Here is a 55,550-nt window from a genome sequence, read left to right on the forward strand (position 1 = left end):
GATTGTGATCGCATTCGCAATTCTTGAGAAAAAGGTGGGAACTGGATTATCAATAAAGATTATATATTCAAGAGGGGGAAATTACTCAAGTAATTCAATGCAATATTAATGCAATTCTGAAAATATAATTAACCAATGTTCAGTAACACATGAATGATGAAATATATACAGGCAGGCTTTCATGTCACAACTAATCCAGTTAAAAAAATTAGTTTAGTGAATGAGGAACTATTGCCCAGAACCAGGAATGATATGTATACATCTATAGTATATTAAGCTTATATATCAAGTGCTAACAATCTGCTATTTAAGAACATCATCAATATGGCACCACAGTAAGAAAACATTAAGAAAAAGAAGGCAATTCAAATGAATTATGTATTTGATAAATGTCTTAAGTCTTATTTGTATGAACAGTTTAGATGGTGGACGTAAAGACGTCCACCGTTTGGCCAAAAGAGGCTTGCTCTGAGGTTCACCTCAGTGCCTCAGGCCGCAGCTGTAGGTTGACCAGAATTGCACAAAGGTAGAGCTCGGTTCAACCAGACATTTTACAATGAACCTTTATGGATAAAAAACACAACATGATAGCCGTAAACTGAAAAACATGGAAACACCCCAGAACACACCTTGGTAGCATTCAGTCAATCACAATTTAGCCACGCCCTAAAGCTTTTTTTATTAATGTTTTACACAGCATCCAAACTTTTATGGAATTGAGGTTGTATTGAGTTACCGTTAAAGGAAAGGTTGATTTTTTGTCTGAAGAGTTAACGGCAGTTGTAGTAAGAGAGAGAGAATTGCCAAATCTGATGCCCCTGACTGGGTTCCATCCTTCTTCTCATACACACCAGCCACCAAGAAGAGGAAAGAGAGAAGGACATGGAGAGGTTTGAGCGCAGCAGAATAAAGAACAAGAGGGTGGAGAAGAAGAAGAAAAAGCAAGATGCAGTGGATGTGGATTAGTGCCAGATGCTGAGGAGGAACAACAGTGTGACAACAGATCGGGTTGTAGGTAAAACAAGACATTTGTGGACGTCATCTTGAGCTTTGGGAAACACTGATCAACAAGTTTCACCATTTTCTCAGGTGTGCATAAACTACAGGTTACTCTGATGTGCATACACTACAGGTTATATCAAAGTATTGTTAAAATACAAACATGTGAAATGATCAGTTATCGGATCAATATCGGCCATGAGAAGCAGGTACTTATCAAAAATATCCATAGTGTCCATCCTGAAATATTATCAATCAGAAGCTTAAATACAAAATAATCAGGGTTAGACTTCTATCTAAAAACAATCCTGTTTTTAAAGGCAGTGTAAATACACTATATTTTCTAAAACGTTTAGAAAGCAGCATATAACTGTATTACATATATGTTGTAAACATTTGTACAGTATGTTTTCATTACACAAGCATGTAATGTAAATAAACTTGCACGTATTCATGTCAGAAAGTATGTTGCCTGTGTTGAGTAAAACACTTCCAATTTATACTCAGTTTTTTTCTGTAATCCCTTTTTTGTTTTGCTTTAGTTTAGAATATGAGCTGCAAACGCTTTTGTCCTCTTTCATCTTGGCAGTAAAGTGAGGGATTCTCCACAAGATAGATGTAAACATTGCCAAAGTGGAGCTTTGGCAGAGACCTTGGATTTTAGTGGCTGAAATATGGCAAGGGGTGCTGTCAAAACCTGCAGTTTGATCTCATATCATAAGCAATATGTCCTAAAGGGGATGGTACAATACCACCACGTTAACAGCATTACTTTTATTGTTATTTGGTCAACTCTTTCTTGTAGATTGTCACGTTAATGGGAATACATAAATTAGGAGGAGTTATTGTTAAACTTGACTAAGTAACTTACTAGGTGACTAACCCTGAACCCTGAGATGGGAAACTCGGAGTTTTCAGTACCAGAACAGCTGACCAGAGTCAATCAACTCTGAGTTTATTCACCCTGAGTTGAACTTATATTGTGAATTAATGCCATCATCCAAAGGGGACTGTCATTTGGTTGGTTTTACAGGTATGACTTTCGTTTTTAAACTGTAATATTTAGGGTCTGCCTGTATGTAGCCCACGCAGCTCGCATGTTACCTATGCATCTACAGGTATAGTCTGTCGGCCTACTGTTTCCTGGCAGGTTCTTGTTCCGTCTGCTACCTCGCTTCGTATAGTTGGGTCCTCACCGGCACCCGTAGTGCACGTGACGATCAGCTGACTCCAACCGGAAGCTTTGAGGACGCAGGCTACAAAAACAACACATATAGGTTCACAATATTTGACTTTTGCAGTTATTAACGATTGATAATAATGGAGTCGACCCTCGAACAGCATCTCGATGATACGTGAGTTAATACCAGACTTAGATTGAGTTCGTATTTCAACTGTTGGCACGTTAAAGACGACTGAAAGCGCCTTGTTTTTTGTGTTGTTTGCAGAATGAAAAATCCATCAGTTGTCGGCGTGCTCTGCACGGATGAACAAGGACACAATCTGGGCTGTAAGAAAACACTGCTTGTTCTAGGCTAGCTTCATATAACACATGTTGGTCAAATGTATTTAGACCAAACTGGTCTTTTCATTGAGGCTAGTTTAAAATATATGTATTTTCAAGCATAAATTGCAGAAATAATAAAATGTGAATGTTGTCTCGTGTTCTCAGACAAGTATGATAGTAAACCGGATATTTTGGAAAGTATGGCCTGTGAGTTTGGGCCATTTTGTGACGTCATCATTGACTCTGGGAACTTGTAATGAGCATTTTCCTGCTATTTACTGACATTCTATAAACCAACCGGTTCATTCAAGATGTAAGGTTAATTTACTGTCATTTTAAAGCACACGGTTGCACAAAGAAAAGCAAGTTGTCGTCCTTTTATGCTGAACAAGACCAACAAAAACAGAACATTGATTAGTCGTACAGCCTGAGGAAAGAAGCTGCTTTGTAGTCTGGTGCAATGCACAAATGCACCTTTCTAAATGTGTATAACACAAACAACTTGTTACCCCGCAGTGTTATGCCAACCTGGGTCACAAACCGCCCGAGGTCAATCACATTCAAAATGTTAGGCTAATAATTGCTCCTTTTGACGTTTCTTCAGTTCTGTTTAGTAACTCTTTTTATATCTCTCGATCCCCAGGCCGCGGCTCCCTGTCTGATGAACATGGCGGTGTTGTGTCTGTGTTGGCCAAACAAGCAGCCGCTCTCGTCAAAGACCCAACAGATAGTCCGACAGTGTGTTTGGAGTCCGAGTCAGGGTGAGCACTGACAACACCTTTTTGTGTTTTCTTTGTTGACTGACCTGCATCTCCTCCTTTTTCCTCCATCTCAGTGAATTTAAGGGGTCGGTCTGTAATGGTTTTGATTAACACTTGTGGAGATCAATAAATCTTGGGAAGAAAACTGTTGAAAGAGATCCTAAATCGAAGATTGAGTGTCTATTGTTTGTAGCTCAGACTGAGCTACAAGTCTTTGGCAAAGGAGTTTAGCTTTCATTTGCGTGACTATGCTGCCACCTTCTGGACTTCGCGAAACATCTTCTGTTTCATGTTAGTTGTAACTAACCAATACTTACCATTATTAGAGAGAAGTCCTTTAAATGTTAGACCTTAAAAAGACCGTCTTCTGCTTTGTTGTGACTGACAGACGGCCAGTACTAAGTATGGTAGAATTACAGTATTGGTCAACAATACTTCATAACTGGGGTAGATATCAAATATCAAAACAAAATCGACAGGTTGTCAATCCTCATGTTATTTTACTGTCAAATAGTTAACATTCAATATTTGTAGATATTTATGCTTTTTAAATGGTATATTTATGCAAACAAAAACCGTTTTCCGTGACGGGTTGAGACTATTGCTGATGCACTTGATGATGACTGATACTAAATGTAATTCTTCCAGTTATAACATCACCAACGATATTAATGCATGTTTAGGAAATTTGATTAAATAATGTAGTATAGATCAGTTGTACAATAACTAGTCAAACTGCATCATATTCATAATAATGGAGGTGAATGGCAGACAAGTTGATATGATTGGTAAGTCAATACTAAACAATAATTATTGTTCCCCATGTGAATATTTGTCTCAGTAAATTGTGTTTGTTTGCTTATTTTGTAGGAATATTTTAGTGAGGAGTCATGGGACCGTCACAGTAGCAGTTCACAAGATCGCATCTTGAAGACAACACGATTCACTGAGGACTTTTATATTTAAAGAAATGTACATGAAAGACACACAAGTATATTCACACAACCTGGTTGAACTGTATGAAAGGTCTTCAGTTTGCAAGAGAAATCTGGAATTTCCACATGTCTGTTGTGTTTTCTGCAGATCCATATTCAAACCAGAACGTGCTTGCCAATTTTCTAACACTTGTGAGATTCCCTTCTTCTACACATATTATATAAATATGTATACCAAGCTGTCAGTAATTCATTAATAAAAAGGCACTTCATTAATAAAAAGGCATTGATACACAGAGAACAACCCTTAATAAACTTCAACTTGACTTTATGTTACCCTCTTCCGTGTTAAGTATTCATTATTTCCTCCTTTAGTCAGTGTGTTGTGGTTAACCAATTCATTGTATGTGGCAGCTGCATGACGTTAATCCCAGAAATATAAGAAAAAACGTTTTCCGCAAGCAGTAATCAAATCTGTGATGAAGCAAAAGGATCTCGAGCATGAAGGAGCAGGTACCCCTGACGCGCAGGTGCACACTTGTCTTCATTCACCGGGGAGCTTTGACTCATCTCTGGGTGGATGTGTGGCAGTCGGAGGAATTCTGCGCAAGAGTGATCGATCAGAAACCCGCGTGTCCGCATCTGGTTGTTTAACTGCGGTGTAGATCGCCAGTGCGTCTTGGTAGCACTTTGACTAGGACCTACAAGTTTAGTCTGCGGCGGCCCTGGTGATTTCAACGCAGAGCTTTGTTTTCTTCCTATCTCTCTCTCTCTCTCTCTCTCTCTCTCTCTCTCTCTCTCTCAGACGAGGTCCACTGCTACGTCTCAGTCACGTGGCTCTCCTCAGTGAATGCTTTGCTTTCTGCGGCTCCTCGGCAGAGCCAGCGTTGTTGAGGCTGCGATGTGAGATGCAACTCAGAGAGACTCGCTCATAGAGGCAAAGTTATGGCACGATCATCCCTGGATAAAAAGGTCCCGCAGCAATCTTTCTCTTCCAAAAAGTCCCTCGCTGGTGATGCGCACATCCTTCTGAGACGCACAAACCCGGAGCGAGAAAACCCCAAATTACGCATCAAATTGATCTAATTGAATATTGGGGCAGGAGCGCGTCGAGGACTGGAGGAGATTTCAGGTATGGACTTATTTGCATATATAAGACAACTAATTGTTTTAAATACAATACATAAACATAATACACACAATACATACATATAAATACATTATATTGTAATTGTTGTCACACCAACAACCCTGAGAGATCACGCACAAGTTACCATCCAAGCTGTTATCCTCTGTGAGCCTCCAAAGTTATTTTTGGTTTACAAAACTTTTCACCCATGTCAGTACAATCTCAAGACGTCCAATGACGTAATTTACTGTTAAGGTGCTGAATTGTCGCATCTGCTTGAACGACCCTTTTCTCGCCTCCCCAGCAGTGTTGAGTTGAGGGCCACAATGCAACAGGCCTGTGAAGTGAAGATAACAACCAGCTCGCAGCTACACACGGTAAGACCTATCCGTTTTCTCTCCTCAATAATACGGGTGTGTGTGTGTGTGTGTGTGTGTGTGTGCGTGGCCTCCGTGCACTAAGCCCAAAGCTTTCAGCTAAACACCCTGCGTTTATATATATAATCTCACAATTTTTCAGGACTGACGTCTGCTTTTCTTCACAATTCAATGCAGAAGTAAAACTGGGGTCATATAGTTGGAGGCTCCAGGTTGTGCATTTGGGTTTATCTTGATTGATAAAATAGTCAGGCGGACTAAAAGAAAGAAAGGAAATAACCTTCGCGAAAGTTACTAAAAACACATTTTCACACAGACTTTTTTAACTAACTTTGTTTTTGAGTAACCGTTTTCCCTGACTTTACTGTAATGCACAGCCATGAAGAAATGCAAACTCTTGCAAAAGAGTATTGGCTGACAAAGTAATCTTCAGGGAGGAATGGAGATTAAACTACTTTTACAGGCTGTATTTGAGGACAATAATGCTGCAGAGGGAGAAGTGTCCTTTTATTAGGCTTTACTCTGCAGTTTTGGTCTGAACTGTATATATTGCCTTTATTACAGTTATGCCAGATATGATTTATTCTCACTATTTCCCTTTTTATTTTTTATTTTTGCACTCTTACACAATGCAGAAAATTAATGTTTGTGTGAAATGTGTAAGCAGATCCCCCCACCCTGTTGTACAATGTACTTGCTTTCCAAAGAAGCTAATTTTCTTGTCTTAGCCTTAAGCTCTTGGGGACAGCCCATTTGACACCCAGAATCTGTGTCAAACTTAAAAATATCTGCTGTTTGAAATATCTGCTGTTTGAAATATCTGCAGTTTCAACTTCTGTCTATCACCTGAAGACATGTCTTTGCAAATATTAATAAGTGTCAGCTCTTGTTTTCAAAATGGAGGAAAATATGTTTTTCCCAAAAAAGGAAAGAAAGTTTCAGTGAGCTGTCCATCAATGTCTGTATGCAGCGACCATGGGCTCACCTTGTGTATGCAAATGTTTTCTGTCAAACAATAAACCTTCATATATGATTTGCCTTAACAGGACAGCGATGTGACCCATTGATACTGTAAAAGCAGTTGAGTAGGTTTCTTAACGCACAGCTGTGGAAAAGGAGGGAGGGGGGTTCTCCTACTTTCTGCAGGTGTTGACGCATGCCTCTTTGGTGTTGTGAGAGCTCAGAGATCAGCCTGACATCTGTTTAACTTTATTTCAATCTTTAAAGTTTGTTTCAAGCTTCCATGCTATTGAAGACACATCTACACAGACGTTTGAGATAATTTTTGTAATAAAGTGTTGGTCATGTCTGTGTGTGAAGCTCCCCCTCAGTCAGGAAAGCAATGGTATAGCTTTAAATCCTGTTATTTGTGCAAAACCTTGTTTCCTGTTTTTATCTTTTTCCAGATTAAAACAAACCAAAGATCAAGAAGAGCCTGATTACTGTGATCAAATCAAATTCCTCCCCCCACAAAATTGATTAGATTGTCAAGGTGTCCCCTCACAAGATCCATACTGCCACTGCATCCATCTGTGGAAGGCTGACTCTGGTTGACTACGGTGCCAAATTACCTGCCTGATGCCCAATTTTGCTTTTCTAATGTCTTTTCTTCATTACCGTACATCTTGTTAGCAATTCAAATGACGTGCCATTATTTCTCATTGAAAATGGAAAGAGTGCAACATTCTTCGTAGTGCTCCACATCTTTTGAGTCGGACTGCCGCCTGCAGCACTATTGCTGCATCAGTTCATGGGCTGCATTCTTTAAAGTTTGCAGTTGTTGACCAAATGTCTTTACAGTTTGTGCAATTAGTCACTTGTAAATATGCCTCATAATAAGTAGTCACACATAATATTTTAAGATGTTGATAATTACAGGTTAGAACAATATTTTGGTAATTTGTGAGCAATTTTCTGTGTCTATAATCTGTAAAGGTTTTTTGACAAGGTAACGGCAGTTCTCTAGTAATGTTGTGCCGATAGGTCCGTCATTTCAGTCTGACATATTTCAAAACGGTTAGATACATAGTCACTCAATTTTGTACAGAAATGTGTGGTTCTCAGATGATGAGTTTTGAGGTATACTGTGAAATGTTATATCAATAAGATGGATTGGCACAACATTTGATCTACATTGTTGTGTAAATAGTGTGAGTTATGTCTCTGTTTTCAGGTTTCAGAGATGTGAGGGATACTGTCCCGCCTGTATTAATTTTCATCTTTTTTTCCTCACGTTACTAAATCTTATCATGGTCGATTCCTTGTTGCAGGCGTACAACTAATCTTGATGCAGTCATAGTTACAAATGCCCTTTGACCAACCTGAGAATGACATTCAGAGAATAGGACTCCTGCGTTCATTCTCCACCTCCAAAGGTTCCAGGTAACTACCGAATCAGCATTAACAGGTAACTCAATTAGTCAGTTAAAAATAACTATTATAGTGTGCTGCTGATGCTGTCGCTGCTCGGGTTAACAACTAACCATAGAGGGTTCCTCCCTTGTTACATTTGGTTACTTGGTAACGACAGAGTATGTAGGATGTGATCTGAAGCATTACCCATGTGTGTATGTTTTTTTTTTTAATGATTCCTTGTCTTTGCACTGGTAACTCCTGCTGGTGGTCGAGGCAGATCACACAGTTCTCTTCATATAACATACAGTAGTTTTTTCTATAGTAAGCAGTAAACTGAGATTTCGGACACTTATGGATGATCATTATTTTGCATCTTCACTGACGGATGTGGTGTCACACAGCTCTGTCTTTAGCATCTATTAAATACAGCATATGGTATTGTGGGATACTTAAACAGAAAGTTGTGTACTTTTTTTGTTTTTTTTACGTTGCATTGTTTTAGGCTCAGAATGCAAACAGTAAAAATTGAGGACAGTAGTGTACTGTATAGCAAATAGGGATTGATTTCTGACAGATTGGCTCTGTCTTTAGATGCTGCAGCACAGAATCTTTTTTTCATTCAGACTGGGACAAAACTTCAGGCACGGATTTGTCTGTTAAGTCTATCAAAATCATCAATTCTCTAAACTAGTGGACAAGATATGTCTAACCCTAACTCCCGTAACAAATTGTTGTGTTTTTAAGTATTGTTCCCTTCATTAGATAGGACAGTCTAGAGTCCTATCCAATCCAGAGGCTGATCTGAATGATAGAGGGAGAGGGTATAACACGCAACACTCGGGCCTGAATCAAACAGGACGTCGTTCCCTTGAAGTCTTTTCTTAGTGAAAGGTTCCCTGTTGCTGACCTTTAGTAGAGACATGGAGCCGTTCTCCGCATGCTGCAAAGGCGCGCAGGTGATTTACAACATGTTCCTGCCAATATGTTCACACTATTCCACTGATTAACAGTTGGCAGTAACAAATCAAGGTATGCGCCAGAAAGCTTGTAAACATGGATACATGCTGGATGCGTGATTTAAAACACTTGGTATGAGGAAGGAAAGGTTCTCAACACATTTTCTTCGGGCTCAAGGATACAAACAATGCATTTGGATGACTCTGACTCTGAAAAGCTATGTTTATAGTGCATGCTCATATATTGTATATGTCATAGGGACAGATTTAGGATATTTTGACATTATTCACCATTAACTTTACTCAAATCTTATATTAGACTAGAAGAAGAATGTTGGATAGAGAATCTCATGGTGGACGTGTGCAATAACGTGTGTTATTCTCGGTGGCTTTGGTTTATTAGATCAGAATAGAAATTATCATAACTGTGTGTTCAACCTCTTAATCATCCACTTGTGCACTTCATAAAAGCTATTTCTAATTCTTCTTAACAAATTGTAAATGCTTTGGCACGTTCATGCATGATTCGGTACAATGTTCTGCTGTTTCCTCCATTATCAACTGCTTATGTCATGCTGATCAAAATGCATTATACTGGTTCTCTGTCCTATAGTCTTACCCCCTAAAATATCTATTAGCTACATGCAAAATAGTTAAACCAGTTATCAAAATCTGTCATGTTTGTCATGTTTTAAAGACATTGTTTATTTTGTAAATGTATCCTGAATTGATGAATTGCTCACAATTGAATCTTGACTTTCACTAATGAGGGAGAATTTGTGAAGCGTTAGATCAACCAGTTCTCTATAAAATAGCTGAGATGTTACATTTCTAATTATGTATTTTTTCCTTTGTGCTATGCACTGCTGGAAAACAATCTTGTATTTTGTTCTCTGTATCACAATGACCTGGACTGTCAAGAAGTTACAGTACTAACGGTAAAGGTGTAAATGTGATACCTGTTCAATCTCTTGCGATCAATCTCCCACATACAGTAATTTGTAGCTCGACACTATTGACATTGAGATATGGTATACAGACAAACTGAAGCCTCGTGCAATTTCAATCATCAAAACCGTAGCCAAGGTTTAAATCAGAATAAACGTACAGAGTGCACTGTGGTATTGACAACATGGATAAGCAATTTGACTATCTTGTTTGGAAAGAATGACACAAAGACTTGTTCATTGACATTCATATTTACTTTTGAGAGATAAACTAAGGACTTGGAGCAAGTTACAAGCAGGTAATCCATTTTGTGGTGCTGTTTGTGCAAATTATTTCAAGAGATGCACTTTTTTGCAAATGTTAAGGATGATTTGAGAAATGTACCAAGGCAACTGAGAAAAACTGTAATACCGCACGAAAGAGCACAAAGCTCTGATCTCCAATCCCCCATCGCTCAAACCCTCAGACCCCCGGCACATTCACAGACATGCACTCAAGCACACTGTGAGGAAAACCTGTGCACAGCACATGGGGGAGAAATACTTTGCTCACAGTACACTGGCCCAATTCATTCCCCTTTTAATCCGCTCTGTGCTCTCTGCCTAATGTGGCTTCTTATACATGTCTTAGTCGGACTGAGTTAGAGATGCAGGCTACAAAGGACTGGTGATAAACACAGGTTTACTACTACTCTGTTCAGCCTCTTTACTTTCCAGCATATGAGTCTCGGCAGTCATGTCACACCTTGATTTCTTCAGGTTTCATTAAGACTGTATGTCCGTGGAAATGTCCAGTATTGGATCTGATGTACTTCAATCCCATTGATTTATAATACAGCAGAATACTACAACCTGTTGACTTTACTTGGCCCTTTTGAGTTGCATTTATTCATGCAGCTTTGCCCTTCAAGGAATAGCAAAAGCAAAAGGGACAATAATCAGGAAAAATAAAGGGATACAAATAAGTAAATAACACTACATAAAAAGGAATAGATACAAAAATATGAAGAAAAATGTAGCAATTTATATGAAACCAATGTATACATACATTTTCAAAAATATATATAAAGAAATAAATGAACAAATAAAAGAAAATCCTTCTAATTTTACATTTTCTAATTTCAATATATTCATATTTTTCTCTTCATACTTCAATTTCTTTAAATGTATTTCATTGTGTTATATTTGTATTCCACCTTATATAACTTATGTATGTATTATTTATATATTATTTATTCCTCTTTATCTTTTTATACCCCCCCCCAAATCAAGAGTTATCATCAATTTCCCTGTTTGCTTTTTGTTACTTTCCATTTATTTTCTTATTATTTTACAGATTAATTTTGTCTGATTTTGTCTGATGACACATTGCCTGTTGAGGTGCAAAGACAAACTGCAGTACAGCCGGCTCTTAACAAGCATCATAGTTGATTATTAGAGTTTGACCCTCTCTGTCAGATGACTTCTTGAAGGACAGGGAAAAGTCGTTGCTGTAGCTTCAAGTGCTTCTAGGATTAAATCCCAAGTACAGTTCTGGGGTTTGTTGTTCATAAATCAATTCTAGGAACCGGACTCACAAATTGAAAAAAAGTTGAATCTTAAACCCACCGTGCCGAGGCCATGCTGTTACGTGCTGACAGGAAACTTAAAGATACGCATGATTGGATATTTGCACTTACTGTAAACACCACTAAGACATTGAGTCCAGTGCAGTAACTGTAATAGGAGAAAAAAAGGTGGAAAATGAACCATGTGTAGTTGCACTGTAACTGACTTTCACAGCTCATTGACTTAAGTGAGTACAGTATTACTGTATTCTGTCCGTCATCATTACATTTTGGTCAACCATTTTCTGTAAAGTTGATTGAAGTAAAAGCACTTTAATGAACAAAAAATGAATATCAAAACTAGAAAATAATCAAGTTTTTAAAGAACGATTCTGTTATGCTAGAATATGTTTGGCCTGTGATGTGTTGAATGCTTCTGATTACGCAGCCGAAGAGATTGTGAAGTTCTTGATGTTTTATTTACTTGGTTCTCTTCTAGTGAAACCAAGGCAGCCATGAACCTGTTCAGGAAGGATGCCATGGCCTCTAAGAAGGAGAAGGAAAAAGAGATCAATTATGAGGATCCTCCAGATGGAGGTTGGGGCTGGATGGTGGTGCTGCATTGCTTCCTGGTATATCCACTTCAGTTGTTTAAGATCTTTCATATCTCAAACATGTGAATATTTAGCCCAACACTGTCGAGCAACAAGCTTTCCCGAACTCAAATCAAGGTATATTGTGTGGCAAAAATGTGGTTTCCAGCCTTTCCAAGACAAATTAAGCATGCCGAAAATGTATGTATTTACCTCACTTGCACTCTTTGTTTTCACTAAATCTCATCTCCCTCCCATTATTCTGTGTACATACAAATGTGCATCCCTACAGGTCAACGTCTTAGTGATGGGAACACTAAAGAGTTTCGGCATCTTCTTTGTGGCTTTCCAAGATGAGTTTGGAGGCTCATCAGAAAGCATCAGCTGGATCGGTTCCATCATGTCCAGTCTGCGTCTGTCTGGAGGTTTGTATCAGAACGAAGCCTACTCCGTCTACGTCGGCCCTGCGTTGAGTTTTAAAACTGAATATAAAGACGATGCATTATATTTTAATGTTTGAAGCTACATTTCCTCTGCATATTTACACATAGGCAGAAGAAGATTATAAAATAATGATATGTCTTTGTGCATCTTCTCCAGCACCCCTTGCCTCTGTGGCCTGTGCCAAGCTCGGGACCAGGGTGACCTCTATCGCTGGGGCGGTGCTGGTTAGTGGAGGCTTCATCATAAGTATTTTCGCCACTAATGTGGTGTTCCTCTACATCAGCATGGGAGTGATAGTTGGTGAGTAGAAATCTGTGGTACGCCAAAATGTCGCAATGAGTCATAAATCTGGCGATGACTGAAAACACAAAGCCAACCCAACGTATCCTCTGCACGAGGACAACTCTTCCTGTCTTGATTCATTCTTTCTTTTGTCTGCCTACATTCCTGTTGAAGACACAGCGTCTCATAGTGATAACCTTCCTTATTCTTCTTAGGAATGGGGTTTGCACTACTTTACCAATCCTTCTCAGTCGTCACAGCGCTGTACTTCCGAAAGAGGCTAGCGACAGCGTATGCGATCGGGCGTTCTGGGATGGGGTTGACCTTTGCCCTTGCTCCGTTCACTCAGTTGCTGCTGGACCAGTACGCTTGGCAAGGTATGTAGGACACATCTATTAATGACTGGTGCACTCTGTATAATTTATGTGAGTATTTCTTCTGCTGTATTTCGTTTTTGTGTAGGTAGAAATACCGCATGTACAATGTGACATTTTGGGTCCTGGGGTCCTCTTTGTCCTCCGCAGGTGCAATGCTGATTCTTGGCGGTCTCATGCTGAATCTGGTGGCCACTGGGATGCTCCTGCGACCAATCTATTTGAAGCCTTCTGTTTCAAACCCTACCTCTTCTCCTATTCAAAAGAGCCCTGCTGTTTCCATTAAAAGCTCTTCAGAGAAGGAATACACTAAGAGCTGCTTGAATGGCTCCTCCCACTTATCAAACGGCATCTCCAAAGCAGACTCATTTCCATCCCCTCCTCCTCAAGGGGACACTGAGAACCTGGAGGGTCAATGTACTCAGGGATCCCTGGACCAGTCAGTGAACCCTGAACTGACCAGACTGGTACTCAATGGTGTGAATGGCCACAAGCCCCACCATGACTTGGGTCAGTGTAAACCCAAAACTCCAGACAGCTCATCGGAGCTCAATGGCAGCATGAATGGGTCCACCATTGTAGGATTGCCTTCGCATGCCAGCACTCCGATTGAGGTGGCCATAATAAAAACCAAAATACTGGATTTTTCCTTGCTAAAGGACCCGTTCTTTTGTATCTATACTTGGTCCTTGGTTTTCAGCCAGCTGGCCTACTTCATCCCCTATTTCCACCTGACAGCTCGAGCCAGAACCCTGGGCATCGATGCCATGGACGCTTCCTTTATCATCTCTGTGGCAGGTGAGGCACTCATTGGTCAACATGTTCGACTATGTTTTTATGGTCCAGATCTAAGGAATAGTTTGACGTTTGGGAAAATAGAGCTTACTCTCTTTTTTTTTTTTACAAGAAAATGTATACCACTCACATGTCTGCATAGTAAATATAGCTGCAGCCAGCTAGCATAGCTTAGCATAAAGATTGAAAACAAGTGGAAACAGCTAGTTCAGGTCAGTCCAAAGGTAACACAATCCTCCAACTAGGAACCTCTAAAGCTCACTAATTTAAACGATGGATACCATCAATGTAAAATCTTCAGTAAACACATTTTGGTTTGTGGAACAAAGCGGATTTCCCAAAACATAGAACTATTTAGATGGTTGTGCAAATGATCTCATTAGATGTAACTCTTTAGTCATCTTAATTATAGTGATTCTGACAATTAAACAATGACGATGGTTCCTATAAATCAGTGGCGGGCCATGGATTTTTTACCTGGGCCTTCAGTGCCGTCTGAGGTCATAGTTGCGATCAGTCGCGATCAGCTGGGCATGGCGTGTAGCACACTGCACCCCTTTTGGGGTTTAAAGGTGGATTTATCCAACAAAAGGTGCATTACCGCCACCTATTGGCCCTGTAGCGAAACACACATCCATAATGCTAGCATGCCTCGCCATATAGTTTAACCAGCTCTCGATGCCATAGAGAAACAGAGGTGAAATGTGATTGGATGAGCTCCTAACCAGATCCTTAAACAGTGGCTGTGCAGCAGGCGAAAGGCAGAGCAACAGAGGAATAAGCTAATAGGGAAAAATAATTATAATGCATGTAGTGTATTTGTGAAAAACAATTACATTATAAAATAGCTATAACTTTTAATTATATAAAAAGGAAAATAATTCTAATTATATATTTTTTAAATTTAAACTTTGTGATTCTGTTTAGGCCAGCAGAGAAGACTTGGCAGGCCCTGATGGCCCGCCACTGGTATAAATTGAGTTTGAGATCAAGCACAACTTCACCTCTTACATATAGAAAGAAGCATTGTCATACTTTTCTATTTAGATGCACTTTAATTGTTTTTTAAATTTACATTTTTATCAAGGAAACTATTCTCATCACAAAAGGTGTTGCAGAAATGTTCCTCTTCTGGACTAAACACCAGTTTAGACTGTCTGAAATGTAGATGCTCTTTGTAAATCTTACATACTCCTGATTGAATAGACACTGGATTGCTGCCGTTTGTCATTGAATGTGGCTTCCAGTAGGGATTTCACAGTGACTTTGAAAAGGGAGATCCAGGTTTCTTTAAGACTGGGTATAAGAAGCGATGCAAAAAAAGTCAACTTTTAGGCATTAATTATTTGTGAGCTGCTCAGACTCTGCAGTCTTATGTAATGAATGTGCTTACATAAAAGCTGAACTTTGGTCCACTGGCCAGGGTGGGTGGGTTCAGCAGTATGCCATTGATGAGGCCACTCCATTATTTACAGAAAGCAGCATTAACATTTTGACCACCGTCCACATGTGCGTGTAATTTTTGAAGATTGCTTCGTCAGGCTTTTTGAATAATTGAAATACTCCAGACGGGGTCGTGCGTTTATGGGTTACTGGCTTCTGTTTTGTAATCCATCCATCGGTAATCAGTCCTCAACAAACAGCAATATTATTACATTTTTTAAATATTTTTTGGGGGCTTTTTATTGCCTTTTTTGTGAGCTGAAGGCTGCTTCAGATAGGATTACCTTTGATGAAAGGTGCTTTTTAGTTAAGAATATTTCTAGTTACAGTACATGGTCACATCAATTCCTTTATGATGTAACTAAGGGAGATGACGTAAGGGATGCTATCGTCATAGTAATACAAAAAGTGAATACATCTCTTTAGTGTTAAATTGAATTGTTTGAATTATGTATCAATGCCTCAGCTTTTGGGGAGATGGTTTAAATTGCCTAAAGGTCAGTTTCCCGAAAAACGGAGTAATTTGAATCTACGGTATGCAGATGAGCCGGTGAATAAGCAGTGTTTCCTCTTGTCAGCATTGGTGCAGCTGGATATAACCACTGCTGGAGGATTGAGTCAAAACTAAGACGGATGTCAAATAACACTGCTGGAGAAAATTAGACGGGATTCACTCAAACCAGAGGACATAGAATTCTCCCTCTGGTCTATGGGGTCACTTCTGAGCTTCATGCCAGTGATCAGTGCCAGCGAGCAGCAAGACTGACCGATTCTTTTGATTCGGACACGTTTGTTCAGTCACATTCTCTGGTCATGTGCACTGAAAGAGAGAGAGAGAGAGAGAGAGAGAGAGATGGGGTGCCACCCACGCCACAAAGCCACCCTCCCAGTGTCCCGCTGTCCCTCTTTCCCCAAACTAGTGCTTGTCATAGAAGCCCATTGACTCGGCTGAGGGAGGGAGGCCACTGTCGTCCGGGTCAGTTTGTTCGTCAACCCTCCGCCACCAACACCGGCGCTAACTGGAGTTGCTAAGCGACACCTAACTGAGTAAAGTTGTTGGCAGTGTGACGAGGGGCTCCCAATTTAGTTTGAGTCCCATCCTAAAGTGGCTTATACTTTGCAGAGGATGAATACGTACAAAAGAGGAGGCAAGACAAGCCAACTTCCACCTTAGAGAAGCTGAGAAACCCAACATGTCTTTTATAACCGCTTTGCTTTAATCTTGTGACAAAATATCCCTCCTTGAAGCAAAGCGAATGACACCTCTCCATGCCTTGCAACCTCCCATTGATGCCCAAAAGCATGCATAGAGTATACACCTTCTATACCTGTCAGCTCTATGGGCAGAACTAATAATGTCCCTGATGCAGTTGGCTTGAGGTGCTACTAGGAGAGGCCAAATTTAAACTGCAGTATACTGAGTTTGAACAAGAACAGCTGCAGGCTTGAAACAACCTGCTGAGGCTAAAACACACAAGCAAACTCACAACTTGTCTGTGTGCAAGCAGGGACACCCCGGGACACTGTCTTGGGTCACTAGAGGAGGACACATAAACACAGCACAGCTGCCTCATGTCATCTTTTCAACCTCGGAGGAAAGAAATGCTCTAGAGTCAGTTATGTAAGGAAAGTAAGTGTTCACTGACGAGGCATTGTGTTTTTTATTCATGTGAACTACAGTCAAAGCTTTGAAGAGTGAAGATGAAGCTGATCATCGTTAATTACATCCACTTGTTGATTCATGCAGATTAATTGAACTAGTATTCACAATACATATACATCTGTATACTTTACTTGATCACACAGACTGTGTGCAAACTCATCCCTATTCAGCAGAATTTTCATCTGTTTCAACCTGAGTGTCTGTGCCTGCAGGCTGTGCAGTTGTGGTGCAGAGGCAGAGCAAGGGATGGGTAACTGTGATCTGCAAAGAACCAGTTTGTTTTATTTGATCAATAGCTCAGCGCTGCCTGCTTGTAGCTATTCCTGCGGCGGTCAATATACCACTGCAGTTTCCGCACTGCCTATCGCGTTCCAGTTGACCTCAGCAGAGAACGGCACATATCTGCCCAGTCATCATACCCGACTGGAGCAAACAATCAATCAGATGGGAAGGAGTGCATAATGAGTAGTTTGCCTGGGTGTTGCAAGTGTAATACAGATATTAACAAATGGATTGGTTGCCACCCATTGTTTGTGGAAACATTCTTGTTTCAGAGGACCGGAGCAACTGGGACTTTGTCTAGATGTCACATCTGTTATTAATGCAGAGCCGTGTAGTTTATCTGCAGAGCGCAATTCTTCCCTCCTACGCTGTGTCTGCCCCACCCTCACAAGTCCCTGCATGTAACCTTTGGTCGATTACCTTAGCTGAACTTGAACTTTGCAGTAAACAAAATGTCATGGGAGTCCACTCAATAGTTGTCAAGATATTTCACGAAAAAAAAACATTTCAAGAAATGTGTACCTAATGGCCTAATCTAGAGTAAAAGCCTGGGATCACCAAAGTTATCAGGATTCATTAACTGGGAACCATGAATGTCTTTACACATTTTTATGGCAATGCGTCAAACAGTTGTGATATTTCAGCCTGGACCAAACTATCAGATGCAAGGATACCAATTAGGGTTGTGTACTTTCTATTTTTTTTTTTTACAATTGAGTGAACTGACTCCTTTATGAATCTAACTTTAAATATAGTCTATGAAAATTTGTGTTGCAGTAGTAGATTATTCCTAGTGCAAAAATGATCAGTTTGCTTTATTCAGTTCATTACTCTAATACCTGGACATCTGTGGCTGTAGATTGGATCTGTTTTCTAAATGTTAAATGTGAAACATCCTGATTATTAAGGATATTTGGGAAGAGAGCAGTGATGCTCTGTTTTTTTGGATTCCATCAAAAACTATATTACCAAAAAGCAGCTTATACCTGAATATTTTATTGGATGCATTCCCCAGTCTGCCTCTCTGCTCTCTTTCCTTCCTTAAAGAAACAGTGAGGAATATCTTACTTTATTTAAACAGGATAATTAACTCTGTATCAATAATGTTTTTCAAGGAGTACACACTTTTAAAACAAACAATAAGACAATTAATTAAAGCCTAAGGTACTACTTTTTTAAATATTTATCTTGTTTATTGTGTATAAGTACGAAGAGCTAAGTGAAACCAAATCGAGTCAAATTCCATGTAATTCCGTGAAAACGCACATGATTCTGATTCTGATTCTGATTCTAACGCTAAGCTGACAGTTTACACTAAAGTCTCTTTTTCACTTAATTTTTCCCCTTTTGCTCTCATCCCCAAAACTCGTCTTCATCTGACAGTTTTGCTTTAAACTGTCTGCCTTCGTTGCAGGTATCACAGAGACCATCGCCCAGCTGGCCTCGGGCTGGGTGACAGACAGGAACCTCTTCCATAAATACCACTACCACAAGGCCTACCTGATCCTCTGTGGCCTGGTCAACCTGCTCTCCCCACTGGCAACCTCCTACATCCTGCTGATGTTTTACGCTATCTTCTTTGCTATCTTCTGTGGTGGATACATGGCTCTGCTCCTGCCCGTTCTAGTAAGGAGACCACCCTATTTGAACATGCATGCTATGCATTTGTACTCTTTACTTTACAGGTCCCGTCGTTTTTTATATTTGACTCACTAGGAATAATTGAACTATGGAGTTACAGATTAGGGAAGGATGGATAATGAATAACCAAGAGTAAGGGCTCAGTTTTAAAGGACAAATCTAATGATGAGTGCAAAGCAGCAGGTCTTGGGTGCACGGACTGCGTGGGCATCTCCTGGTGCAGATGCTGGGTGATGTGGGATATAGATCAGAAGGTGTGGGGATTCATAAATACACTCTCAGCCAGTCACCTAACAGGTCTCCTCGCTCTCACACAGCTGAGCCAGTCACAGAGTTGCACGGAGACAATGGTTCAACAAATGGAAAGAGGCTTGAAGAGGCATTGAAATTGTTAATATACATTTTAGTGTTACAGTGTTGTTGCTGCGTATTTATTCTACTTACTGTTAATAAAAATATATAAAGAATTGTCAGGAAATTGACATCGCGGAAGAAAGAGACGTGGTTCTGAGGCGTGTATTCTTAGTCCGACGTCTGAGACACATTCCACCAAAATACCAACAACTTGCCCGTCTGCGCCTCTCCTGTCACCTGAGCACCGCACACTCCCTGGCACTGAAATACCAGACAGGCGGACAAAGCACATTTCTTCTGTGAAGCTGTTCTTAGTCTCAGTGGTGCTTTGAGCTATCAGAATCAGAATCAGAAAACTGTTTATTGCCAGGAATGTTTGCACAAACGAGGAATTTAGTTAGGCGGAAGGTGCATACATTAGACATTAGACGAGACAAACAACAATCAACGACAGCAACAGTGCAATAATGTCTAAATCAGATAAGGATAAAGTGCTCAGACAACAGATAACATTAATGTAAGTGTATGTTAAAGTGACGTGTGTGTTTAAGTTAAAGTTAAGTGTATGTGGCATGAGTGTTTAAATATGAATTGTGCAGTGGAGTGACCGGTAGGAGGAGAGAAAGTAATAAAAATAAAAATAAAAAATAAAAATAAATGGTCCGAAAGAATGGTCCGAGAATAGTCCTGTGATAGAGTCAGTCAGTGGGGAACCCGGGCTCTATTGATGAGCCCGACTGCCGACGGGAAGAAACTGTTAGTGTGGCGTGAGGTCTTATGCCGTGTTCACACCAAAACAGTTGCGAATTTTCGCAACGCCACTTCGCCTATATCGCGCCGCAGGTGAAAAATGTGGTTAATCCGTTTTTTCGCAACCATCACTGGGGAAAGGGGGCGGGGCTTATCTCTGTGTCTTGAAAACATTTACTATTTCCTTCATCCACCAGGTAAATAACCACTAGTTCTGCTTTATACTTGTTGAGGAAGTCCCACACACGTCGGAACATCAACCGCCCCGTGTCTGGGTTCATAACATTATCCGTAGTCACACACAGCTCTGACTCCTCCAGGACGAGTGTCTGAGTGAAGCCATTTCCAGCGCTCCTTCAGGGGGCCAGCAGTTTCATTCAGTAACGGCGGTGATGCCGGGCGGAGCTTCTCAACGCTGATTGGCTTTCGCAACTCCGCGTCATGCGAATTATTCGCTGGAGTTGAAATATTTGAACGCCAGCGAAAAAGCGGAGTTGCGAATATTCGCAACGCCGTTTCGCCTCTATTGCGACGCCCGGCGAAAAATCCGCTTTTTCGCAACCTAACGCGGCTGTGCATTGACTTAACATGTAATCTGGACGCGCGAATATTTCGCAACTGTTTTGGTGTGAACACGGCATTAGTCCTGATGGACCACAACCTCCTGCCAGAGGGGAGGGACACGAACAGGTTGTGTCCAGGGTGAGAGGGGTCAGCTGCGATCTTTCTTGCCCGCTTCAGTGTCCTGGAAGTGGACAGGATCTGGAGGGATGGCAAATTGCAGCCAATCAACCTCTCCGCAGAGCGGATGATGCGCTGCAGCCTGGCCTTGTCCTTGGCAGTGGCTGCAGCATGCCAGATGGTGATGGAGGAGCAGAAGATGGACTCAACGATGGCAGTGTAGAATTGCACCATCATTTTCTTTGGCAGGTTGAATTTCCTTAGCTGCCTCAGGAAGAACATCCTCTGCTGGGCCTTCTTTGTGATGGAGCTGATGTTCAGCTCCCACTTGAGGTCCTGGGAAATGATGGAGCCCAGGAAGCGGAAGGACTCCACAGCATCGATGGGGGAGTCACACAGGATGAGAGGGTCGTGTGGGGCTGCATTCTTAATGAAGTCCACAACCATCTCCACTGTCTTTAGAGCGTTGAGCTCCAGATTGTTCTGGCTTCACCAGGTCTCCAGGTGGTCAGTCTCCCACCTGTAGGCAGACTCGTCCCCACCAGCGATGAGTCCGATGAGGGTGGTGTCATCCGCGAACTTCAGGAGCTTGACGGACTGGTGACTGGAGGTGCAGCTGTTGGTGTACAGGGAGAAGAGCAGCGGGGAAAGAACACAGCTTTGGGGGGGAACCGTTGCTGATGGTCCGAGAGCCTGAGACGTGTTTCCCCAGCTTCACGTGCTGCTTCCTGTCAGTCAGGAAGTCTGTGATCCACCTGCAGGTGGAGTCGGGCACGTGCAGCTGGGAGAGCTTGTCCTGCAGCAGAGACGGGATGATGGTGTTGAAGGCAGATTTGAACTCCACGAACAGGATCCTGGCGTAGTTTTCTGGGGAGTCCAGATGCTGGAGGATGTGGTGGAGGGCCATGTTGACAGCATCGTCTACAGACCTGTTGGCCCTGTAGGCGAACTGCAGAGGGTCCAGGTGTGGGTCAGTCAGGGTTTTGAGGTGGGATTTTTCACCTGCGGCGCGATATAGGCGAAGTGGCGTTGCGAAAATTCGCAACTGTTTTGGTGTGAACACGGCATAAGACCTCACGCCACACTAACAGTTTCTTCCCGGTGGGACAGGACTATGCTAACATCAGCATGGTATAGTGGGTTAGGGTTAGATGTAGAGATTCAACACAACTAAACTCAAATAACTAAGGATTATTTTCCATAAAAATAGGTTATTTACATAATTCTTTAAGGGAACTTGATAGTAAATGAATAGGAAGTTACAGACCCTATTATCTAACATTTTATTCAAATTCACAGGCCTAAGAAATGTCTCAACTATACATTTAGTGTGAAATTATTTTCCAGAAAGAAATACAGTCGTGGTTTCTTGATCATATTACAGGGCACCACAGGGCAGATAGAAAGTGATTCTCAACCAATTTCTAATGAAAACGCTCCCTTCGAAAATCAATAAAAGTCCGTGAAGACAGTTAAATAATTGTTAAATAATTGTTAAATAAAAAGTGCCAGCGTCAGTCTCACCATAATATTAGTGTGCAGTTGACCAAGAAAGACCCCTGCAATAATCACACTCTCTAATAGGTTTAAATCACAAAAACTGTATTTGTGTATTGTGGCTTAATTGCATAATTGTGTTGCACACTGAGGTAGAAAAGTATATTTGAAGCAGACTGTTTCCAACTGCCTTAATGGGTGTAACAACATATTAAACCAGCGAGTATCGTCAGGTTTATACCACACCTCAGAACCAAAGCGTGAGAACGTATGTGGTGTGATTCTACTCCTCAAAGAGAAGGGCATGCCTCTGGATCTAAATGTTGACAAGTGTGATCCGCTTTATTGTCCTGAATGTAAAGTAAAGAACCAGTCGAAACTCTCTGCCTGCCGATGTCTATAACTGATTTTACATGTGAAGTTTTACTCAGGGTGAGCAAGTAGGTCAGTCACGTGTTTACATCACCTGGAACATGCTGGCACCTCACCTTGTTTGACTCGGCAAGTGCTGATGTGATATTATCTCAGATGACCTTTCACAGGTATTTTGCTGACAGACATGCGCAATTAAATTCATTTAAACGTAAACAAAAAGATCACTCCATGCACAACATGTTGTAGACAGGCCTGGAACCTGCTGCCAATCCCATATGAATTAACGCGTCTGGTTAGATCGCTGCTTCATCTTCAAACTGTCGTTGTCTCATGTGCCAGAACGAGAAGCTTCCAACTGCTATGATTTCATGCATATTTTAGACAATTTATTACAAGTCAAACATTGACTCCTACTATTCCCCAAAGTATACCATACTATTTAGTGTTTATGGTGTTTGTCCTCAAGTATTTGTTTAACCATTATCATGCATTATCAACTTGCAGATATGTTCACCATTTTCGACATCACGTTGAATAGTTGTAACAGGAAGCTTAAAGCATTCATCCATTTGAGATTGGATGCTTTGGAAAATGTCTGTTACAATATGGTGGTAATATGAAGGATTTGTGATTTGCATAGTGTTGAAATGCATGCAAAACACTTTTCTTTCCATTGTAATAAGCCATTAAGAAAGGAGATGACCCAACAACAGCTTCAGGTATAATTTGTTGTTCTGCTCTGCAGGTTGATCTCGTGGGGTCCGAGAAACTCAACAACTCAATGGGCTTCTCCATGTTCTTTGTCGGCCTGGGTTGCCTGACAGGACCTCCTTTGGCAGGTGAGTGGATCACGTCATGGAAAACCTTTAGTCAGACATGTGCTTACCCACTTTTCTACACGCATACAATAACAACCCCATACATATGCACCGCATATGTAGCCATGACCTTACTGTCCTGAAGTGATCTGTTACTCAGAGGGCAAGGTGAGGTTTGTACATGTGTGTTTGTGTGCTTCAGTCCACACGAGTTTCAAACTCTGAGTGAGTGAGTGAGTGAGTGAATGAATGAATGAGTGGAAAAGCCTTTCTTATGAACATATACTTTTTGGAGGGTGTAGACTAGAGGCACATATTTTCATGGGGCCCTGAATTCCCTGCAGTGCCTCTAAGTGTGTGTGTGCGTGCGTGTGCGTGCGTGTGTGTGTGTTTGTGTGCGTGCGTGCGTGCGTTTCTCGGTTTCCTAACTGTTTGCAAATATACTGCGGTGCCATGTTCTCCCACTCACTGCTGACAGAACCAGCTCAGTGACTGTGTGGGAGTCAAGTGTGGCAGGTTTGCAAACTGTCTGTTCTCGTAACAGTACACGCTCCCTAAATCAAGGAAGTTGCTCTTTGTGGGTGTGTACATGCAGTCATTATGGAGAGTGAAAACTGAAACACACAGGAGAAGAACAGCCTCTAGTTAGTGCAGCCCTCAATGCAGACTGGGACTTTGGGGTTGCATACATGGTTACTGGGTCAAATGTCATCTTGTCTAAAAGTGAGTCAAGTAGAATAACGGTGTTGTGTTTATGGCAGGGGTTGAGTCACTCAGTTTAACTAATGGCAGACTGTCTTTGTTAGTCTAAGAGAGCCGTGTCTAATCTGCAATTAGTTTGTGTTACAGTGTTTTTCTATGACAACAGGTTCATGAACTACGCCTTCTTTGGGTCTGCCAAAAGAAAACAGGAAATGTTCTGCATAACACATGAGAGGGCATGAATAAAACCAGTTTTTATTGCCAATGCATAGAATGCTGGAACTTGCTTAGAGCTTGCATAACATATTCACCCATTTTCTTTTTAACTCTTCGAGCCCTGAGGTAACGTTTGTCTCCAGTTAAACCGGGGGTTCCCTTGAACCTATTGACATGGACCCTGTAAACTGAGTTGGGCAGTCCCATCAAAGGAGCATATGGATTTCGGGGTTGAAATGTGACTAATGACCCTTTTTAGGGTTGTATGGAAATAGCATGTGGCTCTGTTTAGCATCCCTGCTCGTCAAGTAAACGAACATAAGTCAAACTATGTATCCTCCTTGTGACAACTTTGTTGTCATATCCAGTTGTTGCTGTCCTGACAGAAGCTGCATTGTGGTTGTACCGGCTTTTTATCTGATCCTGTGACACTTTTCTGTCAAGTGAAAGGTCAATATGCCTCATGTAAAGTAAACCACTAAAACAACAGAAAGTCACCTGCAGGATAGTTTACACCCAAGTCACGCATGCTAGAAATGTGAGCCATTCTGTAGTTGAGACGTATGAAGAATGTAAAACTGGGTCAAATTAGAAACATATAAAGGGTCCACTTTAAAAATGTTAAATATCCATTATGGAAAGAAATACAACCTACAGTTAATTGTATAACATTTGACAAACATGTGTCCTCAATTTACCAATGTCTGTAAGTTTTGGTACTATGATCTTTTTTACATGTTTATGGTTTATCATAATTTTTTTTATAAACCATACTGTAACATTTCTATTATATTACATAGTATGCTATTTGAATGGAAATCTTTTTTTACATACTATACCATGTCATTTTTATGAATGAATATACGATCACTTGTTTGCCAATTTTGTCACATAAAATATCGCTTCATATAAAGTGATTAAAGTAAATGTGGACCCTCTAGAGTCCAGATCCACTTTGGTTAATTTTTGCTGACTTTCTAAGCATTCATTTTGTCTTTGTTTAGCACCATCTAAACTGTCCTTACCCTACATGCATTGTATAATTTTACCAGCACAAACTCAGTTGCAAATCTGACTTGCATACAAGGAAAATGACACACGCTCCTATAGAAATGTACAAATCGTTATTGATAATTGCTTGAAATATCATTACAGGATATTTCAGGGTTCCACTATTTATACACAAAATAAATTGTCTCTTCGCATGTGAAGTGATTTGATCCCAACTCATTATTGTGCTTTTTCCATTGAAAGTACATGTGTGCCTGTAGCAACATTGATTCCAAGTTTTAAATATCTTTAAATAAATAAGGTATGCATGAAATCCCCACATCAACACTTTCAACGGGCTTCCTCGGCTTGTATCCACACGATATATTAATGAAGTTATGTTGCTATAAATCACACGTGTGCCGTGTACTACTCAATAAATAGACAGACTCTGAAAGCGTTCCTATTCTGGTGTTTTGCAGGTTTCCTGTACGACTACACGCAGACGTACGACTGCTCTTTCTACCTGGCTGGGCTCTGCTATCTGCTTTCCTCTGTCTCTCTGTTCCTGGAGCCGCTGGCTCAGCGCTGGAAGGCCAGGAGCAAAGTGACCCAGACCTCGACAGCAGAAAGCAGCTGTAAGACCAACGGCTGCTTCACCCCCGACCGCCTCCAGAACGGCGCTGTGTAGGAATGAAACCCAGGAAAGGCCTTCGATCTTGAACCAGCATGCTCACAACTTGCCATGGGCCCGCATACCTTGGGCCTTGGACTCCAGCTTAAAGTTGGGACCCAAGTGACTCTTTCAATTTCAGCAGGAGCGACTCATTGGCCGAGGAGACCACAGCAACATGTCTTAAGAACATGCATGTAGTCGGGACGATGGCGGATAGATGATCATGCTGAACCTTTAAAGAGCCAAAATTTGTAGTGTTCTGTTAAATATTTGTACTCTATTGTTGTTCCTATCAGAGGTACATGCATCCAAACTGAAACATACATCATCCAGCATATTGTAATACTTCTTGTTAAAACACAATCTAAATCTGTTTCCCCATGCAACAACAAAACTGCATTCACTTTGCAGCATCTTTTCATTGCAAATAATATTGCTGGAAACTAAGCTATGCAGTTGAGCTTGAAATCCTGTTATCAGAACTCCTCCTCCTATCGTTTCTGTGATGGCATTAATGGAAGCACATATCCATGAAGAAATACTTCTCACTCGATTTCTGTGGAAGCGTGTACCTGTGTCTGTAGCCCTGTACTCACTGGTATGCACTTTGGGCCGAGTTGTGATTATGCTGCATGACATTTCCTCTGACCTTTTAAATGCCTGATAATTATTATACTGAGCAACGACTCATGTGGATGTCCAATCAGGTAAAGGAAGACAATCGAGGCAATACATTCCTCAGTGACACCTATATTGGAAGTGAAAACTGTGCCGGCTGTGCCTATATGTACCAGGATGCATTGCACGTGAGCTTCTGACACCCGGAGGGTCCCTGCCGGCCATATCCTCTTGCATTTCTTCCGCTGTAAACTCTGGCTCGTATAAATAGGGTGGGATATCTGAGTCAGGCAAATTACTGCTATATATGTCCCCGTCCAAAACATCCACTGCACTCGTATTTTGGAAATGTAGCTAGTTTGCAATACAACTTAAAACAAGTTACAAGTTCTGTTTTTGAGCAGTATCTAGACTAGAGCATGCAGGCTTTTAATTTGATTTGAGGCATTCCTTACCTCGAATTACGTCACTGGACACAGGAAGAGCAACACATTTTGCAGCTGCAAACTCGGCTTTCTGGGTCAATTTAGCACACAGCGAGGAATTTATTGCTTCAAACGACTACATTTACTATCAACACCGATTGGACTTCCACATAAAAGGTGGCACAATTCCCCTCTAATTGCAGACACAATGTGCAACCTGCTCTTCAAAGCCAAAAAGCAGCAACTGCTTCCGTATTATATTCTCTTGCTCCAACTAGATTATTGTAGGCACAGGAGTAGATCATATGGCATGTGCTATAGCATTTAGAGATATTCTCATGTTAAAATCTTTATTATTGATTTGCTGGCCGCTTTTTTGTCTGAGCTACTTCAGCATACTTAAACATTCAGACTTCAAAATGTTAAGCTCATTTAGGACACTGTTTGGATGTTTTGATATATTTCCCCATAGATTATAATGGACAGAATATTTTATTTTCCTCTATAACCCCATTCATACTTTCAACTGCTGCCTCCCTCTTTTTCTGGTTCAGTAATGACTCAATTTAAAAACATGACACTCACATTGTGTTTTACTTGCCAGCATCTGCAGATTAATAAAACAGTCCCGTCTCGTTGTCCGTGAGCTGTTCTATGCAAGTGCACACAGAGAGAGACAGCTCACTTGCACATAATTTTAACTGTATAGCAACGATACCAACCCCTGAAAGAAGAAGTCTGTTTGGTGAGATTTAAGTATGATTCCTAAATATATTGATCACAGGTGGACTGCTGATGATCTCTGCTGAATAGCAGGGTGTTCTGTGTCATTTTGTCAACCTTGAATGTCTGTTAATCTCTGATTCACTGTGTTACAAAGATGTCTTGCTGTTGTTGCCCATTTAAACTGGACTGGTAGGAAACTGTTGTCCAGCCTTTATACAGTGCCTGCAGGCAGCCAATTATTAATGGCAATGCAATTTAAAAATTATATTGTGTTTATTTTTGGGAGTATGGTGGTTGTTTTCTAATGTCGTAGAGGTTTTTGTGTTTTCAGTGAATGTATTGTTTTTCACCACTGTTTGCCTTACAAGGTACTGCATTGTATCTTTACTAACTTTCCTGTGATGTCAGCCAAAGACACATTAGAAACCTATACCTACAACTTGAAGCTTATTATTAATAAAAAAATAGTTTGGACTGTCTATATAATTGAAACCACGAAGATCACCCATTATTTTGTCATTTTAAAGGTCTTAACTGAGGGCGGACCAGAATCCGGTGATGAACACATGGACATGTGTTTTGTCACGCTGCCCTCTGGTGGCAGAGCAACGTCTCTACACAAAGAATGCTGCCTCAATTAGTACCAAATTATTCCCCCTCATCTCACTTTCACAATACTGAGCAAGGCTCTTTGTATTGTTTCAATAACGACAGTCATGCACAAAAGCTCTTTTGGCTCACGAGTTTCATTCACCGCCAGTATGCTTTTGTGATTGAGGGCCACTGAATATTTTGTACCATAATAAATCTTTTATGAAATGTATGCTTTAAGTAGATTTTGGTTTGGGATCTGGATATTTTAAGGAATTGTATGTTTCAGCAATGTCTTGAAATAATTTGTACGGCCCTTTGGAAATGTCTTAAGTAATGAACTGAGTTCTGTTTAGTTTTATGTTTTTGATTTGCAGGAAATGCATTTATGGGTAAAGCACTGTTTCGTCACTACTCTGGCTCCTGGATTTCTTAACTGATAGTTTAGGAAATATGCTTAACCAATCATAGATATCCAAGTTCTTCCTTCCAGTTCCCTTTGTAAGCCTTGTAACAGTGCGCAGTCAGCTGAAATAATCTGGCATGTGACTCAAGTCTGCGCTTGTTTGATTCAGACAATAAATGAACTGATAGCACATTAACGTCTGTCTCTCTGGAAGAAAACACTCACAATTTGAAACATCTTTTACATTTTTTTTATTGACACATTTTTTAGACACACATTAAACAGAATTATTCAGAATATATAATTACATAAAGTTCCATCTTGGGTCTAAAAGTAGACCCAACAAATGCTTGTAATTAATTGACATGGTAAAAAAAGGGTTCAACCTTTAATGTCATTCAAACTGTTAATGTACTGTTAATCAAAGCAAACAGGTTACTCACAGTAGAGGACATCCCAGAGTGTGTTGATTGCCGGTCTGGAAACAAACTGATGTCCATCATAACTCTGTATCGGAAACATAAAAACAGGTTTTAGTCTTGACAGCAGTTTACAGTGTAAAAGATTTGAAAAAGATTGTATGTGCTGTTATTGAAATAATAGTGAAGTGAGTGCTTCAAACCTCAATGAACTGCACTCGAGCATGGATAACATAAATCAAGTGGGAAATTACATGCAACACATTTATGGCTTTTCTAGATTACTGTTTGTCTCGTAGTAAATCAGTTGCTCTTTCTAACAGCATTACGTGAGCAAACGTTATGACATAAGTTGTGTGGAACTGAGGTGAATGTTCAATGCCGTAATGTGCACTAGTTTGCATTAACACAATGGTGAGAGGTCTTACTAACTCTACAGCACAGTTATAATGTGGTACCTTTACAAAGGATTATAGTTAACAACCCACATCTGGAAATCTGGTGACACATTGATCGGACTTGGTATAACGTAATTTCTTGTTTTAAGAAGGTATAAGACGGACAATTTTGTTGACAGTGTGTATGAAGACAAAAGTGAATAGCAAATTTATTAAAACAGAACAAATACCTTTCCAAGCATCATATCGCTGCTCGATATATTGATTTGTGAATACCTACTTGCATTCCTCTCTGGTTCTGGTTTGACACACAGCACAGACAGCTGCTCATACTGGGAGCATACTGGTACCAGGGAAACGCCAGCTGTACAGATTGACTTTGTTTTCACAAGCTACATTTTGATGGATTTAAAAGGTCGTGCACTCTGCCTCCTTTAAATCTCCCATTCATATTCTCCGTTGTATGAACTGGAGGTTATCATTTGCAGCCTTTAGTCATTAACATCTAGTGCAATAGACAATGTTCTACCAAAAGCAGTTTTCTTATGTCATTACAGTTCATTTTGAATTACATTAGCCTAACTGATGGTTTTACTTAAGGTTTTAACAAGAAATAATATAACAAATGTTTCTTTAAGCAGGGTCAATAACATTATGTATAGAAGTGGCTTACTCTCAATGCAAGTCTTAAAAGACATTAACCATATTAGATCATAATGACCTTTATGTAGTTTCTGGCTAGTTGTGTTTTTCATGAATGCCAAGATGAACGTTTAAGTAAATAATAATGATCACAATTTGGTTTGGCATCAACTGCACTAGCTCAACTGTAAAATGTCAACCTTTTAATTCAATTTGGCAATTAATGTAAACAAACATCTAAATGACTACAGTAAAATCATCAAAAGAGCATACATTCGGGTTTCAAAATGTTCACTATTACAATTTGTAATTCAGTTTAGTGGATTTTCAAGCTGCTGATGGGAGCCGCACTAGTGCACCAAGTTATTGTTGGCATTAAATGATCCTGTTATCTGGCACAATATTAATTTCTGCCATCAGTGGAAATAACCGCAATATTGTCTCTGGAGGAAAACTAGTGTGTCATATTGCATGTTATTGTAAAGCATGTGGTGTTGACACTTTATACTTACCACTGCTGCCTAAGCCACCGATACAGACCTGGCAGGCAGCACCTCTCCTTACTCACCCTCATGTCGCGTCTATACAGCAAGGCGAGTTGAAAGAGTGAGTCGAGGAGTGATACCAGCTCCGTCCTGGTGTCGGCTGTGCATGAGTGTGATTTGTCAGGTAGACTGAGAGGAAAGCAGGAGCTCCATGGTCCTCAAGATGGCAATGTTTCTCTAGTGAAGTAAGGGGTCCTCTCAGCACAGAACACAGCATTTGTTTTCACATTAGTACGACTAAAATGGATGGGGAGGAGGAAATGGAACACTTTCTTTCCTGTGGAAAGTGGCCTTAAACTTTAAAAAAAAAATGCATTGGCAAAATAAACAAGTCTCCTAGAGGAATTTGAGAGGGTTGGGGTCCGCAGTGTGGATTCCTTCCAGCGGTGTCAAAAAGGATAAACAATTTGGCCTGTTGGTATTTCATTTCCATGCTGCAGCAGAGCTCAGATGACGACGGAACACAGCTTCAGCACCGCAAACGCACTTCTTCACTCGTCTCCTCGGAGAGGGTTCAATCAGAGGAGAACGCCACGACGGGGGAAAACAATATTCCTAGCTGAGGTTTGGGCCAATCTTCTTCCCTGATTAAGTCAAATCAAATCATAACCGGGCAAAGAATAATAAAGACAAATCACCCCAGTGGTTCAGCTGGGCCTCTGCAGCGAGACAGCTTGAACTGTCGATGCTATGGAAATTTCAGAGAGGGCGTCACCCACAATCTCCTGAGTGGAGCGTGTGACGGCTGGTGATGGGGTTTCCTCAGCTCCTTTTCAGGACCAGGAACAAGGCACCTTTAGAGTAATGAGCCGGGGAGACAACAGGTTACTGGCACGAGCTGCCATTAGCTCCTGCCCTCGACTCCCCAACTGGCCCGCCGTCGGCATCTGCAGCCGTTTCACACTGCAAACAACAAACAGGCAGCGGCGGCTCCTCGATCCCATTCAGGTGTTCACGTGCCAACAGGAAACGTTGACGGCATAACGGAGATTCACAGGGGAGTAATTTATGATGGACAACTTAGGAGCTGAGCACAGGCCTGTCAGCAAGCAGCGATCCTCACAGGGGTCTCTCTTCTCTGGTGCTAAACAAACTGCAAATTGTCTCCCTCGTGTGCAGAAAGCAAAATTTCAAGTGACAACTCCGTCGAAACATAATTAGGTATGGCAGCGTGTTTCTTCAATTCACTTCCATCGAAGAAACATGTTTCCCTTCAAATGAACAATTTATTGATAATCGGTCACATTAAGTGCCCAAACGCACTTGCAGGTATGTGAACAGCTTCGCATGGGCTCTATGGATTTTCCTTTCCCACGACATCAAAGTGTACATTGCTCAATTTTCCATTTAAAACAGAAGTCATCACAGGTGCAGTTGGGATACACAACTTAAAAGCTGCCTCACTAGTGAGGACTCACAAACACCTTCTCCGCAGAGGGTTTAGTCTGCACTCGTCTCCTCAAGAGTCCAACATTGAAGTGGGTGTGATGCTCACGCAACAATTTTCTGACATTAATGTGTTCAATACATATTAAACCATAATCAGTGATTTTCTATTGCATGACAAACACACAATGGCAAAACAAAATTTGATAAGTAGACCTTGGGAACATGTTGGCAGGCATGAGTTAAAGTGTGCAATTTATACCTCAAATTTAAATTCAAAACATGAACGTTTAAAGTGTTTCTAAAACTTTAAAATTACTCAGACCTACTTACTGAACAAAGAGCAGGTTTTTGTCACTTTGTACCAACATATTACTGATACTGAATATAATTATTGAGGACCTACTGGTTTCAGAGCAATAAATGAAACAACACAAAACTCTAAGCTTCTTTTTTTTTTTTTTATCCATTACTACTGTAGTTTTTCATAGATCACATTACACAACCATTTCTAAAAAGGTAGGGATGCACAAAATAAAATATGAAAAAAAAATATGAAAAACATGTTAGTATTTGCTTCACTATGCTATGCGTATTGTGTTATGGGCTGTTCCCTGGGCAAAAAGATCACATCTGCTACTATTCAGCATTCCACATAGAGTTGACATAACCATTTAGTTTGACCAGTGGACACACACTGAGTTCATTGTCTATCTTGCAATTTGATGTTCCAAAACTGAGATTACATTAACATTATTAAAAAATACTCTCAAATCCAAAACAGAATTCACAACATAGGTGACTAAAATGTGCCAGTGTATCTAGAGATGTTTTAACGGGTGAATTTAAAAATGTTTTCCACTTTTGAGCGCACATCCATGCAGACCAGTGTGAGCCCGTCAAAGTTAAAACACATTGCATAAATAACTCTTGCAGTCCACCACACGACATTCACCAAACTGTTGTAGCTATTGTTGACACCAGGGAGGTTACCCGATGACGGAAGCCAAAAACCCCTGGTGAATGTTGTGTGGTGTGCCGGAGAAAAGTTGTGTCATGTGTTGACCTTCAAAAATGTTTCTGGGATTCTTTCTCTCAATTAGCTTTGTAACTGCAGTACCAAACCGTTCACTCCATCTTCCCCGATAACCTTCAATTGAAAAATGTCATGCTCAGTGGTAGAAATATTATTGCCCTGTAATTCAAAGCCTTGAAAAGGGATGTTTTTCTGATTCTTCTCATGTGAACGCCTATACAGCAGGTAGACACAATAGTACCTACACAGTCGGAGGCAATGCAGTAGCGCAGACACAAACAAAGCCTTTTTAAACTTGTATGTTTCAGCTGTTGTTAACACAGTCAGGGAGGTGTGGCCTCAACACCATAGTAGCTTGTGAGGCCATTGTTTGTGGTTCTATTGTAGTGGAGGTGTTACTGTGTCTACTCGGTGCAAATCTGAATTATTTAGTTATTGTAGTACAGTTAGAGAGCTCAGTTTTTAAACCTGTAAATTAACTCCCAAAAAAAGTTTTCTATATGCCCCATCTCTTCTTAAATTAAATGTATTCAACAAATGCTCCTCATATTAATATTTTCTGACTGAATTACTGCAGGTTTATGAATGTGAGCAATTCATTCACCCTTTAAAAATAATTTCAAATACACACATCCTTTTAGTTTAGTAGGAGGGCAGGGTTTGCTATTTTAGTGGATTATATTGTAACATACAAACACTCAGAACCATACTAGTGTACCCCATAATGCAGAACACACAGCATGCAATAGTTACTGACATACAGCAGTTTCTTTTTCTTTCTTTTTTACACCACTTGAACTTGTGTGTGTTCTGATTTTTTTTTTTTTTTTTAAGATGCTCCACGAACCACAATCATGACCAGATAGTCCTCTTCACTTTTAGCCAGAGCTTTGGCAGAGGAATCCAGGAACTGCTGGGAGAAATCACAGGGAGGGAAAGCATGAAGAACCCCCGTGTTGTCTTTATCCCGGCTCCCTCCCACAGGTAGGCTGATGACTCCAGCTGCTTGTTTTTGGTTGAGGTAGGACACCAGGTTGCGAAGCGGCCGCTGAGTTGAAGCTGCAGGATCGGATGAAGATGAATCCTCTGTTGCCCCGGGAACTGCCAGCAGGATGGCGTAGCCAGCGGGACCCGCCACCTTGATGCGCCGGGACACCTCGTCGAGCTTGGGCTGGTCCAGACGGAGTCGCTGGGTGATCTTTAGCTCGCTCACCTGCCGCCCTGATGTGCCCTCAACGAGCAGGTCGCTGGCTACGTTGTGGTCGCCCTCCAGCAGATGCATGTTGGCTGGGAAGTTGCTGTTCTTGAGTAGCAGCATACCATGCCAGGCCAAACCGAGTTTTGTGCCGTCTGGTTTGGACGGCTGGCCTCCCTTGGAATTGTTCTCAGAACGTTCTCTTTTGGCCGGCCCTTTACCGCCATCGCCGGCTTTGCGCTTCCGCTCTACAACCGAAGAAACACTGCTGCTTGGTGGTCCCTTGTCGGAGAGACTCTGGCTTTTGAGTCTCCGTTCAGCCACACCTCTTTCCAGGCTGCCGTGACGTTCTCGTGCGGGAGAGGGTCTCTCCGCCCGCAGAGGGCGCTCCGGGTCACTGAAGCGCCCTCCATCTCTGCTGCTACCTCCAGGACTGCCATCTGGAGAAGCACGTCTACGCCTTACTGTCCTCTCAGTGCTGTCAGGGGAGTGGTCTATATGGCGCCCGTCCTCCATTATGCGCCGCTTGCGTGCAGGTTCTCGTGCCTGCAGCTCTCGTTCCAATGACCAGGGCTCTCGTGCGCGCCGTTCACGCTCCAAGTGCTCCAGAGGCTCAAAGGGTGAAGCGCGTACCCGATCACGAATAGCTGGATTGGGCCACTCAGTTCCAGGAAATAGTTCTCTTTCCCTGAAGTGAAGTGGCGGTGGAGTCCGTTCCCTGACCCTGAGAGGTTCAGGTGTGGCCCGGTGGACAAACGACTCGGCCACCATGTCAAACGGTGGTATTGGGAGAGGCTGCAGGAACTGCTGCTGGTAGCGATGCTCAGTGTCAGCAAAGTCCACTCTGAGTCTTCTCTCTGGACCTCCGAGCGGAAAGCCCCTCATGTGTGTGCATGCCGCTTGTGCAGCATCCAAGCTTTCATACTGAATGTAGGCCCATGTGTCCCCCTTCCTGTAGTCAATGGTCCTTATAGTGCCAAAGCGATCAAACTCTCTTGCTAAGGCAGCTACAGGAACCCAGGGTCCAAGTCCACCCACCCACAGGCGTGTGGTGGGAGTTGCTTTCCCATAACCTATCTTTATGGGGTTGTGGCCAACTATTTTGCCAGACATACTAAGTTTAGCCCGGTGAGCCATGTCAAGATTCTCAAATTTCAAAAATCCGTATGTGCTGGTTTGTCCTCGTGTGGGCCTTTTAATGTCCACTTCAGTTATGACCCCAAACCTGTCAAAGGCTCTCCTCAGGTCCGCCTCTGTAACCGTTATGTCCAGATTGCCTAAAAACAACGTCCTATTGGCTCTTTGGTCGTCTTCTGGAGATATAAAATCCTCTTCGCGAAAAGCCGCCCGCTCTGCAATGAACGCGGGGCGTGCCCGGGCTTCAAACAGGGCAAACTCCCGGTCCCGCTCCAGCTCTCGGGGCAGAGGGGGCGGCGGGGGAGGGGGCAGGCGGCCCAAGGCCAGCTGCTGCAGCCGGTAGTCTCTGTACCCGAGCCCGGTGGGCGAGAGGGGTCTCTGCAAATGTCTGTGGCTTTGAGCAGCGCCGTACAGCTCCCTCTCCACAGGGGAGCGGCTTCTCCTCCTGTTTATGTACACCGCCTCGATTTTCAACGGCCGGTCGTACAGCACCAACCGGCCCCGCGCGTGCTTCGCAGCTCGCGCGTCCTCCGGCTTCCTGAAATTCACGAAGGCGATCCGCTCGTCGTTGCTCCGGCTTATCTTCACGCTCACGTCGCCGAATTTCTTGAACTCGTGAAAGAGTCCGTCCTCTATGTCCTCGTCGCTCAGCTGGGTGCCGAGGTCGCTTATCTTGAGGGTTTTGTACTCGCTCTCGGCGCTGGGCGGCTGCACGCGCGGCTCCCCCCGTGAAGCGGTCCTCGCGGAGGCCAGGTCCAGCGTCAGGCTCAGGCTGTGGGGCTTACCGATGGAGCTGGCGGCGGCGACGGCGGACTGACAGCCGTGGTTGTTCCCAGTCCGACTGTGACCGTCAAAATCTCGGTCTCTTTTTTCGCCGAGTAAACTCCTTCTCGTCGAGCTGCCGTCGCTTTTGGCCGAGCTATTTCCATTATTACTCCCACTGGAAACGGAGAGAGCCCCCATTTTCTTGCTGGTCGGGTGGCATCCTCCTCTGTCTCGTATATCGTCTAAGGTCCGGGAGCGTTTTTTAATCGGCGACCGCTCTTTACCTTTCATTTCAGTCCACACGGAGCCGGAGCCTGTTGTCGCCGTTTCTGCAATTAAGTGCAGAAAATTGTTGAAATGAAAAACGGATTTATTCACTGACCCTGCGGCAAAACAACAACAGTCGCCATTTTGTACAGATTAACGCGAAGGCCCGCCCCTGTGGCCTGATTGGTTAAAACACTGGGTGGAAAACTTTTAAGCGTATGTCAATCATCCACTGGGACATTTAAATGAGAATGTATATGTATGCCTTTTTGTACATTTGTAACGAAGTTGATTCTGCGGACAAAGTAACTGGACCAATCAGCAATTTACTACGAATTAACACAAAACACCGACACTATCTATTTCCTGCTATAAGTCAACACCTCTCAATACTAAACATTATAAGCACAACAAGGTCTTATTTATTTAAATATACACAATTCATCGCAGGACTACGTGAGTATCATTTGAATGTATGATTGTGTGCGCTGCCCCTGTTTTTATTCCATCCCCAGTGAAAGTACTTAACTATTACCATTTATGTCAAAACGTAACATATGACCTAATACCACCAGGTGGCAGTGTTTGAACAGTAGCTGGAAGGCTACAGTAGCACGCAAACTCATAAGTTACTTATCTTTATAAATTACTTTGGATAGACATACGGCCCTTCTGTCTATTTTCTCATATGTATACAGTGGCAAAGCTTCAGTCTACCTGTATTGGTTAATAGGATATAGTTTAGGCATTTGTATATGTTACATCTGAATACCTACCTTTTAGTTACAAGACGTTTCTTTTTCGAGGTGAAAGCTACATTAAAATAGATCAGGATTTGGTATTTTCTTGTCCTTTATTGGAGTTATTTACCACGTATTTACAAGTCAAAGGAATGTTTGAACACTTAGCGTTAACTTAGAGTTCACTACCAACTATGTTATGCACTTCTGGATATGGTGTGAAGTATTTTGTGCACACTTCACAATTAAATGTAAATAGTTAACTCAGTGTTTGTATCCTTTAAATGATGAACTGTTAAATTAAGTTCAATGTCTTGAAGCAGCTAAATATTTAATGACAGGCTGTGTTGAACTCGCCTCACTCCACTGTTTGACTGTGTTACCGAGATGGCCGCAGCGTGCAACCACATTGTTTAGCTTAGTGGGAAATGTTAATGCGGTCCGACTACTTCAAATACAGGATCTGTTGTGTCACAATAGCTGCACTTCATAGCCAAGATAAATCTTGTTGAGATCAAAGCTCAGAGCAGTGGCCAGTAGGCAGCTGTACAGATTTTAATGAGCATTAAATCAGATTTATTTTGTTGGTCCATTAATGAGGCTGTATAAGGGTATAGTAATCTTCACCCGATGACCCTTACACACAAAGTGATGCTAGTTAATAACTGGCCCCAGCATCGTGCACTCTTAACTCAACATTTTTCATTTCATTTCTGACACATCGTATGAGGCCTTTCCAGCCAGACATATTGAGCCAATTCAGATCAAAGCGCATGCTATACCACTGTAACTTAAATGGCAACTTGATCAAAACTTATGGTTGTCTATTCTAAGATGAGGTCATTAGTTTTGGTCCTGTTTTTAAGTGGACTAAACCACACTGCATGTATAATTGTTATCTATTCTTTTACAACATGTCCTGACAGTGTTCAAGAGTGAACATATCAGATTCACTAAGCCACTGAGGTTCCTCTTTTGTTTTGGCAGATTTGATTAACCTGCTCCCTATCTAAAGAATAAATACTAAAAATGAGCACCGATTCACCATCTGCTATTTCTTCAGCTTTCCTAAAGATGGCCATCTCCTCAATCCCTTATCCCCCCTGACAGGTCTCCTTATCGTCTCCACTTAATCTGGGATTTAATCAGGAGACTATGTAACTGCAGTAAGGGCTGCCGTCTCCCAGGGCCTGGCTGGAATTTGAAGCTGTGGGTGTGGAAAGTGTTTCTGATGGGTTTGTGCATTCTTCTATTGGAACCACATGTTAGTGGCTCGCACAAAACCCCGGCACAGACTCGGGGAATGGCCGCTGATCCGCCCTGGCATGGCTGTCATGTGAAGCAAGCAAAGGGAAAGCAGAGCCAGTATATTCTCCTGTAAAGCATGTACATTTGTGGGGAGTAAGTGGAGCTTGAAACGGCTTTGGAACTTTCTTTTTTCTCAATTCAACTTGCATTCTCAATCTCTGACAGATTTAAATGTTTGCACATCTGACATTAATATGTTGGTGTTTAGTAATTTACACCAGATGGGATGGTACCGTGCAATTCAGGGTCCTTGACAATAAAGTACATTGTTTGGGGGAAAGCACAACAAGGAGATTTCCTGAAAACAACTATTAAGAATGCATTCAGAATACATGCGAGACTAAGCATGCCACAGATTTATATTTATCATATTTTTCTTTTAAGACAACATATGGATACATACGTATTCATAAATAAAAGCAGAACGCCAAGGCTTCAGTGGTTAATATGACCGAACAAAACACGCTGTGGGCCATGGTAACCCCAATTTCTTCTATTAAACTGTAAGTCATTACTCAGTTGGTCGGGTTTACCACCGATGCCAGATGTGAATGAAAAATGGCTCAATGTGAAGCCATCTTCTGAAGCAGGCTTACTTTATCATCAATAGTGGAGTGTGGTCGCTCAGTTAACGTTACATTAATGAACCTGCCGCTTGCTCCTGATGCATGAGGTGCCACCTGAAGGCCTCTTGAAGTGAGGCCAGTATGCTGCACATGTACAGGCTCTCTGTGCACTTCAAATACCCAAAAAGTCACTTCCCGCACAGCAGAAATCGTTGTGTTTATGGCAACCACAGCCTATGAAGCATTTTTTGCCTCACAACAAGATTCCTAGTTAAATATGTGACACAGACCTTTGGTTCATTTTAATTAAAAGTCATGTTTGGCCTAAAATAATTCCGGCTGACATCGTTTTTGTTCCGTTTTCTTCATATTTTTCCCCAAATGAATTCCCTCCTGAAAAAAACAGTATTTAGATAGAGGCCTTTATTACTGGTCACACTATAAAGCACAACAGACACAAAAAACAATGATTAAAATGATAATTACAATTTTTACATGCTTAAATAATTGTTTGTCTTTGGTCTCAGCAATGTGATATCAAACTACAACTGGAAACAACAAAGTTCCTATTAATACACTGGGTTTTCGTGCTGGAGGGTCAAGTTGCCCTCAATGTTCATGACATTCATATTCCAAGATTCTTCTGAGTTGTGAAAAGTCTCCAAGTTTACATAAATGTCAGGAGGAATTATTTGAGGAATATGCTGAGGTGGGTGTGTACATCGGGGACTGCTTATGGTTCAGGAATGTAATATGCTTTGGCTCAGTCAGTGCATAATGGGTTTCTGGCACTGTTGTGGTCATGTAGGCCAGGAGAGGATGCTGCCTGGCTCTTTGGCTTTCATACGCAGCGCCACAAGGCCCGTCGGCTTGTAGTCAGTCTCGGGTCCCTCAATGGAAGGGGGCCCGAGGGCTCCTGGAAAGCTGTGGAGTGAATAGAGGCCGTTGATGGCTGGATGGTGAGACGGGTGGTGGTGATGCGGATGGCCGGGGGATGCAGGCATGCCCATGAAGCCCTGCAGATTGCTGTGGGGGTGAGGGTATGGGCTCATGCAGGACGAAGGGATGGAGTCCGCTCCGAGGACACAGCCAGCGCCGGAACCACCGCCTCCTCCTGAAGCTGCCCCGTGCCACAGGTTGCCCTGCATCTGACGGGGAGAGATTTAGGATATGACACATTATGAATTTACTGGAATGAACATGGAAACAGTTCATACTACGCCATGAACACCAAATCAAGTGACAATGTCTGCAAAAGTCGGATTGAGCATGAAAAACTAAACAAATTAGATAGATAGATAGATAGATAGATAGATAGATAGATAGATAGATAGATATTTTATTAATATAAATATACACAAATAAAATACAAATAACTGGAATGAAATATATGTACAGCTGCAGAGTGTATTCATTAATTTAGCAAATTAAATGTAAACAATAGAGAGTGCAAAATGCAAATGTGAAGTGTGTGAAGTGTAATAAGCATACATGTGTACAGTGATAATTAATCCACAGAGGATGAGCAAGTGGTGACTTATTGTAAAGTCATATTGCCGTAGGCAGGAATGTTCTCCTGTAACGGCCCTTGTGTCACAGCAGGATCAATCATTTCCACAGTATAAAACATGTATGTCATGTGAGATCTGCGGCGGCCTACCTGGTACGCATCATGGCGAGGGAGAAGAGAAATATCATATGTAGCTGCAAAGTGGTTGCGGACTTCCTGGATCTTTCCATAGCGTTCCCGTTTCCTCCACTTGGCTCTACGATTCTGGAACCAAACCTTTCAAATACAAAAAAATATTGTGTGTCAGGAACATTTCAGAAGACAACAGGTATTGTTCAGGTCATAAACTCTCTTCTGCTTATAGTTATAAAACAAAAAGGCGTAATACACGAGTCAGTTGCCTGAACACACACCTGAACCCGAGCCTCAGTGAGCTCGGTCCTTAGGGCCAGCTGCTCCCGGGCGTACACGTCAGGGTAGTGCGTCTTCTGAAACACTTTCTCCAGCTCCTCTAGCTGAAAGGTGCTGAAGGTGGTACGATTGCGCCGTTTTTTGTTCTTGCCCGATAAGTCGATGGAGTCGGCGATGGACTCCTGCTGCATACCGGCGCCTGGCTCCTTTAGCTTGCCACAACAGTCTGTGCCAATGCCGGGATAGCCCATGTTCTTAGGGCCGCCTTTCTCTCTGACTGAGACACAAAGGCAAACAAAAAGGTAGACGGTTTTATATAATAAAAAATAAACAAAATGTTTTAATTGTTTCATGGTGTTAGCTTGCTGTTAGGTTGTCTTTACGGTAACATATATTTTTTAGGGTGCTGTTTTTAATTCAGATTTTGCAGTTATCATTTTCTGATTAAGATTCTAGCATTAAATTAAATGTGATACTCAGTCAAATACTTTGTGAAATCAGTTTCACTTTGTCTAGATGGCTGTTGATGCCTATCTTGGTCAGGACCAAACATTTTAATGACAATGATTGTGGTTTGATAAAGGTTAAATACAATTTACATATATCTTGTTTAGGGTTTCGTGAGGTTGCAGAAAAACGGTGTGCGATCGTGAGAAACATCACAAGCAAACCAGCGGGCTTCTAGAGTAACAACGATAAATATTTATTCCTATAACTTACTAATGAGGACGAGAAACGCATAACTTTTGAACAGAAAAGGCAGTGCTGGAAATCAAATCTCTTTGCATGTGAGGCACCAGTGCAAACATCTGAACTCCATTCTTCACTGCAAGTGAAGAAGTTAAATATTAAAGACGAGCACTGTATAATTCTACACACTGTTATCAAATCAAATTTATCTCTTGCTCTTTTTTATGCTTCTCAATTTAATTCCCAAACTCAAACTATCATAAGAGGCTGAACTGTGACGCTGAGAAAACACACAACACTAATTTAGCCAAACTGTGATTTAATGTGATTAGCTCAGACAACCCATAACTCTCAGTGAGTTGATTTGAATTATACCCACAAGGCAGTAAGTAGAAAACACCATTTGCTCTGTCACATTTGGATAATAAATACATTCACATCATAAAATAAATGTTTAGGTTCACTTTCCAAACAAGCATATCAATTATATATGGGTAACTTATTGCAATGTCCATGTCACAATATTAACATTAAGAGTAAGAAAACTAGGATAAAGCACTGAATTGTATGACAAATATATAGATGTGATAAAGCACATGATTGAATACATTCCGCCCTCAACATTCAGCATGAGGTGGAATCTGAAAGCATTATTCCCTTTCCTGTTAACAGACCATGCAAAGGGCTGTTCCCTCCCGCAGTGTTTTGATGTTGTTGTCCATGTTCATTATGTTTGACCCTGAGCGCCAAAACAAAATCACTTCGCATCTAACTGTAGGCACTCACTAGGGCAACCGAGACGTTACTTTGCTTTTCTCCTAATTCAATATGGGGCCCAACAGAGAGCACTTTTCATTGCAGCATTAATTTCCTTGTGTCCATTAGATCCACACCGCTGAAACTATTCTCTGTTAAGATATCAAACTGGGGCCGGCAGATATTGTGTAGCTTTTACCCCGTCAAGCACCCACATCCGCTCTGCCTGCAGTGTAAGTGGAGATCCATGTGGAATACAGGAAAAGGCAAATAAAGGATACATTCAAAATGTATGAGTCGGAATGCATGCTGTGAGTTTGGGGATCAATTCTAATATGCTGAAGTCGTGGTAGAAATTGAAGCTACTTCTTTTCCAGGTTTTTAATTTGCACAAATCGGTACTTCAGTCTTTTAAAACATATTTCGTCTGGTTTCTTTAAAGGAAATATAATATTTATAGGTTTTAAATTCATCTGCTCTATTATTATAGCAGATGAATGATACAAATGGAGAAAATAAAGCTATCTCAGCCTCTAACAAATAATTAAGGTTGGAACTGAGTGTATGCTGCTGAGTCCACAAAAGGATTTAAATAGTGAGGGAGTATTTCATTAAATTTGATGGGGGGAAAAAATTGTATTTAAGTGTGCAGCATATTTCTACATCAATCATGTTTGAATCAGGTAAGAAATGTAATGTGCTCGTATATATTTTGTCTGGGATATATTGTGGCATATATGCTATTGACATATAGTATGAAAGGTCTTAATAAAAATATTCAAGCACTAAATATTTTAAACATGCTAATATTTCTAAAAAATAATAAACTCACCCATTAATCAAATTGAGCCACAATTCTGTATTATGGTGCAAATTGATTGCAAACAACAACATTGCAAACTAAATTAAAACTTAAAAGTGTTAAGGTGGTTGAAGGGTTTTAAATGTGTTGGCCTGCCCCACCATCAATAAACTTTCATCCTACTGTAGACAAAACAGGAAGACGTGTCTGCCTTTGAAGCTGGACGAACCCAAACACACAAATGAAGAGTATGGGTACACACACACACACACGCGCGTGTGTGTGTGTGTGTCCGTGACAGAGAACGGGAGAAACCATACAGGCCTTTTCTAATTTAAATCCAATTTTAAATCAAAGTAATCCAGGTTCACTTTCAAACAAGACAGCTGATATCGTTATCATAACTAATTGTGAAAAAAAAGAGTCTATTTGTCTTTGGCAGCAACATGAATCAATCTGTTGTATATTATTCTGGACACAGAGACCTTATCAGCGCTCTTATTCTCTGTTGCTTTGCAGAATCATCAACACCAATAAATAAAGTGGGAGACCACATCATTTCTTCAGGCTTCGGTTTAACATATACAGGCATTACTTTTCTTCCCAATATGGACATCTACAGGCTATTATGTCTGACAGCTTTTGAGCACAAATTCAAGGTCAATTCGGATGTGTTTTACAAAACGTGCACATGAAGAGAATAAGAAGCAATTCTAAAAGTGCACGGACTAGAATACAGAAATATTAGGCTGAATGTTGGCCTATACCTGATACCTGATAACTGACTGGAGCATAATGACACACCCAACTTGCTGCCAGGCTGACCTTTAACCTTTTTCACTTTACATCAAGTGAAAGACAACTTGTTGACATTTTTCACGACCATGTTTCTATTTGAATAGCCAATAGAAATCAAGCAATACTTTTGTATAATTATTAGTTGAAATCACAAACCTGCAAACTGCAAAAAAAAACTGCTTACTGAAAAAACGGATCCAGCGTATTTATGTATTTTCATTTCTTAATAAATTTAACAAGGATAAAGATTATTGTCGTGTTCGATATCTCCATTCATTCATTATTTTCACCCCTATATTCTTTACAATAATTAATTAGAAAACAGGAAAATTGGGGAAAGAATGCTAATGGAGGTATTTCCTTCCGCACTTCCGATTTTTTTTCTCCAAAGAATATCACTTATCAAAAACCATTGTATTGTCAAGCAATTGTGCTATAATGCATTCAAAGATAGTTCAGAGAAACAAACAAAAACAATTCAAGATATTGCTGTTGCTCCTACTTATAAGTCAGTTAGTTGCTTTGTTTCTTTTTCTAACACATAACGTCTCTCTTACTCACCTTCCGAGTTGTTGTCATAAAACGCCGGCTTGCCGTTAATCGCTGAGCCCTTCGGATCCTGGTGTATACTCTCCAAGAACTTGCTGTGTTTGGCTGGTGAGGCGGGCGGGTTCGCCGGGGCCGCGCCGTGCGTAAAGTCCGACGCAGCGTCACCAAACCTCCCCATGGCGGCGGCGTACAGGTCCCCGCGCAGGCTGAGACGGTGAGGGAGAGGAGGAGGAAGATGCGAGGGCTTCTGCAGCTCATCGCAGGGGAGAAAGGAGCCGGAGCCGCTGTGCTCCAGTCTCGGTGAGTTATCTGGCGTCCTCCTGCTGGTCTGCGAAGAGAAAGGCAAACAACTCTCTGTCTCCATCTTACGAGTCCAGCCGGCAGTATAGACAATAGCGACTGGCCGCTGGTAGTGTGGGCGCCGGAGTGGGACGGTTTTTTTCTCTCCTGTGTCCATGTCAAGTGGGTGGGATTTAACAGATCAGAAACAAAGACCCGTGAAACCGGGGCTGGAGTGTGTGTGTCCGTGTGTGTGTGCATCCGTGTGTGTGTGTGTGTGTGTGTGTGTGTGTGTGTGTGCGTGTGTGTGTGTGTGTGTGTGTGTGTGTGAGAGAGAGAAAGAGAGAGAGAGAGAGAGAGAGAGAGAGAGAGAGGCTCTGTGTGTGTGTATGTGTGTGTGTGTGTGTGTGTGTGTGTGTGTGTGTGTGTGTGTGTGTGTGTGTGTGTGTGTGTGTGTATTGCAGCATCCAGCAGTCTGATATAATCCGCCAACAATTCAATCACGTGTGGTTTCTGTCCCTCCAATTAACCATTTAATTCTTATTTCATATATTGTTATGGGCCGCAACACCAAATCAAGCAGGACAGGAGACACGGACACGGACACCGTTTTGCAGGAAGAACTGACCGAATACTTTTCCATGACGGTAATGCTGTCATGTTTCTTTTTATTTTATTTTTCATGTCCATTTCGTTTTACTTTAGTTTATTTCTATTTCATTTTTAACATTCGGGCATAACGAGTAGGCCTAATATTTAATTTGTATTATTATTTGTTAGACCGACTTTATTCCTTTTAACTTACTAAATCGTTCTACATACTTCATTCAGTGATCACATATGTAAATATAATTATTTTCCTAATCGGCTTCGATTTGTCTTTTACTTCCAATTAACATATTAATTAGATCCGTCCTTCTCGCTAAACCAAAAGGGACACATCGAGCTGCTTACATGACACAAATTACCAAATTCAGTTTTATTTTCTGCCCATTAAAAAAGGCTCATGAAAAAAATGGAAAAAAGACTAATGCAATTACAGAGCATGCAATCAGTTCAAAAGACTGCCAAGGTCAAACTAATTTGGATAGCATCCTATTTCGCACAAATTCATACGCAAACACAATCCTTAAACATGATAATTATGAACAAAATACACAAATGTATTGCGATAATGTATTTAATTGTCTACTCAGCGCAATATAGTTGTATTGTTTTCGCCGTCTTTGTTTTTTAAACATTCAGCTAAAAAGCATTTCGTTGAAAATGCTTCGCCATTCATCACACAATGTAACGTCATGGCCGTTCAGCAGCTTTTATAAGAATCTCATAAAGAGCTAACTCGATCCATTTTGCATTTTGGAGGCTATCTAAATAATATTAGCCTAATTTAAAAGGACGAACTACGACTTTAACGTCAGCGACTATTAATTTAAACAGAAGTATTATTCGATCAACAACCTTTATGATAATGCAACATACCAGAGAAACAATGTTAGGCCGAAATATAGGTTGTCATTATTAAAGTGATCAAACTGATTTACCACAAAATACTAAATATGTTACTTTACCGATGTGTCTGCTGACTTTTACAGTAGTTCACTTCGCCGCTTCCTTGTCATTCAGCTCTAGATATATGGAACTGATTTCCTGTGGTTTCACTGAATAATACTGAATGAAATTATGGAAACAGCAAAACAATACTAATGAAGGTCATAACATTCCCCTGCTAGCAGTGAAATGCAGTTTTAATTAATGCAATACGATTCTTAAATACTTGCGGGATTTTGTACGTGTACTACACTTGACAGCTGTTTTTATAAGAATCAATAAAAATTATAACATCTAAAGTAAAAGCAGAAAAAATGCTTTGCCCATGATTTAGAGCACCGATTTGTTATGTATTTTAAGCATGCAGCTCGAAGCTGACTGATCAGAAAGAGTCGGACTCCGCAGTGAGATAAAAGGCTTTTGATACTGCACGTTATCTCCGATCTGGACAAACCTCTCTAAACACAGGGCACTTACCAGCTTCAGACCCGGTCCCGCTGGTCTTGGGGACATCTCGCCATCTCTCTGGATACCTGAGGCTGCACGCGGCTCCGCTGATGGACAAGTGTGTAAACACGAGGTCCATTTGGGCTGAAAAGCCTCATAAGCCCCATTTGATTCCATTTTGAGCTCTGAAATATCAAAGTGTCCACAGCACACGTTACAGATCCAAGTGTAGGAAGAAGAAAAAAGCTCAGTTAAGACAGCAAGTGAATGATGGCTCTAAGTGAACTAGAATTCCCGCTGGAATTGTGATTTGTATAAAGTTTAACATCATAATTTAAATGACAAATAAAGAAAATCTGAGTAACCTTGCAACTGTTTTTGTCCCCCCCCCCCCAAAAAAAACTGACTATTAAATCAACAAGAACATAGGTTACAATTCGATTGATAATCGTATTCATAGCTAATGCCAATACATGGGAAGGAAGAGCTCCTTCAAGTTTAACATGATTAGTGACCTTGGATATAAGGCCTAATGACATGTATGTGTAACATGACTTAGATTAACATGTTTAAGTCAGTAGAGCGTGGAGGCTAAAAAAGGCCGCGCTGTCATGTTAATCACAACCACAATGCCACCTTTCACCCTCCCACACTCTGAGTGTATCCATCCCCGTCAACTTCAGCCTACATGTACTTGCCAGCATTTATCAAACTGTCTGGCTGACCACCATTAAAACATTATAATTCTGTTAGAGGGGAGTATACCTTTTTAAGATGTATACACAGGGGGACACGGATATGTTTCTGAAATCTCGTGACAAGCATGTCCTCTGTAGCCCGAGGCAGCGAAGCAGGAACCCAGCTGAATAAATGCATTCCAGAAATGTGGGCAAGAGGAAGAAGGTCTTCGCTCAGATCTCTGAGCCGCCGCAGGTAACAGTGTTTATATGAATATTGCATCAAGAGAGCATAAAATGTAGAGGATTATGGATATGCTATTTGCTGAGGAATCAAAGCCTCCCAGGAGTCTGTGTGGACGTCTGTGTCCTGCGGTTTGTTTAATTCTACACGAGGGCTGGGGGTCCATTCATTCATGCACTGAAAAGTCAGACTTTCAGAGAGTATTGTCCTTTATAAAATAAGCACACTAGTGATCTCAGACACAGATTTGTGTGCATTTTTACTTTACACTTACAGAGGAAAGATGTGGTGGTTTACACTGCAGAAAAACGCATCACTGTGCTGTCCATATACGACCAGTTTCAATCTCTGCTCCCCGTGGTCCTAAGCCCTTGTCCTCCCAGCCTGTCCTGGGCATGACCCTGCACAGGAAATCAGTTCAGCCTGTTGGGAGTTCCAGGTCTCCCCCAGCTGCCTCCCGGCTCTGGGCACAGACAGCGTGGATAAAGGTGACCCTGCACTCTCACCGCGCACCCAGCGGCCCTCGGGCGATAGAGCCACTTCCATCCCTCCCTCCACAACATCCTCTCGACCTGCCTGTCAGTCTGCACGGCTTTGTCACACCCTGTTACTCCTAACATCCTCTCCATTCATACACGACTCAATATACACAGGCTTGCATGTGTGTGACACAGACACAACTAACCAACGGAAGTGATCGAGCACTAATCTTTTTACATGAAATCCTACTCTTTAAAAGTGTAAATGATAATTTGGTCATGTTCTAATTGTTTATAATATCTGTCATGTGTGTAGAGCAGTGATTTTCAACCACTGTGCCGTGAGAGATCGTCAGGTGTGCCATGGGAAAATGTCCAATTTCACTTAATCGGTCCTGTGATAGGATTTTCCATTACAGTCCCAAAAAATTTGATTTAGTTGCCGCAAATAATTTGCTATTGTTGAGCATCTGAGCCTGCAATGAAGTGGCTGGCCTAGTAATGAAATACTCTTCCATGCCAGTAGGTAGCACAATAATTACCATATATGCTGTATTATGCTACAACGTGACATTTTGTAACTTTTTTTGTTTGTTGGTGTGCAGAAAATGTGGCGCGGCTCAAAAACGGTTGAAAAACACTGGTGTAGAGAGTAAACAAAGACCTGACCTTTTAAAGTGACAATCTGTGTGATCCCCCAACAGCACGTAGATGGAGAAGTTATTATGATCGACCCACCAGGAACAGCAACAGACAGCCAGCGAGAATGAAGTACAACTCTGTACTTCATAAAGCTGGCTGTCTTTGTCTGGCCATCTCTGCCTGGGGCCTTTCCTCTCACGTACAGGGTGGTGATTCAACCTGAGGTTTGCATTAGAATAGGAGAAGGACAGCTAATTGAATTACCCGCCATGAATGCACAGAGATGATCCCATATGCAGAGCCAGGGCTCCTCTCAGAGGCCTCCCTCACAATCTCCAGTCTATGTCCAGAAGCTGAAGAGCCAGCTGAGGATGTGATTGACAGCTGCCGACCCTTGGGTCAGCCGGCTGGAGAGGTGCATTCTGCGAAGCTTAAGCTGGTCTGCTGTAGCGATGGGGGTTGAGGTTTGGAAAGGAAAATGGGAAGTGGGGTTGCTGTCCTCTGTCTGACCTCATCTGAGGCGTCATGGAGCACTAAGTCAGGATCCACAGCCGCAACGCGAGATGAGCAGGTACCTATCTGTCAGAGAAAAAGACCAGCATTTCTCACAATATATGTCATTCATGTTTTGGTTAGAATTTTACTGTATCAAGATATCATTTTCCACACTACTTTGACAGATAATAAAACATTGAAGATTAATTTCACTCGCCTACTCGGAAGATCGGGACATATTAAGCTTAAGTTACTCAATGAAGCGCCTGCTGATCTTCAAATCAAAGGCCCAAAGTGCTGCAGCCTTATTACATTTGATTTGTATTTGTATTATTTGTACATACAGTATGTGTTTGATTTATCACAAATGATTATCTGCTGCAGCCCATGCTGTGTGTTTCTGTCTCACTGTGGACATTGGATGCTTAAAATCCCAAATAGAGCCATAAAGGCTGACAAGGCCCAGCAGATGACCTAATTCACCATTGTTTATGTTGCACATTTACTTTTTTCCATCATGAATATAGAGGCCGCTATTATGCCAGACCTATAAAACAGTTTTGTACAAACCAAAAATCTACAGTTTCTATAGCAACTGACGCTCAAGGGAGCATATGGTGTGAGCTTATGCCATTTCAGCAGTTTAATATGACTTAACCTATTTCATATTAGTCCCAGCGTGAATGAGAAGGCTGGCTCGGCACAGTAGCTAAACCTAAGTCTGTGTGTGTGTGTGTGTGTGTGTGTGTGTGTGTGTGTGTGTGTGTGTGTGTGTGTGTGTGTGTGTGTGTGTGTGTGTGTGTGTGTGTGTGAGGTGAAAGCGCTGTCTGTAGTGATGAATGCCTCTCTCTCGGACTGGCTCCTAATGAAGGACAGACCGGTGCAGCCTCGCTCCTTACTCACAGTCTCCAGGAATCCGTAAACACGCACCTTAGCAAAACCATCTGGAAGTATCAGCTCAGGCCCCGATACAGCACACACACGCCATAGCTAAAAATAAACAATCCCTAAATGTGCTTTAAGAGCGGGCCGAGAACCGTTGACGAGGAGGCCATATTGGGCGCTGACGCATGCGTAACGGAGAAGACCCAAAAAAATGCCTGCAACTTCCGTTAAAACAAATGTATAGTTAGTTTGTGGCTTTTGCTAACTGTCAGCATATGCGGCTGAATACATGTAAATGTGTTGTTCAAACTAGTAGCTGTACAGACCAATCAAAAGCCCACTGTATACCATCTGCTAACCTGAGATTTTGAAGTCATATCCTATAAAATAGCTCGTCTTTATCGGCGCAGGTCAGAATAAGATACCATTAGATTAGAAATGGCAAATAATGGCTATTTCCTTGAGATGGAAGCAAGTTTTCCTTGACCATTATTGGCCAAGGTTAAGGTTGAGGTTTGAGGTTCTGTCAATTAGCCGTGACAGAATGTATTTTAAGATATTGGGGGGAAATTGGGTATTTATATTACTTTAAACGCATGACAAGTTGGAGAAACATTAATAGCTACAATCGTATTGATGCTGTTTTTTTTGTCGGTTTTATAACAACCTCCAACACTGACGGCCATATGACGGTCAAGCACACTGGATATCATGCATGGAGTTTTCATTTTCCAGAGCCAGAGGACAGGAACCTCCGCTGGTCTTCCTGTCCCGCACTGCAGGGTTCCGGCGAGTATATTATAAGTGTCCATGTTATCAAGACATGGAGCACCTGTTTTTTTTTATCCTCGAAGAATATCTAATGTCTGTCAATGGACTACTGAAAAGTACATTTAAATAAATATCCATTAAAAAATACAATATATACAATTGTAATTAATCATGATTTAATGGCAGATAATTGTGATTAGTTATAACGTTTATTTATACAAGTATGTATGGTATATCCTGAAATAATCTCATTAGATAATCCATTTTTCTTCTTCTGACTCATTCAAGTTATAACCTAAAACTCCGTAAAGTGTGACATCGTAGTGAAAATGCTATAATGACGCTGGAATACGGCATAGACAAAATGATAACTGTGCATAACACTCACCAAAAAAAGATTGCCATTGTTATCATTTTGGCATTATTGATCAGTTTCTGTCATCCTCTACATCAGTGAACAATATAGAATATTTGGAAGCATTTGCTTCCAGGCGTATATAAACTATACCGGGCTCCAGTATCAATTGTGGCATTATTTTCCGGAGATACATTAAGATCGTTAATCACTGATAACTGAAAGAAACGCCTTTCTTTTCTGATTTTTTTGACTGCCGTATTGGACATTCCTATATCAGTCCACACTTTTCGGAGGCCACCTTTCCATTGTGAAATAATCAATTAAAGCAATTAAATGAATGAAGGATACACAATACATTCGTATGGCTATTTTCTTTAATTCGTGATCCGAATTGTGTTTTTTCCAAGTGAAAAAGAAATACAATATTATGGTTGGGTATTTTATTTTAGAATGAAGAATTGAGAGGATATAGCTACTCTTAAATATTCAGCCTATGAAATACATATACATTGAGCAAATTAAAGCCAAAATACGTGATGAAATTATTCGTATGCTCTTGTTTTCACAAAAGCGTGAATCAGTTATTCTAGACAGTTGCAAAAATATAACAACCAATTATTTGTTTTAAAGTAAGAAAAATAACCGATATTTTAAAATAACCTATATTTTCCTCCGTTTTTTTATTTTACGGAACATTATGCCTACAGATTATGCATGAACATATTTTTATAGAAACAACTGCTAATCTAAACATCTCAAATCGATCGGAAACCTGCTTTTCAAATTGACTTTTTGCTGACATGTTGGTGATTGGCATAAAGATCGCAGCCTGTAGGCCAGTCATGTGTGACAGTGTGTATGATGGCTCTGGCATTGTGACAGACAGACACTCACACACTCTGTCACACACACACACACACACACACACACACACACACACACACACACACACACACACACGCACGCACGCACGCACACATCTGTAATCCGGAGGCTCCAGACAAGACCTGCGGCTTTGGCAGCGGCCTCCGTCTCCAGCGTATCAAATGAGAAGACTCCTGACGCACAGGAGGTCTCCGGTAGCTTACCAGCTTTCTCACATTGTTTGGAAGAAACCTGTCAGCTAAATTCTGGATAAATACTCATGAAAGTCCGCGGAAGAACAACTCGATATCTTTTCTGAGTGCTTCACAATAAATCCGTCTGTTTTTGCAAGTTCAGCTGGATGAAGGGATGACAGTTGCAAAATAATTAAGGCTAACCAATTTAACGTGCTCATATGTTTTCTGTTCCAATCAGTGGTGTCAGAATGATTTGTTAGACTATGATATTTAATAGGTTTTTACAAATGAAGCAAGATGTGAAAGACACAGACAGACAAACCAATTGTCTTACTGTTATTTTTCATATAAATATATCCTGAACAGTAAATGACAATATTCAAAACAAAAATATGAAAAGATGCATTAACATTAGGACCGTTGGTGAAATGACAATATTATACCTTGCAGTAACACAAAATCACATTTTGTGGATTTAAACCCATACCTTCAAACATGTCCCCATCATTCTGAGAAATACAGATCAACACACTCATGAATTACATTGGTGAGCGTATCGGAACAGTGCTCCTTAGTTCTTATATCTGCTGAATGCCAAACTCCCAGAGCAGCACATCTCTTTGTTCCTGTCCAATCAGATACAGCTGTACAAGCCAAACTCCACAGAGATAGCATGGGGTCATCGTCACAGCGGATGCTCGGGCCCATCCTGCTACTGGTGCCCCGAGGGCCTGGGCACAGAGCACGACCCCTCAAACAGCCACCCAGACACTATAAAACACCACTTCACCCACAGCAACTGGAGCTAGCATGGTGGCTAGTGTTTTGTCTCTGTTGTGACCCATCCTCCTCTTCCAAATGTATTTTTACTGTGCAGGACAGAGCTGCAGTTACAGTTGTTATATGCACGGACATTTAGACACAGATGAACTACTTGGTTGCCTGTGCAATCGCTAAAAGATTATAAAAGACACAGAGAACATACTTTTCCATCAATAATGAATGTTCTGCTGTTCTGTGTAATCTGTGTTAAAGGCCTCATGCAGCTGAAAGTGGCCCCGTTGTTTCGTTATCAGAAGATCTCAGGCGAAAGATGAGGTCTGTAAATTATAGGAACTCTGACACATCTGAATGAGGCGGTCACAAGTCTGCTGGGGAAGAACAGACCAGTGTAGCAAATTAGACTGAGTGGAGTTCCACCAAGAAAAGGACATGTGAGAATTCTGCCTGTTTAGAAAGAGAAAAAGCAAATGACCTTGGGGGCTGAAGTGGCTGGATAGAAAATAAACTGTTTGGAATTACTCTGCACATTGAGGAATAGAAAGCAGCTGCAAAAATCTGAACTTACTCTGTTGATTTCTCTGTGATTTGGAAAAGCTTTCAGCAGGCACATCACAGTAATCTCTAGGCCCAGAGAGCAAAAGCGCGAGTTGTAATGTTTTCAACATGTTTCACTTTTAAAAAGAGATAAATTGCTGCGTTAGAGGTTCAAGTTAGACTAAAACTAGCGTTTTGCTTTGACTTATAGGGAAGAAGCCATGCAGCAGCAAAGGGCTGATGCACAGCGGAGATAATTTGAGGTATGTGACACTGCATCAACGAAGTTAAAGGGATTTAGGTAATGATAATGAAAGCTACAGTTGACGAGTGGGGTTTGAGCGCTCCAGTAAACGGCACACTGGAGACTTCGTCTGCACCAAGTTTCCGAAAATCTAATTTAAGGCCACTTCGCTGCAGCTGGATTTGCACTTCCGACCAGGGGATACCATTACCAAACACCACGGAGACGGCTGATGGATATGCAGGAGTTGGGACCTCTTTATGACTCACAAATAGTGTATATCTAAATGCACACCAACATGGACAAGCTCACACAGCAGAACAACTGCACACCAGACTTAAAGATCACACCAGCCGTCATTTTGTGCAACGTTACACAGGAATAACGTGAAGATTTGTATTTCCCCAGTATTCTCATAGGTGCTCTTGTATTCACTTTCCCTGCTCTATATGCAACAATACTCTGAGGTCAGGACTCACATGAGTGGTGGCGTTGGAAGGGAAATAGCACTAATTTCAAGAATTTAATATATGTCATGACTCAATGGATATGTTTGAACTAAATAACTAAGTAACTTGCAAGGCCAGAGAGCTAAAACATTAATCTGTAATACCACTTAGATCCACAGTCTGGAGCTACTCCCCTGAACATAAATTGGAGACGGACTTTGAGGTTGGTAATGAACGACAAAATATATTTTTTTAAATCTAGAATTCATTGACTTTTCTGTCTTTTCCTGTTTCAGGAAGCTGGGATGTGAGATCGCAGATTATGGGCAAGAAGAATACATATGTTGTTGTTTCTGTAGGACACGATAGTAAATGTTACCCCCCAATACAGACTCAATTGGTCCCAGGAATTGGAAAATCATTTTTGACATCTGAAATTCAGCGGTGTATTCCAGTAAGGATTGTAAACTCTACCATGGAAAGTCTATTCAGCTGCGACCACGATTCGCTCCCCAAGAGCCACAATTCACTGACTTGGCGAGGGAGTGTATTCTCGCAACAACCTAGATGGAAAAAGAGCCAAAGCCTTGCACTTACACTAGGTCTTTCTCTGCCTGATAGTGTACACTATCTTCCTCAATCAGAAGCTTCGGCACGCTCACTTTCTAAATTTAGAACTGTGCCTGAAAATGTTTGGTAATCTGATAGCACAGGCTGAGACCAGAAAGTTAATATTCCCATCAGCCTCAGATTTCAAATGTTTTTGCAACAACTTCATTTTGAGTCTTCATCAACACAAAGCCAGCACAGCAACGGTTGAGATAAACCCTCTTCAACAGATAAATCCTCAGTTTCGTGGACGGTCTTTGTCAGATT

General features: G+C 41.4%; 4 protein-coding genes across 4 annotated transcripts; 2 read left to right on the plus strand and 2 right to left on the minus strand.

Annotated features, from left to right (window-relative positions):
• Positions 1–2,236: 2,236 nt before the first annotated feature.
• On the plus strand, positions 2,237–4,535 carry lamtor5 (late endosomal/lysosomal adaptor, MAPK and MTOR activator 5). Its single transcript, XM_079225591.1, has 4 exons — positions 2,237–2,354; positions 2,448–2,509; positions 3,150–3,267; positions 4,138–4,535. The coding sequence occupies exons 1-4, from the start codon at positions 2,320–2,322 to the stop codon at positions 4,196–4,198; spliced, it is 276 nt and encodes a 91-aa protein (XP_079081717.1). The 5' UTR covers positions 2,237–2,319; the 3' UTR covers positions 4,199–4,535.
• Positions 4,536–12,028: 7,493 nt separating this feature from the next.
• On the plus strand, positions 12,029–26,104 carry slc16a4 (solute carrier family 16 member 4; the record flags this gene model as incomplete). The annotated part of the gene is made up of 8 exons (XM_079225776.1): positions 12,029–12,145; positions 12,399–12,531; positions 12,707–12,850; positions 13,048–13,209; positions 13,357–14,004; positions 18,804–19,015; positions 23,433–23,526; positions 25,896–26,104. 8 exons carry the CDS (start codon positions 12,029–12,031, stop codon positions 26,102–26,104), a joined length of 1,719 nt encoding a protein of 572 aa, XP_079081902.1.
• Positions 26,105–33,987: 7,883 nt separating this feature from the next.
• rbm15 (RNA binding motif protein 15) lies at positions 33,988–36,672 on the minus strand. Its single transcript, XM_079225920.1, has one exon. The coding sequence runs from the start codon at positions 36,667–36,669 to the stop codon at positions 34,111–34,113; it is 2,559 nt and encodes an 852-aa protein (XP_079082046.1). The 5' UTR covers positions 36,670–36,672; the 3' UTR covers positions 33,988–34,110.
• Positions 36,673–40,059: 3,387 nt separating this feature from the next.
• alx3 (ALX homeobox 3) lies at positions 40,060–47,229 on the minus strand (the record flags this gene model as incomplete). Its single annotated transcript, XM_079225932.1, has 5 exons — positions 40,060–40,407; positions 40,920–41,045; positions 41,183–41,457; positions 44,788–45,103; positions 47,083–47,229. The coding sequence occupies 5 exons, from the start codon at positions 47,227–47,229 to the stop codon at positions 40,060–40,062; spliced, it is 1,212 nt and encodes a 403-aa protein (XP_079082058.1).
• Between the last annotated feature and the right edge of the window lie 8,321 nt (positions 47,230–55,550).

The sequence above is a fragment of the Taurulus bubalis genome, assembly GCF_910589615.1.
Source record: "Taurulus bubalis genome assembly, chromosome: 11".
Lineage (NCBI taxonomy): Eukaryota > Metazoa > Chordata > Actinopteri > Perciformes > Cottidae > Taurulus > Taurulus bubalis.

Bases quoted from the DNA above. Each gene is read 5' to 3' on its own strand.
- lamtor5 (XM_079225591.1), top strand. From the start codon at position 2,320: ATGGAGTCGACCCTCGAACAGCATCTCGATGATAC. The intron at 2,355-2,447 runs GTGAGTTAATAC...TGTTGTTTGCAG, and splicing joins GAACAGCATCTCGATGATAC to AATGAAAAATCCATCAGTTG. The intron at 2,510-3,149 runs GTAAGAAAACAC...CTCGATCCCCAG, and splicing joins ACAAGGACACAATCTGGGCT to GCCGCGGCTCCCTGTCTGAT.
- rbm15 (XM_079225920.1), bottom strand. From the start codon at position 36,669: ATGAAAGGTAAAGAGCGGTCGCCGATTAAAAAACGCTCCCGGACCTTA.